We start from the raw sequence: 69,288 nt of genomic DNA, 5'->3' as shown, positions 1-69,288 counted from the left end.
GATACACCTCTCTGAGGAGTGGGGAAACTGGAGAGGAGCCAGTGCAGGTGGTAGCAGGGTGGTGATGTGGACAAAACTGTATTTTGCTACCCTGAGGGTAGGAAAGGTCTGAAGAGAGGAGGGTCGAGAGGGACAGTGCAGCCACAGAAATTAAAGGAGGGACAGAGTGACTTCCTGTGCTTCTTATCCTGGTCCTGGCCACTTGTAGTGTTGGTCAAGGTGCCCTGAGCTTCCTTGCCATCAAATGTCTCCGAGAGCTGGCTCATGCCCAGCAGCCAGGAAGGACTGTAGTGTGCTAGCACAGGCTTGAGAGGTTGAGGACTATAAAATGGATTTAATCCCCTTCTAACGGCTGAGATCTGAGGAAAGACTTGCAAACCACCCCATCAGTGGCAGAACCCCCTGTTTCTGCGGAGCCAGGGACAGGGCTCCCCAGTCTCCTGAACTCAGCTCCATGCAGTGGTGGTGTCTGTTTCAAGAGACGTACAACAATGTCTTGCTCATCCCTGGCTCCCTTGCTCTCCTCTCAAATCCCCAAATACCTCTAGTTTATTACTCCAGCAGCAGTGGCATTCCCACAAGGGAGCAAGCACCATCGTTGGCTAACCGAGGCATGTCAGAGAGACACTCTCACTCCCCCTTGTTCCAGCTACACTGAGCACACAGGCTGGTTGGAAATGAGAGAGACCAGTGGAGATTGGTCCCGTGGGGAATGTATCCTCCTCACAGCTCCCAGGGAGGATCAGCAACAGGGATGAAGTCAATTCTCCATTACTCGCAGCACGGGGAAGGCAGCCAGGGCTTGCGGGGAGCTGGCAGGAAGATGGAGGAGTTGAAGAGATGCGTAGAGTTTGCACTGCATTTACTAATCGTGCCTAAAACATGAGGCCAAGCCATTTGTTTATGGTCTGGCTGATGTGCAGCATTTTGATCACAGTGACTGCTGCTAGAGAGAGACCAGACGCCCTCAGAAAGGCCGTCAGCTTCTCACAATCCTCCTACACCAGTGTAAAAGGCCACCACAGCCTTAGAAGAGCAGCACTGCTGCACACAAAAGCATGGTGCAGCAGCACGAGGATGCAAGCATCAGCAAAAGGAAACTGTGCTTGGAGAATTACTCTCAGCTATTTCACAGCAGCTTGAGCCTGTATGCGTGTCCTGCCCCAAAACATCGTTGCTTATTCCCAAATACCTGTGGAGCGCCATGCCTGGCCACTGCACTGAGCAGCTCACTCAAAGGCAGGAGAGGACGATCAGTGTAAGGGGGTATGTGGAGAGAATGAAGTAGTCAAAAAACACGACCACCACCAGCAGCAGCAACATGAATCTTGCTAATTTTACTAAGCCCCTATATTTATTCACTAATCCATAAGGCCTTGATTAGAGATTGGCTAGGGAGATGTTTGTTTTAGATTATACACAGGTAAATTCTCATGCTTCTGAGAAGGCTCTTCTGTGTATCACACCCAGGTGTTCAAACACGGTGAATCAGAACACTTAATATTCTTGTGTTTGGCTTAAAATAAGAAAAAATAATACCAGCTCCTTTCTATTTATCTTCTGCTCTTTCAGCCTCTGAGGTGCCTCAGATAGCTTCTCCGGGTGGTTCTTTGGAACCTCCATGGCCCAGAGATCCCAGAAAAGCTAAAGGATCTCAGCAGGGGGGATGCAGCCAAGGGACATCCCTTCCTCACCCTTCTCCCCAGCTCATCAATTTTCCTCATCCCACTGACACTAACTGCAACTTCACCAGGCCTGAGCTTGTTCTGTCCTTAAGGCATCTATGGTATTTTGGACAGATGTATGTTCCTCCCACCTTCCAGTTCCTGTGACCCATCTAAGGCACTTGGGAGGGGGCTGGCAGTAGCTCCCACAGCTGCTACTTGGCCCTAGCAGGACAAGAGCTTCCCCTTGGCACCAGCACATCTGCTCAGCCTTCGCTGTGAGTAACGGGCTTCACATGAGTGATGTGGCAGCCGTGGGGAATTCCAACTAAAAGTGAACCATGGAACATCCCTCTGCATCCCCACCAGCTGCAGCCAGGGAAGCAGAGGCTGGGGAAGACCTTTTTAAATAGAGTCCAGTGATCCCTCTTCAGTTTGAAGGAAAGCTCCACCAATATGCAAAAGCTGTCTGCTTTCACGTGCAAGGATTGTTCACTACAGGAAAAACAGGTTTAAATAAGTAAAAAAAAAAAAATAAAAGAGCACTTGAAAGGGAAATAGTTCTGCAAATTGAGCCCCAAAGAATCCCTGTGGTATTTGATGCTTGAAAGGCTGAATGAGATGCCATTCTGCAAGGCGAAGCATTCAGACTCATTTATTTATTTAAATTGGCATGGAGATGCTGCTCAAATTTGCTGCCTGCAGCTATCCATCAGCCAGGATCCAGTGGACTGACAAGGGAACCTCAAGCACAGGGGAGAGGGGAGGCGACTTGCAGCAGGGATGCAGAGCCCTCCTCACTCCCCACCTTCCTCGGGAAGGATTTCTTGTATGTGGTGGTCACAGCAGCAAGGGTAGATGAAGCAGGGTACAGTTTACCCTCCAGCACCCCAGAAATACACTGCCCCCTACTCCAGCCCTGATTTCCCGAGTCAGATGCCATTGCACGAGCTGTGCTTGGGACACCCAGGGGGATGGGGGATAGGGCCATCCTTCACTCCCCCAGGCTGTGACACTTCTGATACCAGGTCAGATGGTGTTAAAACAGCCCAGCGGTTTGGCCCTTGGGTGACAGTGTGTAAGCACACCAGGGAAACCCAGCTCTGGGGCACAGGCAAGATGGGACAGCCCATGGCAAGTTGCCCAAAGTGGTTTGGGAGCAGGAATTAGCAAAAGGCAGGAGCAGCCTGTCAAACCAGTACCTCTTAAACAGCTGTATGTGCCTGGACAAGTCGTCAGCAGGCTCCAGGATGGGATGGAGACCCCATACAGCAATGCAAAGCTTAGGCTGATGGTCCAAACATGCTGCTGTTTCCTAAGAGGGAGCACACACAACTTGTATTACTGCCTTTTCCACTCTGTAGTAAGCAGGAACAGAGCAGTTTTGGCCCTGGTATGGGACAACAGCTGAGGGAAGAAGCCAGTGGCTCTTCTGAGCATCCTTGTCTCCCAGGTGCAAGACCCCTTGCAAAGCAGGAAGGCTTCCAACACCAACCCACAGATGGAAAAGGTGCTGGCTTTGAGGGACACGTCCTCCAAATACAGGATCCCCTTTGGAGGTACCTTCCAGCACCTCTCCTGTTCCACGACCCCAACAGAACTACTGCAACTGGTGGGGACAAACAAATGGCTGTTGGGGCAGGAAGCAGCAGGAAATGGGAATTCATTGTATGAGGTTTGACAAAGTCCACATAGGATCAGACTATCTCATTTTTGTCCACCAGCCTCTTCCTGGCCCCTCGTGGCTCAGGATGTATGAAACAGCCCATGGGTTAATGCAGCAGGAGTGATTCAAAAAAAATGGGGCAGCTGGGAAAACAAGGGGAATTTTGTTTCCCATCACCAGCAGGACCTGAGCTCAGCTGCATTCAGAGGAGAGGTCTGTTGGTTGAAGATGGAAATAAAGGTGAGCTATACTCAATCCAGGCTTTGTTTAACCATGTTACAGTCCTCTCTCTAGGGCTCTGCTGACATTGTACGTTGTTTTCTGGACTAGCGCCAGACATTTTCTGTGGACACATTCCCAGTGGCTTTCCAGATGAAGAGCTGTGATAAAAACCTAACCTATTATGTTGTAGGGCACTTCCTCTTCACCCTCACATAATCCAGGAATGGGATTTATTTGGGATATTTACAGCTGCAAAGGACGGTACCTGGATCGAACATCTCACCAAACAAAAAGGAAAACCCCACAATTAAAATGCAGCTAAAGAAAACATGTGAAACTCGAGATATGGAACAAATCCCAGCTTGAATCATCTGGTTCCAAGACCTGCGTGAAGCCCATTGAGCTTAAGCTAATATCTATTCACAACATGCAAGAAGCAAAGACAAATAGGAATGGTCTGGAGCTAAAGTTACATGACTCTGCATCCAGATATGATACCAGCCCCCTTTTCTGCTCTGACACCAGGTCAGGGCACCCACCCCACTCCCCCTGTGTGTGCCTCTGTGGTGCTGTCACCACACTCTCCTGAAGCCTTAAAGCCCTCCTAAGGGTGGGCAGGAACACCATGAACAGGAGCACACAGCCCTCTGCAAACTCATAAGCTTTTTGGTGACTAGACCTAAAGCCTGTAAAGTGCCTCCATGTACTCGGAGCCCTATGGCAGCCTGGCAGTGCCAGTGCATGTTGCACCTGGAGGGCAAGTTGGATGAACTGCCTGCTGTTGTCCTGATTCCCAGTTCAACCCCACCAGGGAGCTACTTGGGGACTTGGCAGCTCCCAGCCAGATATTCCTCCCACAGGAACTAGTCTAAGGGGTAACATGCAGCACCCTCTTTGGTGTCTTCCCATGGAGATGCTCCAAGCACAACATTTATTTCTGGGACTGCATCTAGAAGGAGAGATGGAGTGAGACCTGGATAGCACTTTGGAGCATGCAGACCTACTGAAGCCTTCTCTGCAACCCTAACTGACCCACAGGGATACATCTGTTGGCAGCTGCACCCTGACATAAAGCCAGTGCTTCCTCCCTCTCTGCTGCTCCTGGCCAGCCACCCCATATGAAACCCTGCTTGCACTGGCACAGGCGACACGATCTGGGCAAGTGAAGGCTGGCCATGAAATGGTTGCGGTTAACCTGAGCCACTTTGGCAAAATGGGTTATGGAGACGCTCACCCAGTAATTTTGAGAGTGCCTGGGAGGAGGCCAAGCCTGCTAGTGAGGAGGCTTGTGGTGACAGCTCGTCAGGCTCAGTTACCTTTTAACCCTGCTCAGCTGCAGGCAGCTCAGATGCAATCAGACCTTTTGGTCTAATTTCCTTTCCATGTCTCATTTTGCTTTCAGTGTGTTTTCCTAATTTTGTATTTCTGGGCTATTGGGAATCTGTCCTGCCTTGGAAGATGAATAAATCTCCATTGAGGGCTCGGGGGGGGCTGTGAGCCCCTCTTGCAGGCACGGACTGTGGGTCTCCACAAGAGTGTGCCAAGCTGGGCAGAGCAAGCAGCTCGCTGCAGCATAACCACATTAGCCCTACAATAAACCATCACCTCGAGCAGGGCTTAGTAGTTTAGCTAGATTAATGAGCCTGGTTCATGCCTCAGATGCGGTTCACTCTCTGCAGTCCGAGTGAGCACCACGGTTAAGACAAGGCAGCCAAATTTCGCCAAATAAAAGGCTGCAGGGTCAGGGCAGTCCTGCTGACGGTGACCCCGCTGACTTTCCTGCCTGTACCCATCACCGATCTCAAGACAGTTTAAATGTTTCTCTCTGGGATGCTTTGATAAGCCTCTGTGTCTCACAAGTACTTCAGAAAAGAGCAATAAAACAAGATGAGAGGTTGACAGGACAGGCATACGAGGAGAGCAAATGGCCCACGTGTTGTAGTTGCCAGTTTCCACATGTAGACAACAGCCCCCTCCCTGGGGTCCCCTTTGAAGGGACAGGCACCTATTGTATTTCCAGGATGTTGCTCTGCTCCAAGTCTCCATCTTCTCCAAAAGTGGAAGATATGTGAGTTGATACGCCCAAGGCGCAAGCAGGGAGGAGCAAGCAGCTTGCCAGCACAGGGTGAGACAGGCTGAGATCTCCCTCCTTGTCCTGATCATTGCCCCAGCCCAGCCATAGGGCATGGGGCTGCCCTGGTTCCTCACTACTTGCAAGGGATGTTTTTTGGGTGCTATAAGCTCCCCTCTGCCAGCAGTGAAGGAGCTGTACCTTCCTGTCCAGCATCTATAACACCTCTCCACAATGTTATCAAGGGCCTTATCAACACATGCTGGTTGCAATGAAATTTTTTTCAGACCTGTTTTCTTTACAATTCCCTGGCTGGACATGCTTGTATCAGTCACAGGGGCTGGAGAAATCGATCCGGCCCCAGTCAAAGCAGATTCACGCAGCAGCATTTTAACTCGTTCGGCTGCAAATCCCATTGTGCCTTTGCCTGTGTTGGAAGCTGGATGAGGGAACAGCACCTGCTGTGCTCCCAGGGGAGGTCAGCCACAATGTGAAACAGCCTCACCTTGCATGGGGTTGTGTTTATAGGGGGCTGCAGTGCTTCTGACCCTACCCTCATCCCCTCCCCAAATCCACTTGTCACGTCTCTCCATGGCTGAGTGGGTTAAAGTCCAGCCTGTGGCTCTTTGATAGATGTATTCCCACCAAGACAAGAAAAGATGCTGAGAAAGATGCCAAATCAAAGAAGCCTCAGATCAGCATCAAGAGCTAAGAGGTGAGGGCAAGGGAAAGTAAAAGGGATAACTGGACTGGCGCCTCACCTGAGACCATCAAGGCAAGGACATGCTTTCAGGGAGGCTGCGGTGGAAACCACACCATGAGGAATATTTCAAAGCAAACTCTGGAAAACACTGTCCCAGGAGCAATTCTGCAAGTGTGAGAGGGTGGCTGTGGTTTAATGTGTCTCTCCCACCTTTTACTTTTGGGAGCAAAAGTCACAATTCAGAGGTGTTGGGGCCATCCCCAAGCAACAGGCAGCCAGAGAAAGCCCACCAGTTGAGGTGAGCCCACCTAGTCCCAGCTAACAGCCCCAACTCTCACAGCATACCTTCCTGGATGCCCCAAGGCAAATCTCTCCTGCCCCCTGTGCTGCTGATGAACACTTTAGGCCCCCACAGCATGCAGCAAGGAGTGCTGTGGCACCAGGGCTTTTCCTTCTCTGTGGATGGATATGGGCAGCATCAGACACATCGGGGGGCACCACAGAAGCTTATGGAGGTTGAGATTCATCTGGAGTGAATGCAAACAACAAAGTAAAACACCTCTAGATTACGGCTACCAGACAAAACACACCAGCATACCATTTTCCTTCCTTACTGTGCTGGTAAAGTGACTCTAGGATGCATCTCAGTATGCCCAAGCAAATGGCTGCTGCTGCGCTGGATGGGCCTTCGAAAGAAGAAGGTGTCTCTCAACATATCCTTGTTTTGGCTGTAATTATTGCCTGGGACAATGCTCGGAGGGAATGGTGTGCCTGGAGACACTGTGACTGGTGAGTAACTTGACATATAGATACTGGAATTCAGGTTTGGAAGGGTGGCAAGGCTGGGGAGAACCTGTGATGGTCTTGTCCTCCCCCTCAGCATCCCCATGGAACCAGCCCTTCCTTCTCTGATGGCACAGCTCCATTTTAGGGGATTTGGGAACTATACCCAAGTGGCAAATGTGAAAAACCCCTTTGCTGTACTGTGCTGCCCCTGCTTTCCCCATGGTGCTTCTCAGCTCTTCCTCAGATCTCCCAGCAGGTCAGAACTGTGTTGTGGGGAGATAAGAGGAGCACGTAAAATGGGCAGGCAGTAGGCTCAGGGAAGCAGGGAGGTGGGTCGGCTTAACTTGAGTCTGGTTAAGCGAGCAGAAATACAGTGTAGCTGTCTGCAACATTGTGAAGAGGGGACTGGAGAGGGGTGACAGGTGATAGCTGGGGGTGCTATGTGTGAAGAGAAGTGTGGTTCACTTCTCTCAAGGCTTTTTTCCCCTCATGTTGTGATAATTATGTTTGCAGAAGCAAATTAGCGCTCGTAAGTGTGAAGAGCAAAACTCAGCTCTGGGAAGGAGCAAACTGCCTCCCTCCAGAAGGTCATCTGCTTCTCCTTGACCGCAGCAACAGCTCTGTCTATTCCCAACTGAGGGCTGCTGCACCTGGGCATCCCTTGGGGGTATACAGAGCTTCCAGCATATTCCCAGAGCCCTTCTACCCCCTGCTGTTGCATCATTCATACACATGCCTTCCTTTTGACTTCACCTTTATCTTTGTTTTGTTCAATTCTGCACACTGAAAAAAAACCCCAACAAAACCAAACAAACCTCTGGCTTACTCGGTTTCCAAGCCCAAATGGGAATTACTTATTGGCTCATGCGTCCATCACTGGGAGAGCTGGCAGGTGCTGGCCCCCAGCACTCTGGAGGGTGCAGGCTGACCTCAGTTCATGCAGTGACAAGAGCTAGAGAAATGAAGGCAGACAACATTCTCCTTTTCTGTTTGCTGTTGTTCCTGAGGGGAAGACACCAGAAAACACCCAGCCAGGCAGCATTTCTTCTGCAAGAAGGGTTTTCTGTCATACTCAGAACAGGTGATTCAGAACAGGAGCACAAAGTGCTTTCAGGATTCTCAGTGCCCTGTGCTGCTTATATGTGACTGCTGTTAAAAACCACCTTTGCCTAGCTGTAGAGCCTCTGAAGACACTTTTCCTTCTGTTTTTTGTTGACTGCATGGTGGAACTTTTTATCAAACTTATGTTGAAACATACTCAGTTGCTGCCAGGCCAAGTTTTTACTCAACTTTTCGTTCACCCTTCTAAGAAGCCACCACTGACTTGCTATTACTTGTATTTCTGTTGTTCTTAGAGGCAGTGTTGGAAACTCTGATATATCAATTGGTCTAAAACCATACCCCAAAATACAGCTCCACGCTAGAGTTTGCAGGCTGGAGAGGCACAGTGTTAGCAGGTACCTGTGTGAACTGGACCAGTCAGGATGCTGGTGGCAGACACCCTTGCCTCCATGTCCACTGCCCTCCTTTGCCCTCCCAGCTGCAGAAAGACTGGATTTTTCATGCTACCCAGAATCATTCTGTAGTAGGAATGAAGATGAAACTCGATCTCTTTGCCTTTAAGATCACAAACTGAAAAAGAGCCGAATGCATTTCAGCAAATAATACAAGGAGCAGGGCTGCCAGAAACCCCAAAGTGAGAGCAAACAATCCTTATCTGGCAAAGTTTTACGTTACTTAATACCAGTTTAAAGGCATTTGTTTGTTTCTGTTGCACACAAGGCATCTTTTCTGGGCAGATCCTGCTATTTGGGTTAATCTCTGAGCACTTGTACCAGGACTTGTTCATCTTCCCACTTGCTCAACTACAGCCTGATTGCTGGAAAGGTGATTGCCAGTTACTGTAATTTTCTTCAGATACAAGGTCTCAGAACACTCAAGGAGGAGATAAATATCATTGTCTTATGTGGTTTGCCTTGTGACCGATAGAAATGTCACTTTGTTGTTTCCGTCCCTGCCACCAGCAGTGCAAAGTGAACAAGGGCATCGGATTTCAAGACTGGTTGGCTCAAAGGAGGACTTTGTTTGCAGAGTCTAGCTCCAAAGGGCATTAAAAAGACTCTAATCCCGAAGGGGGGGAAAGTGGTGACCTTTTGGTGATCTTCTGAAGAAAGAGTGACAGTGAAAGTTTGGCCCTGCCACCATTAACCCTACTCTGTAACTCCGTGAAGGAGTTAACCAAATGTCAATGACTTGCACACAGAGGGACCAAGAATCAGTTATCAGCACTAGCCACAGGGCGAAAAAAAGTTACCGAACAGCAGCTGAGCACAGCCTCTTGCATGAGAGCTGGGTTCCCCCAGAAGTGATGGAGAAGGGCCTTTCCATCTCCTGCCTTTGGCTGGCAGGTTGGAGCTACCAACTCCACCAGAGTTTGTAAAGCCCAGCACATGCCTGACACCCCGCCTGGAGGCTCTTGCCCATACCACCCACTTTTGGCACTGGCCAAGAGGAAGAAAATAGGTCATGTCACAGATCCTGGCCACCAAAAAAACACCAAAAAACCCCTCACAGGACAATATTTTGCTTCAAAGCGTTGCACCTGGCAAGGCAGTAGCATGGGGTGGGGAGGTGCAAATCCATCACAGGATTGAGAGCACCACCATGGCTTCAGCTGCAAACACAGAAGTGTCTTGGTTAGCAAACAGGCTCGGTTGTGCCTGGGTGGTGTTTTATCTTGCTTCTTCCATCAGAATTCATTTGCATGCAGAGGTTTGGATTTTTAGACCATTTAAGGTTAACTCATTGCAATATGTTAATCGGATGTTTTCCCAGAGGAGTAGCCAGCGGGGGTTAGGGAGCGCGGAGAACAGAAGCTGCTCTGCCAGCGGCAGGATGAACATCTCTGCTACATTCAAGTCTGGGGACATCCCAGGACATCCCTGCAGTGTGCTCAGCTCCTTCGTGGCCTCACCAGCCCCACATATCTACCTGAGCTCAATCCCTCCCTCTTGCCCCGGAGAGGGGCTGGAAGCATCATATGCCATGCCAGAAGTGGTGTTTGGACACTGTGCAGCCCGCAGGCACACATGGGCACTCTCTTTCTCCCTCTCTTCCCTCCCCACTTTCTGCTTATCATGGAGCTCATCTGGATTGTTCTGCAGTAAAATCCCTTCCTTGCTGCTGGGTTTGGTTGAAATTGGCCGGTGAATTCAAACTGTGCTGTGGGCGGCTGATAGACAGGCAGATAGACAACATGATTGTGAGAGCTTCATTTCTGTAAGGAATCAGGCTAAAAATGACTCCTTATCCCAAGGGAGCTTGTCCAGCATGTCTCAAACTGAAGTATGCAAAGCAGAGAGAAAACACTACACAGACGGCAATGGTTAGGGTGCTAATTTGAGATCCACAGTCAAGTTTCTACCCTACCACAGCCTCTCTGTTTGGCCTCCGGCAAATCACATAACTTTTGTAATCCTCTGTTTCTTTTACGTAAAACAGAGCGAAAGGTTTTGGGGTTTTACCTTTAGGAGAGAGGATGATGACTGAGTAAATTAGAAATCATGAGGTGCTCGGATACTACATGTAAGACTATAGCCTCAACTTCTGCGTCTGGACTCACAAATCCAGAACTACATGTGTCTGGAAACAAGGTCCCACTTGGGAGGAGGTACAGATGCAGCTGCACTGGGGTGAAGGAGGTACCAGCACGATATTACATTCAGCGATGTACTAGCGTACACTGAAACAGCAGCCTTCTGCATCATTCTGCTCTGGGCTTACCTCGGGAAAGAAGAGCAAAGTCTTGTCTTTCCTCACTCAAAGATTGAAAGGCAAGGCTAAAATCCCACCCCTCCTCCACATTCTTGCACAGTAACAGAGGAGCAAACAACTTTGGGGAGGCTGCAGGAGCCTGCCTCTCTAGTTAGGAGTGCTCAGTGTGGCAAACACTGTTTGTCACAGGACCAGGGAGCTGTGGTATTGCAGCTGCCTCTCCGTGAGCAGGATGTTATTCTGCTTCTAGATTTGTGGTCTGATGTTCTTGAACATTTGCACTTGCTGGGTGAGCCCGTAAGCCTTTAGTTTTATCACATTAACATGGAAAAGCATTGGCTGTCTCCAAATCACCGCAAGGATAATATTTGAAGCAAAGGGATAACGTTTTATGAGCGAAGGAGGTCCAAAATAGCAACGGTTTCTTCCCGTTAAGTGCCAACCATTCCTTCTGTGATGGGTGTTCACTGGCTGGGGGAAATGAATTGGTGATTGCTGCCCATCCCTAATAGGATTTATACTCCCAGAGCTGAAATCACCCAGACATTCAAGGCTCATGCTGTCACCTCCCAGTCCTTTCAAAAAAAGAAAAAAAAAAAGGCAGTCATGGATTCAATGCAAGTTGAACTCCAGCTGCCAAATTCTCCATGGGGATGTAGGAGCTGAGGGTTTCCTTCAAGCCCAGTTTTCTGCTGGGGACCCATGACTGTCTTCAAGAGCATAGTCTTGGTGAGCAACTTTATCCTGGACCCATAGAGATGGGGATGTTGTTGTCTTGCCAGTGTGTTCCCACCAATATGCTATTGCCGTCATTGAGATGGAGCCTTTCGGTGTCCTCAAGGACTTGTGCTGGTGTGGTATTGTGTCTGCCGCAAAACAACCTCCCTCATACCGTGAGAACTTCCCTTGTTGGATCGTTGTCTTCCTCCTTCATCCTCATTCCTTTCCCTCAGTACTTCTACAATACTCTTGAGGCACTTCTGAATCCAGCTGACCTCTGGCTGTCTTTACTCATCCTTCTAGCTGAGTTTGCAGCGGGGAAAATTCCCCTTCAATTATGTTGTCTCTTTGCCTGAGCCCTGACTGTGCGATCTCCATCTTGGCCTTAAAACTACAAATTAGGACAGCATTTTTCCAAGGAAACCCTCTCTGGTGCTGGCCAGGCAGAAGATCAGTCCGTAAGGCACACTCTTGTGCGTTCCCGTTGGGTTGCCGCAAGTGCTGCTCAACAGAACAGGCAGCTGCAGTTAAACAGAGCCACTTCTCACCTTCTCACCAGCAAACCGCCCAGCTCGCCCATCTGATAAATGGCAGGTTGGAAAGGCGTTGGCACCAATGCTTTGTTTTTAATGTGCTGTTTTTCTAAATTCCCATCAAATGTCGAGGAAGGGTGTACCCTGGTTCTGCTTCCTTTTGACCTTTCTCTCGCTCTTGGCCACAAGGGGTGAGGTCCCACGCGTGTGTTTCAGCATGTTTGTAGCGGTGCCGTTCAGCCGGGGGGGGGGGGGGTTGCGGCAGGGGGTGTGGCAGGGGGGTGGTGGTGGTGGTGATGTTTTGGGTTGGTTTGGCTTTGTTTTCCTTTCCAAAGATGGGCCCAATGTGGAAGAAGGCAGGGAAAAGTTGAATTAAGAAAAGGCAGCTTTTGCGGTTGGGGCGCACGATCGGGAGTCAGCAGACGCAGGTTCTATTTCTGGCACCACAGCAAAACTTCCTGATGTCGCTGGGCAAGGCAGCTCACCCATCTCCACCTTGCCTTGCCTCCCTCCCGCCAAACGACGAGTGCTCCTGTCCTCGCTCGCCCGCCGGGGCGCGGACAGGGATGCGGCCGTGGCGGCTCTGCCGTGGGGCTGCGGGCGGCACGGCGGTTCTGCCTCGGCCCCGCAGCATCCTTGGGGGGCACCGCCTGGCCCGGCACTCGCTACCGCAGCTCGCTCAATAAACCACCCTCGGCCTTGCTGCGTCCGCCCGAACACCCCCCCCCACCCCCATCCAAGAGACTCCTTTGTGCGGGAGGCGGGGGGCGGCAGGGCCGTGCCCCGGGGGCGGGCGGCCCGCGGCGGCGGCGGCCCGGGGGGGCGGGCGGGCGCGCCGGGGGAGGAGACAGGCGGGGAGGGCGGCACAAAAGGGGCTGCTGCAGCCCTGCCCGCTGCTGCCGGCGGGGCTCCGCTCGCCGCGGCTCTGCAGCGCAGCGCATCCTTTCCCGCGGCCGGGAGGAGGTGCCGGGCCGCTCCGCGGCGGAGAAGGAGAAGGCGGAGGAAGGCGGCGGGGGGCTGCGGGCTCCGGGCTCGCCTCTCGCCTCGCCGCGGCCGGCGCCGAGCCATGCCGGGGGGCGGCGGGTGGGCCGGGGGCGAGCGGCAGCCTCGCCCCGCCGGGGGCCCGGCGGGCACCGACACTGCGCCGGCCGGGGGTGAGTGAGCGAGCGGGGGGCGGCGGCGCAGGGGGCGGCGGCGGGGGCAGCGCACACCCCCCGCCCCGCGGCGGCGGGCGCTCAGGGCAGCGGCGGCGAGACCCCACCGGTCCGTTCCCCCCCCCCCCTCCGCCGCTGCTGCCGCCACCTGCAAGTTGTGCCTCGGCCCGGGGGTGCGGCGTCATCCCTTGCGAGCGCTGCCGGAGAGGCTTCCCCCGCCGAGCCCCCACCTTCCCGCTCCTTATTTATTTATATTAGTGCTATTTTTTTATTTCTCTTTCCCCCTCCCCGCGCCCCCCCTATAATCCCGGCATCCCCTGCTAGGGAGCATCGGCTGTGGGGAGGAGGGAGGTGATGCTGTCAGCCCCCTGCCCGCCGCGGAGGGCTCGCCGAGGGTGGAGGCACCATCCCTCCGGCCGGGGCACTGCAGCGAAGGCCCATCTGCTGCCCGGGCTCGACTTGCGAGGAGGGCACGGGCTGGGGATGCGTGCCAAGCCTGCAGCAAGCGAGAAGGAGTAACAGGAGTGCGTGCGTGGGAGGGAAAACATCCATACAAATATATGTGTATCATCATCACCATACTTCCCCTCTGCCCTGCTCTGTCTCCATGTCAGATGGCTATAGTCCCCCCATTGGGGGCTGGCTGCAAAGGGATGTGGGCACCCAAGTTCTCCACGCTGGTGCAGGGCTCTCCTGTTGTCTGCGGGCTGGAAGTAGCTGTATGTCCTGCTGGAGTGACACAAGCTGGTGTAGCTCAGTCCTTGCGAGAGTTTTGCACCTTGGGTGAGTGTGACAGGGTTGATGGGGAACACAGTATCTGCTGCAGCTCTAGACTTCCTCAGACAGCTCAGCAAGGGAGAGTGTGTGGTGCGGGATGGAGTGCCTCAGCCCATGGTTTTCCTGTGGGGATTTCCACAGACTGCGTTTCTGTGAGCCGTGCCTGGGTCCTGCAGGAACCGTGCCTGTTTCCCAGAACTGAAGCTGTGGTCTTGCACCTTTCCCTTCTACCCTAGGGCAGAGCTTGAGTCAGGAGCTAGCCTGCCCTGTCTCCCGCACACAGCGTGGGTGCTGAGCACCTCCTTTCCCATAGAATGGCCCTCCAGTTAACTCCAAATCCCTCCCCTTGAGTGGGAAGTTCAAGCCCGTGAAAACACTTGGTGGCACCACTGCTAACAAATATGACTTGAGTCATCAGGAACCCCCAGCCTCTCTGCAAACTGAATTTCAAATTCCTGCCTACTGCTTATGTATCTCTCACGGTAGCAAGGTACAAATCAGCAGGAACTTTTCGCATCCCTTCCCCAAAGGGTGTCTCTTGTGCTCTGTGGATCCTACCTGCAGAAGTGGTGTTGAGTCCAGCTGGAGCCTGTGATTTTGGAAGCACTTGCAAGTTCCTGTTGCTGCAACCTGGTTGCTGTCAGCTCCTCAAGGGAAGAGCTGAAATCAAGCGAGACCCTCAGAGAGCGGAGAGCCATCTCAGAGGGGAGGGAAAATTATGCAGCTAACTTTCAGTTTCCAAAGCCCCCCTAAACAGAGCTGTAGCACCTGTGCTTGTGATTCAGCTTCAGTGGTAGTGTCAGGAATGTGTCTTCCAAGCTGGAGTGGGAGAAGAGCAGTCCTTTGAGCTGTTCCTGGGGAGCCTCTAGCCTCCCGATACCATTATAAAACAAGCATTGAATGAAAGCTATTGCATACTGTGGAAAAGAAATGAAGCTGTGACTCTTCTACTGCATGTCATAAAAGTCCCTCGAAGATTTATAGCTCCTCTGTGCCCTCAGGTAATTTTGCAGAAGTGGTAAAAAATCCACTGCAAGGTATAACATTCCCTCCCTGTGAGGAGTCTGCTATACCTGTGTAGCTTGTTTATTAATGCCCTGGATATGGAAATTATATCCTTAGGAGAGGGGAGGGATTCTGGCTAGCTGCAGGTGTGTTTTCTTGCCCAGTTTCTAATTTGGTGGCCCAGCCACTGTCTTTTGGTTAGCATACCTTTGGCTATACATGCTGCTGAGGCTCATCTCCATCACATGGGCCCGGAAAGTGAGGGACTGTTTCCAAACTGGGTTCAGGGGCTGAGCCGCCACCTGCCTCCCTCCCTCCCCGCAAGCGCTGGTAAGGTTGTCTGTGTGGCACACAGAGGTTGCCTTAGCAAGGAGGTCAAGAAGAAGGGTGGAAAATAGTGTGTGTATTTGCATGGACGTTGGCTTTGGTGGATGCTCACAACTGTAAACTTATCTGGAGTCCTTGTGCCCAACATGAGATGGGGATAGCTGGTCTGGAGGGTCGCTGGGACTGTGCCGTGATCACAGAGCCTGTTTAACCTCTGCTGGCTGCATGGCAGGCACAGATACGCTCGGTGTACTTGCCTGAGGAGCATACCTATGGGGTTTGTGTGCTTGTGTATGTGCCTTATGTTTACCTTTCTCCTCCTCCTCCCACGTGCAACTGGTTAAGTGCAGTGTGACACTGTGGCCTGCCAGCTTGGTGTAACACGCTTATTGCATGTTTTTAAGGAATGGTCCTGTGACAAACGTGGGTGGCTGTTTGCTGGGTGCGTTTACCATGGAACACCTTCACTCTTGCAGAGTTTATGCTGCAGTAAGTGTGGAGCATATAAGCAATCACGGACATGGCAGTTGTTCAGGACAGTGCACGTAGATGTTGTGCACCTTAGGACAGACAAGTTTCTTTCTCTGGCCCTCCCTTGCTTTGACCTGTCAGCAAGGAGAGATAAACTCAGTCTCATGGCAGGGTTTATAGCTGAGTTTTCAGCTTGGTATGCCTGAGCTTGAGAGTAGCATCTTTAAGGTACATCTGCTATTGTAAATTCACACACACACACACACACACACACACATGGCCCCTGCATCAGATCATAAAAGTGGAGGAAGGAAATGGGGGAATTTGATAACTGAATGATAGGGCAAGCTGGTCCAACATTCATTCCTAAAGGCTGATTAGGTTTTAGGTGGGGTTAGTTGCTCTAAAATGAGCCCTTTGTACATTGTTGGAATCTGTGACCCAATCAGTGGGATGTAGCTGGAGGAGGTGGTGCTAATGAACACTGGTACAGCTGACAGTAACTCTGGCAGAGAGGAAGGCGGAGGGTGTACTGACTGGCACAAGAGATGTCTTCATGTCTTTAGGACAGTGAAAGGTGCTCAAGGGGCTGGTTCATGTTATCAGCCCTGACTATAGAAGCAGAAGAGTGTGGGTAGTTGTCCCCATCTGTTTTTCTCTACTGTCACCCATCAGTTCTGCACAAAAGGTCAGGCTGCATTGTACTTGGCACAAAATGCCATCATGTCATCAGGACACTACAATGAAGCATTACAGTGGAATCTGAAATTTGGGGAAGGTGGGTGCATGGAACAGTGCAATGCAAGGGGATGTGGAGGGGTGTCTGAGGAATGCCTGCTGTTCCCCACCTTGGATGTTCTTGGAAAGGCAGTGATATATCTGCAGTGCACGTGTGGACTGTGCTGTTGGGTCAGTGATGCAGACTGGCCTTGAGGAACTGTGACAGAGCTGCATGGAGAGACCAAGCCCAGAATTGTGGGCAGCTCTGGGTCAGGTTTGGGGTGCTTTGGTAGTCAGAGGAGTGGGTTGCAAGGTCAGGGCTGTGCAGGTCAGGGCTGTGCCACTGTAGCAGTGCTGTGTGAGATGCCAGGACCAGCTGCTTGTGCCAGGGGCCAGGGCAGAGTTGCCCTGCTAGTGAGTTCCCCCTTCTCCTGGGGGATGCGAAGAGAGATGCCATTTGCTGGAGCAGTGGTGTAGGATGCAGAAGAGCACTCCATGCCTGCATTTGTGTGAAATGAACTCTGAAGGAAAGGCAGAAACATAATTTCTTTACCTTCTTTTTCTGACTTCTTTGCATTCCTTGCAGTGCAGACCCTTTACTTCCCCCAAGCTCTTCCTGAAGCACAATGGGTACCTCCTGCTCTTCAAACCTCTGAGCACCTGTAGCAGGGTGGGTGTATTTTTGTGCTCAGAAACTTGCCTGGTAGAGGGGATAGGTGAAAGAGAGTGCAGCACTGCACTTTGAGCTTTCATCAGGCAGGCTGAGGGAAGAAGCAGCGTGAAGGGAACTGGCTGCCTTACAAACAGCAAGGGCTTATTCTAGAGCTGTGACTTAGGAAGTGTTTATTCCCTGCTTTAGGAGACCAGAAGTTACATGAGCTGCTTGCTGTGGGGTCCTTGGTCTCTCATACTGAGATAATGCCCTCCCCCCCCCCCATCTGAATAGGCAGCTGGATGAGCTCAGTTAAGGTTCCCTGTTTCCCCAGCCAGGGGAGTGCCCAGGTCTATGTCTAAACAGGCTTTTTCAAAAAGTTGGCCATGGCTGTGGGATATGACCAAACAGAGCTTTGCCAGCAGTCTTTTTCAGCCCATAATGCACAAGTTGTAAGCAGCAGGAGAGGTGAGGAGAGGTGAATGTGGCTGACCAGAGGAAGAAAGGCAGCGGGGGCATTTCCTCTTTCTGAAGATCATCTGTGTCTCATGTTTTATGACAGGGTTTTTCTCCAAGAACCTCGAAGCAACCCATTAAGCTGCTTTTAATTAGGCAAGCCCTTGGAGTAGAAAAGTTTCTCGTATTTCCCATACGGGGAAACTGAGGCACGGAGCAAGGCTGTGCCTTGCCCAGTGGTAAACACAAGGGCTCCTCAGGAGAGCAGCAACTGGGGTGCAATGCTTCCCCAACTTGCTTTGCTGTTACCTGTCTTGGGAACCCTGGAGAACAGCTAGGTGTGTGTTTGCTGAGCTAGGGTTTACCAATAACTTTCAAGTCACTGCTTGGATCCTGCAGCCCTTTTCACCATAGATATCACCTCCTCCTTGATCTGCTTCCTAATCTGTAATCGCAGTTCCCTGCTGTCTTTCCTTTGGAGCGTCGTTTTCCCCTCTGTGTGTAAATCCATACAGTTTGGGCTAGGGCTAGTGAGCAGAATCAAAGTCCGTGATCTCTTTAAGCTTTGGGGTAATTTTTATCTTAGGTTGTTGCTGCATGTGTCTTGCATGATAGCAAAGCTGCAGCAAGCAGATTTCAAGCATACCTGAAAGACTAATGCAAATCAGACCTGCTGCATAGCGGCTTCGCAACTGTGAAACCTGTGATCTAAGCACAGGTATCTGCTGTGCTGACTTTATCTGTGTTAGGATCCCCTGTTTTGGCATGCAGATACTGGAACTGAGCAGAAAGGAGAGAGACAGCATGGCAGAGACGTGAAAGGGAGTCTCTCTCCTAGATGCTGAGCCCTTTAAGAAAGAAGGGGAAGGTAAGCTAGAGCCCTGAGATTTTAAGCTGGTTGTGCTGAAGCTGAAGAGAGGGCTACAGTAGTGCTTTTAGTTCCTCTTTCCTCTGGCACAAATGCCTCTAGCTGGATAGCAGGGAAAAAGAGGAGGATGGAGGCCCATGCAGACTGAGCATGTTGGGCACGGACAGATCTTGGAGGCTGCAGCAGCCAGGAAAGGTAGGGTTTGGGAAGAAAGCCTGTGTAAGGGCTGAGGGTGGATTGTGCTTGCTGTGTGAGGAAGTCGCGTTTTTGTGGAGGTTGTAGTGTGAGGGCTGGCTCTGAGGCAGAGCAAAGGGCAGGGTAAACAAGGAGAGCGGTGCCCTGGGGTGATCAGCGTGAGCTGCCCGCTGTTGCTTAATGACTCCATTTCCAAGGCAAACCTCGGTAGCCCTGATGTTCAGGGAGGCAATATCTCCTGAAAGCAGAGGAGTGGGGCAGAAAAACAGACCGTGATTCTCTCTGTTTTCAACTCAGCCTTCCCCATACATTGTGCTAGCAAAACTGTTCCTTCTTTACTGCCTCCAGGGTGTTTTTGGTTCCCTTTTCTCCTTCTCACCTGCCCCAGCAGTCCTGTCCTCCCCACCTTGCTCTGTGAGTGCTGGCCAGCTAACCCAATTGGTGGAGGCAAGACCAACCGAGCAGCCTTGCTTGAAAGGGACATAATTTTCTGCATTTTCTCCTGAGGCCGTGTGAGGCCTCTGGAGAAGAAGTGGATTAAAGGAATTGCTGTTTCCCCGTCAGCCCTGTGTCCCCAAATACCTCCTGTCGTGCTGTTGTTCCGTGCAGGCCTGGCTGTGAGCAAGTGGCCATTGTGCTCTCGGATGTTGGCACAGAGCCTCTGTGGCCTCAGAATCCCCATCTAGCAGCAACTTTTGGAGGAAAGGGTTGACCACACCTGCATTCAGCTTGGCCAGGGGGACGATGGGATTGCTTTTGCATAATTTAGCAGTCTCTTGAATTATTTATAGTGCAGTTGTGCTCTGGAACAGAGTCTTCTCGCTTCCCGTGAGCGCCTGGGGGGGAGGGAAAGGGAGTTCGTCAGGCATCCAGAGTCTATCACTTAGTGATGAGGAAGTGCTGTGGGTTTCCTTTCTGCCATGTTTCTTCGCACGTGCCTCTGTGCAGCTGAACTGCCCTGAAAATCCCGTTCTGGTTTCTGCATCACTCAGGTGTGTGATACTGCTGAGCATCTACATGGCTTGGGACTGTGCGAGATGTTCCTGAGTTCAAGAGCCTTGTCTGTGCAGCAAAACTGTTGAGCTGGAGACAATGAATCTTGTGCTTGGATTTAGTCCCTCACTCAATTACTGTGCTGTGCTGTGGATCTGGGGCAGGGATCTTCAGGATTGTTCTCTGAAATATTCAGATGCTTGAAAGCATTTTTTTTCTTTTGAAGGCCCATCTTGTCTTGCCAAAGTATTTTTTAGATTTGGTATGCCATGGTCCGTTGAACTTTACAAGAGATCATCAGGACCTGAGCATTTGATAGATCAGGTGGTTGAGCAGCAAACTGTGCAGCTGCAATTCCCATCACTTCTCAGTGATTAAACCCTGAAGAGAAACCGATTGAGGACAGAGGGAGACTGGGGCAGTTTGTTAAGGCTCTTGCAGCAGCAGAGCATCATGAAGATGAGCTGGGTGGGCTGAGCACCCACCCCAGCTATGTATGAGCTTAATGCTCTTTGTCCCTCTGCCTCACTCTGGCAGGTTGCTGTACCATTCAGATGGGCTGTCCCACTCTTACCCTGCTTGTCCTGTTGATTTCAACATGACCACAGCTCCCCTACCCGCACTGCACATCTTTCTTGTTCATTACTGATTTTCATGGTGTGCTTACACATCAGTTTTGTCTTTCTCCTTTCCTTCCTTTTTGACCTGTCTGTGGCAGCTGACTTCTCAGAAACACAGTTCAATATAAATGTTTGTGTTACTGAAGACCTGAAAGGGGAGGAAAAGGGCTGAGGGTGGAGAAGGAAAGAAACTTGGCCTGTAATCAAGTGATTGTGGCTGTAAACTGCTCTGTCTGCTGTATAGTTGAGCAGAAATACTCAGCTTCCCTGTTTTTAACTGCACAGTGTGTTTGTGGCTTCTGCATTTGGGGAAGAGCCGGCCAGGCAAACACTAGTTGTTCCCTGGACAAGCTGCCCTGTCCTGGTTCTCAGATTCTGCAGCATGAAAACAAGCCCATTCTTTCATCGAATGTTTTACCTCGTCAGGGACATTGGCAATTGGCTAAATGCAAAATTTCTCCTCATCCTTCTCAAGAAATAAGGCAATCCAAGGGAAGAATGTGAAGACAAATGGTCCCCAAATCTATGTAATGTCCAGGATGCCATGTGATTTCACTGATGAAGACTAGCTTTCTCCTTCTTTCCCCTTAGACCTGCTCCCAGTTCTTTCTGCTTGATTTAATCTGGAGATCGAGGTACTGCTTTGCTTAGTGAAAGGGAATGTTTGTGCAGAAGTAGTAAACATATTGTTGAGACCCAGGCCTGCTGCACTGTCTGTAAACAAGATCCAGTCGTCTGTGGGAGGCAGAAGAGAGATTTATGTGACCCTGAGTTAAGTGCATTAGGAGGCTTTTGATTTCATTCTGGGAAACTGCCCCTTTCCGTGGTACCATATGCCTGTTACCGGCATAGAGCCGCTACTGCAGAATTGATTTGTGTGGATTTAATCCGAGGGGCTGTGATGCTGCAGTCAGAAGGATAGCATAAGCAGGGGGTTGCCTCTGCAAGCCAGAGCCTGAGGTGCTCTGCAGAGCCCCTGAGCTCATGCCCTTTGCCCACCCCAGAGGTGGGAGTCTGGGCTGACTTACTCCTGCCCCAGGGCAAGATATTGAAGAGCTCTCTGCCTATCAGCACTTTCTTTACCAAAATAATAACAAAACGAAGTGGCAGCGGGGGATCCAGGCAGCACTGTGTTGAGGTCTTGCCTAAGTCTTGAAAGAGGAAATGAAGAACAAAGGCAGAAGAGACAAATAAATAAGGGTCTGTTCATGGTCCAAGAAAAATTCCCATGGGCTTGTGTAACATTCTCGGGAAGATGTGACACTCCCTGGGCTGGAGTTAGTTTTTGAGAAATGAAAGGAAAGGGGGGAAAAAGGCGAGAGAATTGAGTGGGGGAGGTTGGGGAAGGGGAGGAGAGAAGGAGGGAGAGACACCCTGGAGAAGCCTCTCAGCATGGCGTCAGGTTTCCCTGGCTGTTCCTGGTGAAGAGGGGTTAATGCTCTTTGCATGGGATTGGCTGGTCACCAGACATTCAGAGAAGAGGGGGATTCGGGGGCTGCCAAGTGGGACCCCTGTGGCCTGAAAGGAGGGGAGGAGGGGAAGGAAGAGGCTGGGAATGCTCTTCCAAACAGTAATAGATCAGCTACTGTGGGAAAGTGAGCACACTGCCAAACCCCAAGTAGTTGGTGATGGATGGGGGAGGAAAGAGGGTGGGGATGGAGGGCCAACTCTTCTCCATGGCCACTAGGATCTTGCTGCTATTCCATGGCCTCTATTTATTGTCTTCTAAGGTTTTGATCTGTCTTGGAGAGCTTTTATCCTGGGGATGTACAAACAACTGCCACCCGCTTCAAAAATAGCTGGAGGCAACGTGGTTTCTGCCTGTGTGGGTCTGTGCACTTTACCCATCACCATGGCATCATGTGCTTCTTGCCTTCTTCCTCCTTCAGCTGCCTTACTCTGGGCCCACAGGGCACCTGCCTCACCTTCCTCTGGTCTGTTCAACTTGCATCTCCCTGTTGCTTGGGCTGTTACACAGTAACAGTAAGGGACTGTCCTTTCTTTTGCACAGGGTTTATGTGACATTCCCTTGTGTGTGTCTGCCACATGGTCTTCATTCATGAACCCTTAGCTCTGAACGTAATCTAGACTGTTCACCTTGGAGCTATTCTCAGGATTTGTGACTTGTACTCCACTTGCTTGGCGTGCATGGAGTGCCTGCCAGGATCTGCATTGAAAGCAGTTACCTGCTGCTGGTTCTTCTCCAGTTCCCTCCTTGAGATGTGCTCCTTCCCTGATGCTGCTGGGAGGAATTAGTGAGCTCATGGTGTTTGAATGGGGGCCTTGTTGGAGATCTAGTTAGATGAATAGTGTCTAAAGTTCTGTAATTTTGACTGTATGAGGATGTATCTACTTGATACCACGGTTTTTATGAGAAGCAAACTGGTGAAATAATTTAGAAAGTTTATGCTGGTCAGCTGCTTCTTCCCATGCCTAGGCGTTTTCTTGAAGTTTATTTTTAACCCAGTTAGATCTGCTGCTGATTTGGCTGTAAGAGCAGACTTCCATATGATTGACGACTTGAATTCATATAACTGACAACTGAGAGATGGGTGAGCTGTGAAGGTGGTGAGTGAGGGGAGAGAACCTCTGAAAAAACATCCTGTGTTGCCACATGCCTCGCTTGTGGTCTCTGAAAGCATGATTTTGTTTTATCCTGGGACAACCTGGATTTGTCCTGTCCATCTCTGCAAGGCACAAAGACTAGCTGGGAGGTCTCGCATACTTCTTTGATTACCCCATGGCCTGTCTGAGGACATAAGTTGCTTTTGTGTGCAGTTCTGTCCCTTTTTTCTTTCCTTTTCTTCATGATGGAGTATTCCTCCCTTGTGAGATACCACAATTAATAAGCAAAAAATCTAGCCAACTTGGTTTTGCGCTGCTGTGACCGCTGTGCTCTGGAAGCAGGGAGCAGCAGCAATACTGTGTTTGGCTGGGAGAGGGGCCTCACATCCTTGGTGTGTGTGTGCACTGCTGAGTGCAATCAGCAAAGCCTCAGCTCACCCTCTGATGTCCTGAGAGACCCAACCATGGAGCCAAGTGGTGATGCAATCTCCAGGGCCATCACAGCAGACTTTGTGGAACCAGATGTTTTGAGGAGGCAGTAAGCAGGGTTGAGGAAGAGTCCTTCCAGGATATCAAGCATAAGTGAAGGAGAGAGGTGCTGCTTCTCCTTTAGCAGAAAGAGCACTTAGACTAGTGGTGCTAAGAAATGAAAACTGGCTTCTGAGAGTATATGAAGGATTAGAGTGTGCAGAGGCATCTCTGAAGCCATGAAAATTCCTATGGTGAAACTGGATTTAGCTGGAGAGAGGGGATTAGCTACAAGGGAGCCCAGTACAACTGAAGGATACTGAGAAGAATATTTGACAGATTCCAGTGGAGTTGGAAATCCAGCTTAGTTTTCCTTAGTATGCAGTACTGCACCCTTGTGATGTCCAAGTACTTCTTGGATAAAATTAAATTGGTGTCTTGTAGGCCATTACTGGATTTCACTAGTGTTTTCTAGTCTTCTCTGAGAAGATCTTCTTTTAAACTGGGGGTTGGAGAATTATATAATTATGCTACTATTAGTTTTATGGTAGCTACGGTAAGAACAGTCTGTTCGAGTGGGGGGTTTTATAATGGACTCTGAAGGTGTTCGGATGCTGGTCTGTTCTGCTGATTTCTGGAAGATCAGTCTTGAGCCAAAGTCTTGTCAGTAAAGACCACTTTATCTCCAGGTCCTGTGTGTTCTGTGAGGAGGGTTAAGAGCTGCTTTGTCCCACAGCGTGCAGCTGCCTCGCTGAGACTGGAGATGTGGCATCTAAAATAACCAAATAACTAAATATCAGGACAAGACACTTGAGAGAACAGTTGAAACAATGAAAGCCCATAGAAAGTGTGGAGTCCAAAGGTACTGTGCTTCTAGAGTTGAAGAGGTGAGCAGCCACAGACTGGAGGCTTTGTGTTGCATCCATCTTAGTTTCTGTACGCAGCAGACGGTAGCAGCTGGTGTGGAGCACTTGGGTTTCCTAGAAGAATGTGTAGAAGAGACATCTGATTTGTTTGGTTTTTGACCATAGATGTTGCTGGTCTGTTGAGACCTAGCAAGGTCTTGTGGTTGACTTTTACATAATGTGTCTGCCTTCCCTAGGAAGGGGAAGGCAATACCTTTGTTTGCGCTGTGTTATCAGCCTTCCCTGGCCAACTTCACCTTAGTCTTGTGTAGATGCACCCTTGAGCTGTCTTTTTTTTTTTTTCTTCTTCTTCAATCGAATTTTCTTCCTGGCTTGATGAGACCTACTAATGGTGTGTGGATGGCAGCTCTGGGAATTATGGTGGCACCCTGTTGAGTGGTCACCTTATATCTCCGCTCACCTCCCTGTGGAAATGGAGGGAAGGTGCTCATGACAGAGCCTCACTCTGCCTTAGTTGCTAAGTCAGGTCAGGCTGTGTTGGATGGCTTGCTCCAACTGTTTGGGCTGTCAGCAAGTCAGTGGCACCTCGTGGTCAGTTGCCTCAAAGCTGCAAAGGAAATACAGAGCACGAGGTATTGGTGTTTTGCATTAGTGCTGTGGGCAGCAGCTCTTGGTGAAGGTCACGGGAGAATGTTGTATCCCGTCCTTGGAACGTGAAGGGAAGCCGATATGGACCTGCTTACATTCAAACCACCTTGTGCTGTGACTCTGCCAGAACTTCTTGCTAACATCCTCATAGCTTGCTGTCCCTGAAAACACCATGGTATCCTTCACATGAGAGAAATGCTGAGCCCTAGCTACCTTCTGGTACATCTTGCTCCTCTACACTTTTTCTGCTGTCCAGCTTTGTATGATATCTTCTCTTCCTACCATTAAGCAAAGCACAGTCTTGCTGTCCCTGAGCTTGCTTTGGTCATAGACAAATACAAGTTTTATAGTTTCTCCTTCAGTGAGTGTTTGCAGAACAAAAGTAACTTGATATTTTAAGAGCGTTTAGAGTACTGTGGCTCTGATGCCTGTTGAGATTTCTGTTCCCTGGGGATGGCAGATAGTGCTTCAGAAATGCAGAGCCTATCCCATTTGTCTCTAGCTGGAGAGAGCTGGGCCCTTGCTATGGAGGATGGAAGTCATACTGGATTTTAATCTACCATGTGAAAGCAATTCACATTTGTGAACTGAGAGCTTTGTGTTGAAGTGTCTGAGTGATGGGCAAATATGTTACTGCATGGGTGTTATGGGATAACTTTAGGCTGAGGAGATGAGCATTTTGGTATTGGGGAAAAACAGAAGCTTCTGCTCTGACTTGTTCTCCACAGGAGCTTTTCTCCTGTAACCGTGGGAGAAATCTAAGGAGTCTTGCATTCCATGCCCTAATGGGATGGAGTGTGGCATAGCATGCATCCAGCAGCTTGTTAGTGGCCTCTTGCCAGTGTTCTCCAGAAGAGAGCATTAGGGCTGGTGAACTGCCAGTACTTACCGATGCATATCTTTTTCTCTGGCTTCCTGAAAAATAAGTATATGATTTCAGGATGGTATAAATCAACCGGTCACTTGATATAATGGCAAAGTAAAATGCTAACAGGTGCCTGGGGATAACTCATGTGCGTACGACCTCTAGCTTTCCTCCTTCTCTGAAAGCCCTTCACCTGCATGGTAGACACAGAACTTTAAGCACGGAAATATCAAAGGGATCCCTTACAAAAAGAAGCTTTCAGCTTGTCTTGCCAGGACTGAGTGTTGCTGAAGCAGTTTGTGTTTCTTAAAGAGCTTTGTCTTAATAGAGCTGACTGTCCATACTCCTGGCTTTTTGTTCTACTTGAACATTAAAGCTTTTCTTATACTGCTGTTTTTAACCTGACAACAACTTGATCACTCTCCTGGAGATCAAGTTGACTTTTTTTTTCCTCTCCTCACTCAAAATTGTCTTGCTGTTTTCTGTGTTCCTGGTAACTGATGGCTGCTTTGTGTTAGAGCAGCTGGGCTCCTTTATGACAAACTGAGATGTCTCTCTGGCTGGTACCTCCTTTCTCATTTCCACCACATGTAAGTGTTTTGGGGGGGGCTAATAACAGTTTCTCTGCTGGCCTTTGTCTCTGACTAGCTACCACTCAGACACATCTTTCATTGCAAGGCTGATCAGAGGATATGGGAAGGGATACGTGACTGTTATTTAGTTTCTTGACTCACCAAAGGGTGCATGAGTGTTCTCCACTCCCTGGCAGAGGAATCCCTGGCATGTGAGAATGAAGGTGGTTCCCAGGGATGAGATTTTGAAGAGGACACACCTTGCTTCTTTGCTTCCCCCCCTTTTAGGAGGGGATAGGAAATATGTTCATCCTCCCACTCGAGCAGTGGAAATGGCCTCCTGGGACATGTCAGCGGTGGAACAGCAGAGGGTACTGCAGGGTCAGCTTGCTTTGACAGAGCTGCAGGGGCTGTGCACACCAGCCTGGCTCTCCCAGGCACAGGCGGCAATAGCGGGGGAGGCAGCGCAGCTGTGCCCAGGGCTCATTGTGCCACTGGGTGAAGAGCTGCAGAGCCGTGTGCTGAGCCTGACAGATACTGATGTATGCAAATGTCAAGTGAGGAAAATATGGTTTGGTTCCTAAAACTGTGTGTCCTGCTATGTTGACACGGTGCACTACATCTCAGAAAGTGGAGCAGTTTGTTGAATGTCAAGAGTTATGGCTTTTTGTCTGGGAGTTTACTGTGGCACGCAGAGCATTACAGCCATCTGAGAAAATGATGTGCCTTATGCAATTCCTTCAGCGCCTGCCCTCAGTCCTGGGCTGGCCCAGAGGAGGCTGGCTGCCCTGCGTTTGTGCGTCCTGTAGGAACTGGAGCGAAACCAGCGTTACCTGGCATTACCATATTGGAGCAGGTCAGCCATTTATCTTGCCTAGGTTTCAGCAACCTGATGTCTGGAAGTAGTGCCTTGGAGAAGGCACAGGACACCTGACTGGAGAAAGCTGTACTCATTTACCAGTGGCGGACACTTTCTCCTGACAGCCAGTCACGGCTAATTTAGTATTTTTGGCTTCTAGTGCCCTTCTCTTCCCCACACTTCAACACACAGAGCAAAAGCTGGTGACATGCAAGGGAAAGGCGCTGAATACTCCTCTATCTTCCAAGTGATCTTGCTGCTTCTGTGAGACATTAGTAGAGACTTCAGGAAAAAAAAATCCTGGACATGATGAGATGCTCTTGGGGTTTTCTGCAGCCCCTTATTTTTCTCCCATGAAGCTTGACAGCAAACCCCAAGATGATTCTTTATGGTTTTTAACTGGAGAAATCCAGCCCCTTCATGGCTGGATCACCACAAAGGTGTGACCTCCCACCAGGTGGGCCATGACCAGGTGTGTGAGGTCAGGCTGTGGAGCTGTGGTGGGTGGGTGCAGGTGAGGCTCTGCCCTGGTGCAGCCCCCTGAGGAGAGCCACCATTTCCTCCCTACCCACTTGTCTGACAAGATGGTCTCCCGGGGGTGCACAGAACCGGCACCCTGCCCTGCCACTGACCTGTGCTGTGTCGAAGTATATCAAACCCAGTACTAAACATTAAACAATAGAATTAAGCTGTCTCTTTTTTCCTTGTTTATTTTTCTTTTCATTTTTAACTCTCCCATGGCCGTGCTGTAACTTTTACCACCAGCTTCAGGCTTGCAGTCCTTCTGTCAGAGCTTGACGTGGGACTCCTTGCCCTGCCACCCAAGTGCTGGGGACAATGTCAGTGGATGGTTGCTCTCACTAAAAACACAACTGCAAAGTGTCCAGAAATGCTTGTCGCTGAGCTGTGAGGTACAACTGTGGACAACCCCTCTACCAAAGTCTCTGTCAGAGCCATCTGTGGAGAGCCAGATGCCTTCCTTTGGGTGGTTCCTGTTTGTCTAAATGCTTTATGGCTTTTCACGTTAGTATTAAATTCCCCTCAGGTTAATCAGTAAACATGCTCTGTGTCTTATTTAATACCCTCTGAAGCGGTGGGAGCAGGGTGGGTGCTTCTTCCCTCTGCTCCTACAACCTGCCCATGTGCCAGCCTTGAGGAGCCCTTGGGCAGGGGAGCAGCCTGTGGGGCTAGGGGTGTGGGGCAGCTCCCCTGTGGCTCCCAGAAGCAGGGACTACCTCCTATGAAGGCATTGCTGGCACCATTATGTGCCATGTGGAAGCTTTATAGGTGTGGTGTCTCTCGGGAACTTTGGCCCTAGAAAGGGAGACTGCTGGGGGCTGAAAGCCACCATAGGGAGGAGCACGTTGTGGAGGGAGCAAAGTGGTACATGTTGTGTGCATGGGGATCTCTGCCTCTCCCTGTCACTGCATGGAGGGTTTCGTGCTCCAGTGAGCAAAGGACAGCCTGTGGATTGCAAAGGGCTCTTGGATGATCTTGCCATGCCTAGCTTCGCCCCAGCTTTCCTTTCCCTAAGCAGCACATGGTGAGCACCTTTTCTCCTTTTTCCTTGGTGGAGCATTGTGTGATATTTGATTTTTTTAATCTTATTTTTTTTATTTTTGTCCTTTTTCTGGACTGTAGTCTTCAATCGCTTCTCTGCCTGACAGCAGCTCTGCATTCCTTGCCTGGGCTGGAGGTGGGGAGGTAGTCTAAGGAAGGATGAAGGCAATATTTTGTGGCGTTTGGAGGGAAGGATTCTGCACTGCTGGCTTCTTTCTGACCTGACACAGATCCATCATGATGGCACAGTATTACCAGCAGAGACAGTGAGGTGTTTATTTTAGTCACCTTGAATCCAGATGCAAAAAACCCTCAGCATTTGGTGCACAGAAAATGAAAGGCAAAGGGCAACATTTGGAGATAAAGAGGACTTGAGAAGGACGGTAGAAGAGTTAATGTGAGAGGATCTTAAACTTTTATTTTTGTTTTCCAGTTCCCCATGTGAACTTGGGTAGCATTTCCTAGGAACAAGGGTGTTTTTTTAGGGTGTGTGTTGAGCAAACACTGAGAAAATCGGGGGAGTGTAGGCTGCCTCTGGCAGTCTGACTTAATGGTCTCGGTCCTTTAGAACTGCCTCTCTTATACTGGTCATGTTTCAACCATGTCCCCTCTCCACACACACACTCTCACCCTTCCTCCTCGCTCTCTATTTTCCCCCAACGCTCTGGTGATGCACAGTCTGAGGAGGTCTACATTCATTTTGTTTCTGGGACAAATCTGCCAAGTGCAGTGAGTTCACTGGATCATGAATTCCTGTTACTCTGGACTTCCTGTCTTTCTACCCCATTGCCAGTGCCTTTCTTGTCTCATTGGATTTATGAGACTGTGACTGATCTAACAGAGGTTCAGCTTGGTGTAATATAGCTGAGGCAAAAGACCCACTGAAGATGGCAGGGGGTGGGGGAAGTAGTTCCTGGATTCAAGTGTCTGAAGATGCATGCTGAATTTGGACCAGCTTTCTGCCATCCCCAACCTGTTTTTCTAACAATGGTAAACTTTTTGCACTTCAGTAACTATTGAATGTGACTTTCCTTTTCATGGCTCTTCCACAGGATGAAGATGAGACGCCATAAGCTCTTTCTGACTCTCTGCATGGCTGGTCTCTGCCTCATCTCCTTCTTGCACTTCCTCAAGGCCCTTTCCTATGTCACCTTCCCCAGGGAGCTGGCTTCGCTTAGTCCCAATCTCGTCTCCAGCTTCTTCTGGAACAATGCCCCTGTCACACCTCAGGTCAGCCCTGAGCCAGGGGGTGCAGAGTTCCTCCGCACACCCTTGTACTCTCACTCCCCCTTGCTCCAGCCCCTGCCTCCCAGCAGAGCCAGCGAAGAGCTGCACAAAGTTGAGTTCGTGCTGCCAGAAGACACAACAGAATACTTTGTCCGTACCAAAGCTGGTGGCATTTGCTTTAAACCAGGCACCAAGGTATTGGAGAAACCACCACCCATGGGAGGTCGGCTGGAGGAGCGAGCGGATGGCGCGGCCTCGGGGCGGCCGGTTCGCAAGCCACTGAGCGCCAGTGGAGCCAAGCGGCGCAAGTGGGTGGAGTGTGTGTGCTTGCCGGGCTGGCACGGCCCCAGCTGCGGCGTCCCCACTGTGGTCCAGTACTCCAACCTGCCCACCAAGGACCGCCTTGTGCCTCGGGAGATCCCCCGGCGGGTCATCAACGCTATCAACGTCAACCACGAGTTTGACCTGCTGGACGTCCGCTTCCACGAGCTGGGAGACGTGGTGGATGCTTTCGTGGTGTGTGAGTCAAACTTCACAGCCTATGGAGAGCCGCGGCCCCTCAAGTTCCGCGAGATGCTCCTCAACGGCTCCTTTGACTACATCCGCCACAAGGTGCTCTATGTCTTTCTGGACCACTTTCCCCCCGGTGGCCGCCAGGATGGCTGGATTGCTGACGACTACCTACGTACCTTTCTCACCCGGGATGGCGTCTCTCGCCTCCACAACCTGCGCCCGGATGACGTCTTCATCATTGATGATGCTGATGAGATCCCGGCCCGTGATGGCGTGCTCTTCCTCAAGCTCTACGATGGCTGGACAGAGCCCTTCGCCTTTCACATGCGCAAGTCACTCTATGGCTTCTTCTGGAAGCAGCCAGGCACCTTGGAGGTGGTCTCAGGCTGCACCATGGGGATGCTCCAGGCTGTCTATGCTACTGACGGGATACGATTGCGACGCCGTGAGTACTACACCATGCCTGGTTTTCGGCAGTATGAGAACAGCACAGGACATATCCTGGTGCAGTGGTCGCTGGGCAGCCCCCTCCACTTTGCTGGCTGGCACTGCTCCTGGTGTTTCACCCCTGAGGGGATCTACTTCAAACTGGTGTCAGCCCAGAATGGGGACTTCCCCCGCTGGGGTGACTATGAGGATAAACGAGACCTCAATTATATCCGGGAGCTGATCCGGACTGGTGGCTGGTTTGATGGTACTACGCAGGAGTATCCCCCTGCTGACCCCAAGGAGCAGATGTACGCTCCCAAGTACCTGCTGAAGAACTACCAGCGGTTCCGCTACTTGTTGGAGAACCCCTACCAAAAAGCAGAGGGTGCTGGGTGAGGCCACGAGGCTCAGGCTCGTGTGGGAATTCAGAACTTCACAATAAAGGGAAAGAGTCAGGTGTTTTCGTCTGTTCCTTTTCTTTCTTTTGTTTCCTTTGTTTACGGGCAGGGTGTGCCATTTCTCTGGGGTCTCTGCCCTCCCCCCCCCCTTCTTCTTTTTCCCTTCATCCCAGGGTGATGCCTGGGAACCTGAATTCCTCAGTCACATGGGCAGGAGGAGGAGAGATGTTGGGGACCTACTCTGATAGTAGCATAAAGACTTTATTGCATCCTCCAAACCTCTCCTGCTGCCTGGAGAGAATCTCTGCAGCCAGCTGGCAGATTTTCCTCCGGGAGAGGCTGGGAGGGTACCGTGGGGAGAGTGGGCAACTGTTCCCATCCACCCTCATCCTTCATGGATTGGAGCAAGCACAGATGCAAGCCTGGGCTATTCAGTGAGCGTGTGAGTCAGCAGACACAAACTGATGCAAGTGGCCATGTCTGATGTGTGTCACTAGCATTTTTTGGATGAGTGAATGTGCAGAAACATCTCAGAATGCTTTTTTGTTTTGTTTTGTTGTATACCTCTATATTCAGAGAGTATTTTGGGGAAGGGGAATCCTTTGCTTCTGAGGTGTCCTCCCCAAAATGCATCCCCCTCTACAGGTTTAATGCATCTGGGCTGTATGTTGCCCCAATGCTCTACCAATCCTGGAGCAGGCAGATGGGAAGCAGAGGAGAAAGCTGGCTTTTGTTGTTTGCTTTTTTCCACTCATTTTCTACCCCTGCCCCCATGACTCTGAACTGGCTTGTCCCACAGAAGCCAAAGTGTTTTCCCCTGCAGTATGTACTTCTGTTGGGGCTGGGATAAGCTGCAGGGAGCTCAACCAGATGGTGAGAGTGTGTGTTTGCAAGTGCATGGTTTCCTATGTGCATGAGTGCTAACATGCATGGGTTCGATGTGCACGTGGGCATTTGTTACCAGTACTGGGGGGGAAGGGGGCATAGTTGGGCTTGGCTGTGTGTGCTTTCAGGAAATAGTGGGATCCAGAAGCTGCGAACTCAGTCTTGGCATGGATGACTTCTTGAGGAAGTCATACAAGAGGACCAGAGATAGCATTGGCTCTGCATAGCAGTGCTATACATGTCGGACTGTTGCATGCCTCTCTGACTGCCTCTGCAATCCCACAGGCAGTGCCTGCTGCAGAATTGCTGCTTACACATGCTGGCTATTCCTTCTTACCATGAGGTAGTAAAAGGGAGAAGATGAAGGGCAAACTTCTGAGTTTGTTGTGGGGGAAGCAGAGCTGGTCAAGGCACAGGATCCATCTGTCTGCTCTTAGGGTGTGAGTGAGCTCATGAAGAAACAGGCCATGGGCAGATTCTCATGGGGCCAAGAGACTGTTTTGGGACTACCATGCAATCCAGAGAGTGTGTGCAGCCCACATCTCCAGCCTGGACCATGCAGAGGGGAGGGGATCTAGGAGGACGCTAGTTGCAGCTGTCTGGGCTGGTGTCTGCTCAATTTGCCAGGGATGGGTAGTGAGGATCTGGCCTGTTGTATTGGATTGATTCAGTTCATTGAAGAGGCAGATTCATGTCTCCACCCTTCCTTAGCAGATGGCTTGACAGGGTGCCCAGACCCTGGACCATAGCAGGTAGAGGGTGAAAAACATGATGAACTTGCTCTCTTAGCCTTGCAGTGGAAAGACTGACTCATGTTCCAAGCAGAGATCATATGGAGGAGGAGAAAGAGGAAAACGTTGGCATAAAGAAGTGTGACCCTTCTGGCCAGCTGTTCTAAAGCAGGGGGGTTTCCTTTGCCCTTAGCTCCACCAGGGCTCTGTGTTTTTGTGTTGTCCAGCATGTGCCACCCTTGTGCTTCATTCCTATCCACAACTCTCTTTTTCCCTCCTAATCCCTCTCTAGAGAAGGGGAAAATGTCAGCAAAAGTAACTTGGTTGCCTAAGAAGACTGAGACTGGAACAGAGTGAAGATGAACATCTTTTTTGATCAAATTGAGATGCAGTTCATCTTAGCTCCTTTCATGTCTTGTGTGCCATAATGCCTGCTTATAAGAACTGAAGGAACCTCTTTTCTTGTTATTGGGTTTTTTTCGTCTTTTTAAATCACTGTTCTCACTTTTGTTGTGTCTTCTCCTCAGGCAGAAAGCCCCCTTGGGAACTGGGTGGAGTGAGAAGCTTTGCTAGGCAGAATGCTCTTCCCCCACAGTGAAGTTATGGCTCTTCTAAGTCCAGACTTGTTGATGCAGTAGAAGGGACTCTTGTCATAGTCACGAGGTCCTGGTGCCAAGCGACTGTGTGGAGGTCTTGGGTGTAGAAAGATTATAGAGAAATGGGGACCCAGCTGAGAAAGGAGGAGCCTGTGTTGAGCAGGATGAAAGCTGTACCACCGAGGCTGTAGCACAAGGGGAATGTGCTTTCCCTGGGGACAGCAGGAGGAGAGCAGGTGTGTTAGCTCATAGGATTCAGCAGCTGAAAAGTATAGCAGGAAGAAGCTATTTCTCATTTTTACTCATAGGAGAGAGCCTGAGATTTGCTCTTGGACCTTTGGCATTGCCTTGTCTTAGTGATTGTAACACGAGGCCAATGCCAGGCTTTGCTGGAGACAGAAGAGAAAGACAAATCAGTCTTTGCATGAGTGCTTTGGCATCACTGGAGCCCTCTGAAGCAGGGGCTGAAGTGCCTGTGTGCTGGGACTGCACCTCATTATCTTCCACAGTGGGAGCAGCTTCTCATCTAATACTAGCCCTTCTCATGCATGGCCATCCTCAGGGATTTTTAGTGCACTGCAAGTCATGTGTTCAGTGTTGAGGTATGGCCCTTGTCTCTTGGGAGTTTCAGATAAGTCTACAGCTGCAGTATCTGCAACTCCTGTTCCTGAAGTACAGCCTGTTGTCTTCTCCATTATTTGCTCCATCATTCTCCTCTTCTTCCTCTGAATTGTTTTTCCCTTTTGCCCCCTTAGGCTGGAGGAGAAGGTCCTACTGGAATAGCAATGCTCAGGTTCTTCTGTAGGACTCTGGCCCTGTCTGCCTTCTGGACTTACTCACTTCCTAACTCTAAGGAAATTAAATTTAAACCAGACTTCTGTTGTGGTGGAAGGAAGGGGCTTTACAGATGAAATGCATTCTTTTTTGTTTCTCTTTCTCAAGAATTGTTTAAACATTTTTTTGATATAAGGCCAAACTAGTCAATGTTTCTGTCTAATTTGTCTGGCTAGCCCTGTGTTTATTATCCTTAGGGAGCTAGAATGCTTGTCATTAAAAATCTTCCTTTTTGTCCCTGGAGGAACAGACACCAGCAAACTGACTTTTGCACAGTAATTTTCCAAGGTAGTGGCTTGCCCTCTGTTCAGCCTTGCCTGTACTGCTGTGCTAGGACCTCTGCCACCAGTGCATGGAGGGGACAGCCACCCCCCAGACAACCACCACAAGAGGGAACCCAAACGCTTGTGGGTGTATGAGGTGGGAGAAAGGCAAAGTAAGAGGCAGATTTCTGTTAGATCGTTTCCCAGTGCTGAACTCTGAGGTGAGTGTTGAGACTCCGTCATCTTATCTGAACCAGGTACTGAGGCTTGAGAAGGACCAATAACCCTGTCCTGCCTCTGGGCTGGAGCTGGGATAAAATTACCAGAGCCTGAGGTCTGTGGGTTGTTGCAGCCATAAACAGTGAAACCTGCTGTCTCTCTGGGGGCAAACTCTATGGTGGAAGGAGGGAATGCATCACCTGCAGCCCTCTTTGGCCTTGTGCTTTTCCTTTCCCAAGATGTTTCTACCTTCAAATTGGTGCAAAGGAAGGCCAGGTAGTAGGTGAAGTAGTGAGTGGCACACCCAAGCCTTGCATTTCTTTCTGCCTGCCTATCTTCTGTCGTCTGTCTTAGTGCTTCCCACCTGAAAAAGGAATTGCGTGCCCATGCATGGCTTTAGTTGGAGAACCCATCTTCCTCCTCTGCCCTGAGTGAAGGGAAGGACATGGGCTTTGGTGGACCTGCAGCAGCTGAGTTTGCTAAAGCAGGGGGAGTAGGGCAGGTTAGACATCTTTGCCCCTTTGTGTGTAATGCCATGCCTAAGTGACAGACAGAAAAAAAAGGGTGATTTTGTGCCTGTGTGGTTGGTATGAAGGGTGACACGCTCAAGCCCACTCTTGCTGTTGCTTTCTCTGATCCCTGTATCCTGCTAAGGTGTTTGCTGTTGTGCTGCTCAGGCCAGCCTGTTCTTTGTGTCTCTGTGACAGGTAAACAAGGAAACTTTGTGTCCTCCAGGTAACGTGAGTTGTGATGGAGGGAGGGTATTCATTCCCCTCCGCTCACCTTGGTGTGTCCTTGTGGGCTGTTAGTGTCTCTTCCCCTCTTCAATATCCCCCAGGCTCTCTCCCTGTCTCCCAGCTCCTGCCAGCAATCTCCATGGCTGCTATGCCTCTGCACTGTGAAGACACGTGTCCAGGGTCACTCCTGGTGCGATTAGTGAACACTGGTGGCGAAGAGGAAGGGATGACTCGTCCTGGCTTCATTGGTCTCTAACCTTGGTGAGAAAGGAGGGAAATGAGTGGGAAAATGGATCCTGTATCCCTCCATTATTGTGTTCTCCCTACCCTCCCCAAACCCCTCCTTTCTGATATCTGAGACATTGGACAAACTCACGTTATGGAAAGAGAAGGAAGAGAAGGGGAACTGGAGAGTCAGGGGGTAACAGGAGGGGCTCAGATCCAGTACCAAGAAAGAGCCGTTTCTAATGCAATACACTGTAATTTTAAAGTTTTGGGGACTATATGTATTGGATTAAGAAGGGATCTGAAATACTCTGAGACTCTAAGAATTTGAACCACTGGTTTTTCCTTCCTGTGAGGATGATGATGCAGTATCATCCTGGAGGTGGTCCAGCAGCACTTCTGAGCCTGGGATCGACCTGGACCTACTGGTGGTGTTGCCCCTGGAGTGGCTCCAGAACACCCTACTTTGGAAAAAGAATGTGTGGACTTGCCAAAAAAACAAAAAGAAAAGAAAAAATAAGAGCATCTGCAAATCTCCTTTCCACTCTGTAATTTATAAACAGCAAGTAATAATGAACTTTTTGTAAGGATAAATCAAATGTACATTCTGAAATCATTTTCTCTGTAAATGGTTGGATTTCATTTCACCCTTAAAGGGATGCTTAAAAGGAGGAGATAATAATAAAAATAAAAAAATTTACAAAGTATGAAAAGATGTGTGTGACACCTTTTATTTCTGATTGCCTCGTGGAGGGGCTGCTGGAAAATGGAGTAAGGGAGCCTCCCAATCTTGGTGGAACACTGTTCCCAAGAAGGGAGATTGAGGGGGAGCCCAGCTAAGTTTGGGGACTGATTGCTGATTTTGTGGGCCCAGGTCAGACCTAATCTGCATGTTAAGTGAATATAAACATGTAAAAGCATAAGAGTGGGGAACAATGGCTGCTAAGTGGTTTTCAGAAGAGCTGGTGGATGGGAGAACCAACGTCACCTGCTCATGAAATGGTATTTTGACACCATCTTTGCTCCCTTGGATACGTCCCTTTTTCCAAGTAAAGCACTGGAAATCCTGAAGCCCCAAATTAAACCTCTCCATTGCAGAAATGCCTCTCTGGCACATGACCTCCTTGTTTTAGTTTATTTTTAAACCTGTCTAACATAGTTTTGGCTGTTCCCATTACTTGGTATCAAAGCCTGATCCTGCTCTGAATCCTTCTAAACATCCAGCCTCTAAAGTGTCTTTGGTAAGGGCCTTTTGTAAGCTCATGTGCCATCTACTGCCATTTCATTTCTTACCTTTTAAGTGTCTTAGACTTCAGGTTCCAAGATAGTGACTGTAAACATCATAGGTTAGTTTCCTCATAAACATTAGCTCCAGTGCATTCCCCTCTTCTTTCTGCCTTCCATGTCAGCCTAGCGTTTTCAATTCTCCTCTTGTGGAAGGGTCTCTTACCAAACTAGTGGCTTGTGTTGAGCATTGCTGAAAGGGCCTGAAATAAACATGCCACCCAAAATTAACAAAATTTTCTATTAAGAATTTTTAGCATTTGCAGCAATGACTGTATTTTTGTGCCTGAACAGGGAATAATCTAAAAATAGATAATGGCCAGCGTGCCTGAAATTCAATTTTTCAAGAGGGAAAGTATAAGTATATAATCTTAGACCAATGGCAGTTTAGTGAGACAGTTTAAGAAATGAGACATGACTAGGTCAAAGGTTCTCCCACGTTATTTTAATTGCTTCCAACACAAAATCTTCACTGATATTTATATTATTTTAAGAAGTAACCTAAATGGCATTTCTTTAGTTTCTTGCAAGGTTTTAAAAGAAGGCATTGACTGAACCCAGGACATTTTTCCCCAGAAAGCACAAGCTTTTGCTGCAGGAGTCTTTGAGAGAAGGGTTGACTCTTGGGCAAACAGTCTGCTGTGGAGACCCTCATTTGCAGGAGCAGTGCTGATGGTCAGCAGAGTGCAGGGAGCATGTGGCTCCACCACCAGCCCTATATACCATCTCTCAGAGGGTCCTTCAACATGCCAAAAGGGATCTAGATGCATCCTAGATGTGGATATGGAGCCTTAAGCACCAAATTGAACCAGGAGCGTGCAAACCATCCAACGCTACGTAAATCTTGTGTTTTGCAGAATTGCAGTGCCCCAGCAGATGTCAGATGGGGCGATGGATCGTGGAGGAGCTCTGGCGTGACGTGCCTTGGAAATAAGTTGTTCCCCTGAAGCTCTCACTGTTGTTCAGAGATTTGTGGTGCTCATCACGGGCACCATGCGACACTGCTTGATGGGAACCAAGGCCGTGACGGACTCTCCATCCCTGGCTCCTGGAGGGTCTGGCTCCAGCTGACTCTCAGTCGATGCCTGCAGCAGGTTAGCTGGTACGGGAATTGACGTGCTGTTTCCAAACACCAAGGTGCTTGGAAAAAAAGTGACTTCAATATAAACTTACCCTTTCAGAAAGCTGGAAAGGAGATACCAGACCCTGGCTTGCTGGTTGTTTGCTTTTGTTGCTCGGAGACATTTGTTCCCTGTGTAAGGATACATTTTAATATGCTGTTTAGCAGGGACAGTTAATTTTTAATTATTAGTCCAGTTTTATATTATGTTTTTAAATCTTGCTGCTTTAGTGGCTCAGCTGGGGGAGCAGTGAGGTCTCAGCTGGCTGGCAGGCAGCCCATGGAGCAGCCAGGGAGAGTCATCCCAGCCCCAGAGAGCGTCACCAGCAAATGGCTTCATGCTCACATGCCCGCAGCTGCAGGCACTGGCTGCCCTGCTTTCCAGAGCACTGTGACAGAGGGGATTTGGCCACAGCCATGGCAGAAGGGAGGCACGTTCTTGCTCCCTGGCAGTGGCACATGTTCTTGTGGCTCACGGGCACCGTGTGTCAAACTTTCACCTGGGAGCGAGCTTTGCAGGGCTTTGCTCTGTCACTGCAAAACAACCTCAGAGGAGCTGTGCAAAACTGTCCCATCTGGAGAAGGATCTCCGGGTCACTGAAATGAGAGGCTGACATAAGGAATATAATCCATGGACGCTAGGGAGAGGAGCCTGGCTTGGGGCCAGGCTGCTGCAAGCTCTGCCTTGGTAGCTGCAGCAGGGACAAGCACATCAGCAAAAGGGTAGAGGATCAGCCCACTTCAGCTAATATTTGGGATGTTACTGTAAGCACAAACCTTTTCTTGGAACTAAGGAGAATCTGGCAATCCCACATTTCTAGCATTTCTGGGTGTGCTTAATTTTTTTAAGCGAAGTGAGAAGTGAAAATAGTCCTTACTGTCTTTTGAAATATACTATAGCTATGTAAGACTGCAAATCTTTCAAGACCATATCTCTCCTCACCCTGCCAAACGAAACACAATACAAAACTCCATTGTTCTACTCTTATGTTTCCTGTGCCTTATGGCTTGAACCATGGATCCTCTTGGCTGAGGTCCATCCCAGAAATGATTTAATTTGGGAACGTGCTTCACCTTTCTAAAAATAAGGAAAACTGAGAAGAGGAGCAAATAAGCTGTGTTGAATAAAGATCTAAAATGACTTCTCCAGGATCTCAAATTAAAAAAAATATGTTACCCAGGGAATGTATAAAATCAAATAATATAAGCCTGCCTCTATGCAGCAAACTCTTTCCTGGCATTTTAGCCCTGTTCTATAGTCTGGACCTTTTCCAAAGAAAGAGCAACAAATCATCAGTCATATCTTTCTTTTTTTTCCCCTCAGACACTTACTAAGAACCAGGCACACATACGAAAATAAAAGAAGGTAGAAAACATCTACCCATTTCTGTTTGCTTCGCAGTGTTTTTAAAGCATTTGACTCAAACTGTTACCCAGAAGTGAAATATCAGACTACTGCAAAACCAAAACCAGGTAGATTTCCCAAAATGGGGCAGAAATAAATCTGTCTAAGGACCCGTGACTTAATGAGACAAGATGTGCAATAGGTGCCTTTACCTGGAAAAAGAAGAGGAGCAGCAGGATATAGTAGCTGTGCCCTTCTCAGGTTGTAGGTCTGTACAAAGGGGGGGTATAGCTCAGTGGTAGAGCATTTGACTGCAGATCAAGAGATCCCTGGCTCAAATCCGGGTGCCCCCTTCTTTGCTACCTGAGATTAGCTCAGTTGGTTAGAGTGAGGTGCCAATAACACCAAGGTCATGTGTTCAATCCCTGTACAGGCCATTCCCTTAAGAATTGGATGCAGTTCCCTTCCAGCTCAGAATAATCTGTGAAAAGGGACCAAACCCCATGTGAAACTGGGAGTCCAGATAACGCCTTACACAAACCAAAGTCCCACGTTCATACTGGGAGAACCTCATTGCAGCATGTGAAGGAGCACAAGAAAGCCTGAGGTGGTACCACCAGCTGCAAGCTCTCTGATCTCTGCAGGCACTTACACTGTAGAAGGCCCACGAGGCTGTTGGAGTGATGCAGGAGGATAACAGCACTCTCAAAAGCAGGATCTCTGAATGGCTCTGTAAATCTCCTGCAGCATGCAGCTGGTGCAAAGTGAAAAATGGGGTTGGAATTTTATTAGTCGGGGGTAACGAGAAAAATCCCCAACGAACCCAACCATGGGGAAATTTGGTTGAAGAAACATGAGTTGTGCTAAGAATGAAAGTGGGCACAGACCAATAGTAAAAATACCACAGCAGCAATTTCAATTTGTTGGGTAATAAAACTGAGCCTCCTCAGTGACCTTGTGCAGCCCCTTGCAGGGGCAGCAGCTCTGCATCACACAGACCACTTGCTGCTGGCAGTGTTCGAGCACCTTGGGCTGCAGGGCTGGAATCTGGGGAGCTGAAAAGACCCACTTCAGCTGCAGGAAGGCTAAGACTTCTCCCTTCTTTGCCCTGTCTAAAACATACCATGAGCATGGCTCCCCAGGGTGGATAGTTACTGTCTGTACTAAAATCTGGGTCTCGGCTGTAAATCAGGAATGCTCCTTGAAAGGTGGCTGCGTACCAGCGGTCTCTCCTCCCTCACCATCCATCTTCCTTTCCACATGCACTCGGCATCAAAGCTGCTGGGGGTTCAGGAAATGAAGCCATGTGGCCACCCTTGGCCCTCTGCCCCTCCTGGCTTGTTGCAGCTGGAGAGCAGGAGCCCAAATGTCATTAATCCTTGCGATTTCTCGAGAAAAGTGAAGAAATAGGGCTGCAATGAAAGAGAAAACTGTTGAACAGGGTGAGACTGCCAAAAGGCCTCCTGCAAGGTCCATTTACTAAAAGATATTAAGGATATTAAGCCCAAGTTTAGATGGCATTGGTGGGTCACTACCCATCTTCCCTCTCGCATTTTAGAACTGTTTTCAGTCTCCTCTAGGAGGCCAGCCTTCTGTTTCCAAGGACAGTTTGGTTTCCATCCCCGCAGAGCCCCTCCAAGATGCCATTTGCAGCTCTGGGGGTCACATTCACCTCTCTGCTGCCAAAGGAGGTGGCAGGCAGCACAGGGATGTCTCCCTGGCTGGTAATGGTCCTGCCCTTGCAAAATGGGTGATGGGAAGCCCTGGGCATGGCACTTGACTCCCAGAAGCAGAGGCTGCAAACCAGGCTTGAGGCCAGCCATTTGCTGCTTTTGGTGGCCATTAAAGCCTGCTTGAGTGGCCAGACTGGCTGCAATCATGAGAAGACTGTCAGAGGAGTGGCAACTCTGGAGACTTCCAAGGAGGCAGGGTCTGGGGGAATGTCTTAGCTTTATCCCAAGTACCAGCATGGGTTACTGTGCCCTGTCACACATGCTGCCTTTGATATTTCACAAACTCACTCAGTCATTTGGGGAAACAAAGGTCGTTACTGTTCTCCAGCACAGTGGAGGTGTGCGCCCCCCCTCTCTGCACTTTGCCCCACTGGGGCAAGTAAATTCCCTTTCTTACAGGGACACAGGCTGGAATCACAGGGGGAACCCCATTCCCAGTGGGTCCATGGGCAAAGAAGCCACCAAGCAACAGGGTTCTGGAGGCAATGGGGCGCTAGGGCCAGTATCCCATCAGGGCAGCACAAGTTTTGGGGGTGCTGGGTATGTCCCCACTGGCACAGCTGCATGTAGCAGGTCAGCAGAGGAGCTGACTGGGTTGGGAAACACTGGAGAGAGTGGGGATGTTGCTTCATTGTCTCAAGGCATAGTTCAAGTTTACAACGCCCACCGTGTCACCAGAGGTCTGGCGCTCTCACGGCAGCTGGGATGGCGTTGGTCATGTGCTGCTCTGCTGTTGCACTCACCCTCCTCCTTACAAGGCAGGAGGGGCAGGTTGAACACTCGTTCAGTGTAGGCGTGGGGAGTCCACATCGGGCAGTGGGCACAGAGAGTGACCTCCATGGAGGGGCTGGGGCAGTTTTATGTGGGTGGAGTAGTTCACAACACGCGCATGCAGCTGCTGGCAAGGGGCCCGGGAGCTGGCAGACAGCCTGAGGGGGAAAAGAACGGAGAAAAACACCAAAATAAGCACAAGCCAAGGGGGCCAGGCTGGGGAGGGGGCACTTATGGAGGCCCGCAGTCCTTGGCTGCAGGGCAGCAAGGAGGGCAGAAAGGGAAGTCCATCACTGAGCAGCCTGATCCAGCAGATCCCATTTGTAATACATCAGGGGGTTGCCACATGGAGCTGCTCCAGTTTTGATCCATACTTGAGAGTTTTGGAGACTGGGCTCATCAGCACACCTGCCCAGAGGTGACAGAACCCTGTTGTGTTGAGTGAAGTATTTCTGTGGATTAACAAACCAAGGAGGAGGCAAGAAGCTGGGAGGAAAGTTCAAAGATTGATTTTCATTCTGGCAGCAGGTTAAGGGTAGGGAATATGAACGTTGCCTCCAAGGTCCTGGAATGCCCAGTATATGAACTGATGATCTGGAAACAAAGATGAGCAATATACCAAACATTTTTGAAGAATGACTCAAAGCTATTGACTCTTGAGGAGATCAGAAAGGATTGAGTAAAATGCAAATGTGGCAAATGGGCAACACCACACATTTGCCAAGGTTTAACTGGGCACGTGCAAAGTCAGAAAACAAAGCTCCAGATGTTCTCTAGCAACTCAAGAAAGAATCTGGATGTCACACAACCCCTGATACTGTGAGTAGCTGCAGGTTAAAAAAAAGCACACAAAATATTAGCATGCAGAAAGAAGAAGGGGAGAATAATATGGAAAATATGATAATGCTATTATGTAAATCACTAGCGTGGACTCTCTGGGAATACTGTCTGCAGTTCAAGTAAGCCTTTCTCAGAAAGAGCTGATTAGGGGCATGGCAAATTCGCTCACAAAGAGAGATCAAAATGATTGGGGTTGTTTATCTCAGAAAGGAAATGAACAAGAGGAGATTGGCACAGAGTGAGCCAGTCTGGAGATTCTGGTTTTCTTCCTGTTCAGTTCTATCACTGTCATATCTGGTGTCGCTGAGAAGTGTGTGAAGTGATGTGGCTCTCCTCTGTCACACACGGTTTGCTCTTTCTCTCACCCTCTCCCCCAGGGGAGGCATGGCATATGTGGTAATGTTTTATAATTTGGTAGGACCTGGGGAGGAGGAGACAGCTAAGGAGGAATATACGCATGCCCCAGAGTAGCCATATAGTAGAAAATATGAGAACGGAAAAGGGAGATTTGCACTCAGAAAGAGGGGGCAAAGGTTCTGGCTTCAGGAGACTCCTTCTGTTAGCTCAGGCAGACCCCAGAGAGGCTGCCAGCTACTGCTCTTCTCCTAGAGCCCTTGAGACTTCCAGGCTAGGCCTTGGGGTTCCTTGGAGCTAAAGATAAGGAGCTTGAATTAGATAAATTATTCTCTAGAAAGCATCAGGGTAGTCAGAGGTACCTTGAGACACACAGCATTAACCCTGCTCTCTGCCAGGGGAGGTTTAGGCTGGACATCAGGAGAAACTTCTTCACAGAAAGGGTGATCAGACATATGGAATGGGCTGCCCAGGGAGGCGGTGGAGTCACCATCCCTGGAGGTGTTTAAGGAAAGACCGGATGTGGCACTGAGTGCCATGGTCGAGTTGACATGGTGGTGTTTGGTCATGGGTTGGACTCGATGCTCTCAGAGGTCTTTTCCAGCCTAACTGAGTCTTTGGTTCTGTGACCCTGGAGCACCAAAGGAATCTTCTCACCCTGCGCTCCCCCGGCAGCCGGCACGCTCAGCCCTGGCGCTCTGTGCTGTGGGTGTCACTCGCTGCGGCGCGACCAGCGCTCCCCTTTCTCACATAAACATTTGATGGCATTCAGGCGCGTCTCAGCCAGAACGACAAAAGGAAAACCCTCTTGGGAGGAAAACCCCTCCGGCTGTCCCGGACACGGGAACAGGTCGGGCCGACATTCCGGGGAGCCCGCGCTGCCAGCGGGCCCTTCCCGGCGGGAGCGGCGCGGGCAGCGCTGGCCGCGGGTGCCCCGTGCCCGCAGTTCCCTCCCCGCCGCCAGGGGGCGACAGCGCCGCGCGGCACGGGCGGCCCGGCCGCCGCGGGGCTCGCGCTGCGATTGGCGCGCGCGGGGCCGCGGCCCCGGAAGCGGAAGGGCCGCGCTGCCGGGTGACCCCGGGAGCGGCGCCGGGAGGCACCGGAGAGACTCCCCGCCCGGGGCTCGGGCCCGCTCGGTGATTGCGGCGCCGCCGCCCGCCTCCCCCGGCCGGGACCAGGTACTGCGAGCGGACCCGTCGGCGAGCCCGTTACCGCGGCATCGTTAGAGAGGCGGCCCCGACCCTTCCCGGGGCCTGGCACGAAGCGGGAGGCGGCGGCCGGTGCCTCTCGGGGGAAGGGAAGAGCTGACTGGGATCCCTCCTCGGTCCTTCCTCCGCAGGTCGCCCGCCCGCGCCGCACGGTTGCCCCGATGGCCGCGTGGTCCCGCGGGGCGGTGCTGGCGCTGTACCGGGCCCTGCTGCGCCGCGGCCGCGCCCTGCGCTACACCGACCGCGACTTCTACCTGGCCACCGTCCGCCGCGAGTTCCGCCGCAACCAGGGGCTGCAGCGCCCGGAGGACAAGGAGAGGCAGCTGGAGAAGGGGCAGGCGTTCCTGCAGAGCGGGCTCGGCGGCCTGGTGTAGAGATTCCCTGTAGCAGCTCCCACTGACCCCACTTACTTCCCTCTTCTTTCCAAAACAACCTTGCCAAGCAGAAGAGATGATTAACACTCACTGCACACCACTGTCTTGAAGAAGTCTGGAAGGTGCTTCCACGGGCACACCAGGAGGGCTCTCCTGTTCTTTTCACAAATGCATTAGGTCACAGGTAGGTCATTTACAATGATATCACTGTGTTCTTCATGCTGCTGTTACAGCGAGCTTTGTGAAGGTGCATTATCTTTTCTGCCTGGCAATCACAAGTGACTGTATTCCTGGTTCATCCAGGCAGGAACATTTCTCCTGAGATTGTAGCTTGGATTTAGAAAAACCAAGGAGCAGTTTTAAACCACCCAAGTCAGGCAAGCAGGCAGGCTGAGAACCTTTGGAACTGACTCAGAAAATAGACCTCAAGTCATGATGGAAGAGTTTTCTGGTTGTTTTCATGTCGGTTCACTGGGGATCCACCTATAGGTACAGTGGTGCCAAGGTGGGTTTTACAGAATCAGTTAGGCCGGAAAAGACCTCTGAGAGCATCGAGTCCAACCCATGACCAAACACCACCATGTCAACTAGACCATGGCACTCAATGCCACATCCGATCTTTCCTTAAACACCTCCAGGGACGGTGATTCTGCCACCTCCCTGGGCAGCCCATTCCAATGTCTGATCACCCTTTCTGTGAAGAAGTTTCTCCTGATGTCCAACCTGAACCTTCCTTGCTGCAGCTTGAGGCTGTGTTGGCCAGAGAGACCCTTTAATTAAATCTCAAGGTTAGGTGAAATGGGAATCAAAGAATACAAAAGTACACGTGTAAGAAAACATTAGTGTTAATGTTATACATTGCTTGTCTGAGAGTCAAAACCCACCAGCCTTAAGGGCAGGAATAAATGTCCAGTGAAAGCAAGGGAGTTGTTCCCTTTATGGTGCATTATGGTCTCTATTGTTGTTTCTTGGGTGTTTTTGAAGTGTCTGAGATCAACCATTATCCAGAAATTAATCTGAAACCACCTGTCAGGTCTTGGGAAGATTCTGATTTGTTACAGACAAGCAGGTAACCATCCCTGTATCTCCCTGTCTGTGAGCAAAATTACACTCAGAGAATTAGTAAATAAATTGGCCATGCTTTGGTTGAGAAGCCCAAACTAGAAGGAAAATACTGGAATGGTCATAGAGTTCTCCATAATATGCAGGATTTTATTACAAAATATTGTGGAATTAAGCCCTACGTTCTTTTATTAAACCTGCTTCAATGATTAGAAACCCCATATCAAATTTGAATGTTTTCCTTCAGGTAATGAATGTTGCTGGAAGCAAAGAAATGCTGTCATTGCAGGGCTTGGTCACTACTGTCCTGGCATGACTGGGAACAAACAACTCCTTGAGGGAACATGATTAAAGAGGCTGCAGGGTTAGGTGGTCTCTTCCTATGGTTCTGTGCTGAGACCCCAAGAGCCGTGGGTGTGAGGTGGGGGAGAAGGGAGTGAACTGTCAGGGTTGCGTGTTTTGACCCCTCTGTTTAACGTTCCTGCTCCCTCCAGGTAAAATGGCAGGCGCTGGGCAGCGCAAAGGGAAAAAGGATGACAACGGGATCGGCACAGCCATCGACTTCGTGCTGTCCAACGCCCGGCTGGTGCTGGGCGTGGGCGGAGCGGCCATGCTGGGCATCGCCACGCTGGCCGTCAAGCGGGTGAGTGGGCACGGCAGCGCGCTGGGGCCGGAGCACGGGGCACTGGGAGGAAGGAGTGGGAAATAAAAAGGCACGGTACGGGGTAAAATGCAAGCGCTGGGCCCTTAGAGACTCAAACTGTTCCTGGTAATGTTGGTTTAGATGTACGACCGGGCAATCAGTGCTCCCAGCAGCCCCACTCGCTTGAGCCAGTCGGGAAAGAGAAGCTGGGAAGAGCCAAACTGGCTGGGCTCCTCCTCACGCTTGCTGACCCAGGACATGAAGACCAGCCTCAGCCGCTCCCTGCAGACTCTTCCCACTGATCCTTCAGCTGCTGATGCAGGTACGGAGCACGGTCATACTCCTGCAGTACAGAACCATCCAGGCCCATAAACTCTGTATTTGTTTAAAGGAATGCAGGAAAGAAAATATTCTGTCTGTCCCAGGATTTTGACTCTTTTCTTTTAAGCAGCTCCTCTGGTAACTTCAGGAATCAGGAGTCACATTAGCAACTAGTGAATAATAATCATCTGTTTGTATTCTTCATTTCTCTCATGACTTCATGTTGTTAAGCTTTACTCTCTCTCTGGCTTTAATTTTTGAATCTGAATACTAATCTGTGCAATCTTTGCTGATAAAAAGCCATTCCATTCCTTTCAAGCTCTTCGTTGCCTTTCTTTGGGCCATTCCAGTTTGTTTGTTTCTTTTTAAGGGGGAAATATTCCCACTGTGAATGTGCTAGCAATTTATAAGAGTATTTCCTATATTATTTCTACCATTTTTCAAATAATTTCTGTAATGGCATTTCCCTGTTTACTGCTGCTCATCACTGAGTTGGTCTTCATCAGGCTATAAAAAGTGTCCTACAGTCTTCTTTCTGAGTGGAATAATAAGTCATTTAGAGTCCAACAGTGTTTGTTATATATTTGGTTGGTTTTTCTCACCAGTTTTACTTTCTATCCCTGATCACTTCAAGAGATTTACACTTGGAGATTTAAACTAAAAATCAGAATCTAGCTTTTAGCTTGATTTTCAGATTCTCTGTGAGCAAGTCAGCTTCAAGATAGTAATAGATTTTCTGCTGAAGAAACATTAAATAACTGTGTTAAGTGAGATCTAGATAATTTGATTGGAGTCCCCAAAGCATTGAGGAATAAAAACATTGATGGTGGTGTCTTGCATTCTTAAATTAAAAGTAAAGTAAAATTCCTTATTGAAAAATAATTTTTTTCAGGCAATGAAATTCATTTTCCTGTGGTTTTGTGGGCTATTTCCTTTTCACAGGAAAGCTCAAATCTTTCCAAAAGAATTCAGTGGGACAAGAGGCAACAGCTGCTGAGGTTGGGCGAGATGGGTCTGTGTTCAGCTTAGTCAGCATTCCACTTGTGCTGTGTGGCCAAACACCCATTGCCAAATGAATCTGCAACAGCTGGTTGCCTTAGTGGGGCCACTGACTTGGGGGTTTTCTTCTGCACCCTTTAAGTACCACAGTCCTTCCAAAGACCTCTTAGATCCGCAACTCTTCCTTAACTCTCGTGGATAACTTCTGAAACTCTTGGTCCATACTAAGAGAAATCTGAAAGACAGATAGAAAGTATTGTCTTATTTCTTTGGGAAAGCAGTCAGAAAAAAAGGGTCTTAGAGCCTCTGTGCAGGTCAGACATTGCTTAATAACTCAGATGGCAGCGTAAAGCTTTGCGTAGCTGTACTGTGCCTCAGAGTGGGCTCTTGGTTCTTCGGCCACTGAAGGTTTGAGGGAGGTTTTCATTGGAGCTATGATTGCCTGAGCTGGGATGGCCCCAAGATCTGTCAGCTCATCCTGATAACTGTGCTGATCAGACTCCCAAGAACTATTTCATTTCCAGGTGGCATGATCTTCTCTGATCTGATACCCTGTCAGGACTGGGGTTTGCTGGTAATTTCTGATAGTCTCTTACAGTGTTAAAAACTTAAAGAGATCGTGATGGTTGTTCAAGAATGTTTTGTCCACTGGTTTGGCATCATGTTAAAAGCTTCTGAACTGGTAATAGCGTGGAATTTTTGAAACTGAGCTTAGATGCTGCCCACATGGCCATTAAAATTACTTCCTTGTGCACAATATTAATCTTATTCTAGTGAAATTCCAAATCTAGTAATTTGTTTTATCTGTTTTGATGCTCATAGTACTATCTTTTGAAGTTTCTCAGCACCTCCCTTTTGACTGGTACCTGTGTAAAGCATGCAAAATGTCTTCTGAGAGCTTTTTGAGACCTAGGAGGCTGCACTTCCACGCTGCAGATTTCCCTCTGCGAAACGCTTCACGGTGAAATACTGCAGATGATCAACAGTTTTCCTTCTGTCTTGCAGACTTCTTTCAACCTACAAAGCCCAAGCCATCTGCCAGGAGGAGTCAAGTGGAGCTGAAAAAGTCCCGCCTTCGTCTGTCTCTGCAAGAAAAGCTCTTTGCCTATTACCGGAGGAAGGTGGCTATCCCAGCGGATGAGCAGGCTCGGGCCAAGCAGGCAGCCGTGGATATCTGTGCGGAGCTGCGCAGCTTCCTCCGTGCCAAGCTGCCCGACATGCCCCTGCGGGACATGTACCTCAGCGGCAGCCTCTACGATGACCTGCAGGTAATTCCTAGGCCCTGTGCTGGGTCCTTATTCAGAAGGCTGACTAAGCAGGAGCATTTCAGGCTTCCCAGTCGGCAGTGCTGGCTCAGCATAGCATTTCTCAGTAATAAGGCCCCTGAATAAGGTCGCCTTTCCCACTGTGCAGCCAAGCGTTGATTTCAACAGTGCTGTTTGAACCGGCATGACCAGGCTGCTCTGGTGTTGTCTGTGAAGCCTTTGCTCTTTGCTGGTTTTGCTGTTTTATTTCTCACCACTTCTTTCCTTCTCTTCTGTCTCTCCTTTTAGCTGTGTTTTTCTTGGTGTTTCTCTGGTAGACCTCTGTTTTCTCTCTGTATCTTATATCTGTCCAAATACATGATATTCCCTTAGAACTCTTGTGTATCATGTAGTTCTTCCCTACTCTTTTTTTTTAATTTTTTTTTTTTTTTTAAATGCATGACAGACTAGATTGGCCAGCAGTCCCTGCTACAATATTTCCAAGATGCCCATAGCTATAGTGAGTGATTTAGAGGCACACTTCTTTGTATGAGTCAGAGCTCTGGAATGGAGTGTCGAGGGGCCAGTGAAACTTAAATCTGGGATCTTAATCACATTGGTGAAAAGGGATCTTTAATGACCTATTTCCGAACAGTGTGGCAGACCAGGTGAGGGCAGTGTACCTAGTTGTAGCATGGCATCATTAAACCATGGCAACCTAAGCTTGTCTAGAAACTTAATACTTAATGCCTCCTGTTTTAAATTGTCATGTAGCATTGCTGTGCCCTAGGCCAGCTGCATCTCACATCCAAGGAGCTGACTTAGGCAGCATATGAGACAAAATGATTCATCTTTATGCAGTCCATGTCAGGTCTCTAAATAGTACATACCACGTAAGCACTAGCCTGGGTTATATTATTATATTATCCCACTGATAGTCCAAAATAGTCCTTCAGAATGCCTTTTAACAAAGGGAGGATGTGAATCCCACACAGAGAGGAGAATGAGACAGCTGAATCCTTATTCCAAGTTCTTTTGGACAGAAGGCTGTCTAAACATGGTGAATAAATGACTGTGGAGGGAGAAAGCTTGTTCTTACCGACTTTTCTCTCTTGTGAAAGGTAGTGACAGCTGACCACATCCAGCTCATTGTGCCTCTGATGCTGGAGCAGAACCTGTGGTCGTGTATCCCTGGGGAGGACACTATCATGAACATTCCTGGCTTCTACTTGGTGCGTCGAGAAAACCCAGAGTACTTTCCCCGTGGGAGCAGCTACTGGGACCGCTGTGTGGTGGGAGGTTACCTTTCTCCCAAAACTGTAGCAGACACCTTTGAGAAAGTTGTAGCTGGCTCCATCAACTGGCCAGCAATTGGGAGTCTCTTGGACTACGTGATCCGTCCAGCAGCTCCCCCAGCAGATTTGACGCTGGAAGTTCAATATGATCCAGATCGTCATCTTTTTATTGACTTCCTGCCATCCCTGACACTGGGTGACATCGTCCTTGTTGCCAAACCTCATCGATTGGCCCAGAATGACAATTTGTGGCGACTGAGCCTGCGGCCAGCAGAAACGGCTCGCCTCCGGGCCCTGGACCAGGGGGATTCTGGCTGCCGTTGCTTGTGCCTGAAGATCTTCAAAGCAGTATGCAAGTTAAACCCAGCTCTGGGTCACCTCACTGCCAGCCAGCTCACCAATGTCATCCTGCACCTCTCCCAGGAGGAGTCTGACTGGTCCCAGGACATGCTGGCTGATCGCTTCTTGCAGGCACTGAAGGGGTTGATCCGCTACTTGGAGGCAGGTGTCCTCCCTAGTGCTCTGAACCCCAAGGTGAACTTGTTTTCAGAGCTCACCCCTGAAGAAGTGGATGAGTTGGGCTACACCCTCTACAGCTCTCTGTCAGAGCCAGAGGTCTTGCTGCAGACGTAATGGGGCCTTACCTAGGGAAGTGTTGATAGGGTTTAGCCAATGCAGATTTCGATTACTGCGAATTATGTCTCCTCCACTTCTCCCTATCTTCTCTCTCTCCACCACTCCCTCCTTTTGGTTCATTAGTAATTCCTGCTGTGGAGTTGGTGCTCCCACTGAATTTATTGGTGCTACTGGTCCATTTCCACCATCTCTGCCCCAACAGGTACCCATTGGCTAGGAAAGAGAGGCTAAAACTGCAGCTCTAAGATCTTCACATAAATTCTGCTGAAGTGTTTACCAAAAACTAAACCAAACTATGCACTTCTTTCTTCTGTAGTACACTTACTGCAGCGAGTCCATTTTGGCCTGAAGAAGGTGGAACTGGGCTGGTAAATCCAATGACAATTTTAGCAGACTTGCACTGAGGTCATTTAATTTCCTCCAGCATGACTTTGCCCCATGTTTCTTTTTCTCTGCTATCCCAAACTGTCTCACTTTCCTTTCTTTTTTGTCCCTTTGACCCAGTCATGCAGGGCAGACTGAGTGAGATGTTTTGGATAGGGGTGTGTTTTGTATTTCTAAGTGGATCATAATTACATTGGCAGTATTTAGGGCTGTAGAGCTTGGAATTGGAGAATTCCCACACCTCCTGCTCCTACGGAGCCTTCTCATCCTTTGCAAGCTGGGTTCAGGATTAAGGGCTAAGGCTTGTCCGGTATGCTGCAACACATCCTCCAGTATGGGCAATTCTCATCGAAGCTGTCATAGGGAAGGAAGGAACCTTTGTGGTCTGGCTGTGTGATGAGGCCAAAGGAGCAGGGCTTGCCATTCCTGCCTAGCCAGATCTGCTGGGAATGGCCTCGGGAGTGGAGAACAAGGCAACTCCTTCGCTGTCTCTGGCGTAAAGGAAGAGAGGAGGGGTTTTGGCGAAGGGGTGCGAGAGACAGGTATGGGAATGGGGATTGGTTTTTTTCATCGTTTCCCCAGGAGCTTGTGGCTGTTCTGATTTACAGGAGGTGGAAACAAGACTGCATGCCTCAATGGGCTTTGTGATAAGCACACACAAGCCAGATTCTCACCAGCTATAAGTCTGTGAAGGTGATAGAACTGAACTGATGTCATCAGCAAGGTTTTATCCCATACACTGGTATTAGGGTACATATACAGAGCTGGCATTTAGAGATGTATTAGGTTTGCCATCTGCTCTGTGTGTGTTTTAGTCTCCTCCCCAGAACTGTGGCTGTCCACTCCCTTCCTCATTCCCATGTGCTGACTTTCCAGTGCTCCCAATTTACAATACTCTTAGAAAGCTGGTGAGGGCACACCTTCTGCCCACTCTTGTTTATGGCTACTGTCAGGCCGTCGACTCTGTATACTCTGCATTAAGCCATCCGGCCTGCTGTCTGCAAAAAGGGGGAGAGAGGGAGTCCCCCCGAGTCTGGGCTCTGTGTGTATCTCAAAAGACCAGCATAGCTATTGTTACAGAAACATACTTGCCTTTTCCCAACTTTATCAGCTTTTCCCCCCCCTTACTGTCCAGCCTCCTTAGCCAATGGAGAGGGCTACTGCAACATTAGGGCTTGGAGGGAGCAGGAATCCCTTTATCCTTTCCTCCTCCCTTCTTCTAAGGACTTCCCCCTTCTTTGACAGAGAAGTTTCAAGGTGAATTTCAGGAGTTGAACCACAGAGGGAAGTCTTTTGCCCTTGGTTTTTTTTAGAGACAGTGCTGGTGAGATGAGGGAGGGAGCATCTTTCTCGGACAATCCGTCCATTTTAGCCAATGTGTCAGATACTATTCTGTAAACAGTGATAACATTGCATTTTAAATTATTTAATCCTTAGGGTACTGGTATTTTCTAGACTGCCAGATGTGTACTTTGAAGTTTGTGTGTGTATATAAAGTCTATAGTCTATCAGAGGTTAACAGAAATCCCATTTGTATGACTGTGTGTTTTGTAAGTTTTGCAGCAGTCAGTGTTGGTCAACTGTTGATTGCTCTTCACTCTGGTTCCCAGATTTTTTTCCCCTCTTCCTTCCCTTGGCCTCCATTGCCTTTCTAATGTCAGCCTTCCTACCCTAAAAGCAGACAGATGAGACTTGGAGCTTACAGGCTATTGGGGGAAATTCCCCTTTTTTAATTACTTGAAGGTCAACAAAAATATTAAAATATCTGGGTTGTCAGGAGTTCCCCCAAAGTTCATTTCTTCAGCATGATGTCACTGCTCTCTTGGTGCTGATTCCAGTACCATGGTCTTCACACAGAAATGAGCAGCAATGTGGTTGGAAGTGATCAAAACTCTAGATACAAAAAAAAGGTGAGATATGAACAGGACCACTGTCTGAGCTGACTTGAGAACAGTTGTCACACATATATCTGTACATAGAATTTTTTACATGAAAGCTTTTACTTCTTCCTGGCAACCTAATGAATTAATATTTTATGGCCATTTTTTGCTGCTATTGAGCTCAATTTGTGTATCAAATCGAGACTGAAGCTGCCTTTTTGCCTTTTCTGTAGACTCTACTCAACTTCACTTGAATTCAATCACTTCCATCATATCTTCCCTTCATTTTGCCCTCCTCTGAGCTATCCACAAGCCCGTTCTCAGGAGGCAAATGCTCACTTCCCTACACACAGCCACCACAGCAGGCAATAGCTGCCCTGGTAGTGACAGTCTCAACAAAGGCCAAAGACGTGATGGGTCATAGGGACACACTGCAACTAGGAATCTTTTAAAAGCAGGGTCAGGCATAAGGGGCAGGGAAGAAGGTGTAGGGTAAGAATGCGGGAAACTTACAGTAATGCTGTACCCAGCCTGTGGGTCAAACAGAATGTTGCAAAGTCTAACTGGCACCTTTCAGTATTAAATGCAGTGCACATGTTTATGTACAGCCTGGAGGGCTGTCTTACCTATAGGTAGGCTCCTTCCAAGTCAAATCTGTAGCACAGAGCAGGAGAACCTAAAGCTGAATGTAAAAAGGGCAGCTCCAGGCCACCTTCCTGGCAGACTGGCTCAGAGACAGATTGATTGTAAGAGACCCAGGGCATGTGTTGAGCTGGTTGCTGCCTGGGCTCCAAGAATGTCTTGGTGTGTTCTGCTATAGCTTAGCTCACACAAGCTCCCTGTGAGATTGTCGTCTTATTCCCTGTAACCACAGGATGAGGACCAATGTGCTCAGCTGTGGAGTTTCACTGCTGCTGAGCTCCACTGCTATTTGTTCAAGTCAGATGGATTTATTTTCCCCTGTGGGAAACAGGAGGCTGCTTTCTGCCCCCAGGCGAGGTGTCATCAGGGCCCTCGCTCTTAGTATGTGGGCAACTCGCAGTGAGAATGAAGAGATGATGCCCCATCTCTCCCAGGCCTGGAGGCTGTGGATTTGCAAAGGGGAAAGTCCAAGTGCATGGTCTCTGACAGAGTGCGTGGAATTCTGAAATAAAATGACTTTCCACAGTAACCCGATTGTCTCTGGTGTGTTTATAAACAAAGGAGCATCTCTCTCTGCTTTCATCTCTATGCATCATCTTCATGCTGATATGATTCTGCACCTAACCAGTGCTTGGGGACTGACATGCCCCTTGCTGATTCACTTGCTTTCCCTTTGCAGCTCTGGGCATGCTTTGCAGCTTGTCTTGAGGGAGCAATCAGCTCAGTACTGCAGCATCCCAGCTCCTGGCAGCATTTGCACCAGTCACAAGATGATGCGCAATTATGGCGCGGTGCCTCCTATCCTTTCCCTGATAGCCCGCGTGCCCAGGCAGGCACCTGCTTTTCATGTGGCTCCCCAGACCTCAGAGGCTTCTGTGCCTCTGTAATATTAAACTTTCCTGTGCAGACTCCCCCGCCCTTGTTCAAGTCACACCTTGGGTTTTATGTGCCAATCCTCTGTCCTGCCAAATACACTCCTCTTTTATCCAGGCATCAGCCTTGAGGCAGTGAGGAAACCTCTTTGCCAGGGACCTGTGTCTGGTATATTGAAGCTCTTTGCAGTAAGACCCAGTGCCCGCTTGGGAAGGTGTGGCAGAAATGCTGGACGTCAAATAAAGCATGAAGTGATGCTGCTTTTAATGGGTCCCAGGCTCCTTAAATCTGGGCAGATAAGCTACAGTGACAACATTGTCCTGTGAGACTTGTTTTAATGAGGACTCTAATTAGCATTTAATTATTTTGGAAGATATTTTATGATACAAAGGGAATCTACAGTTCTTTTTTTTCCTGCTACCCCTTGCTTGTGTTGTTTTGGGTTTTTTCCTATAATCTGTCCCGTTGTAGAAACAGCTCAGATGTGAGATCAAGCACATTTCATGCCATACAGACTCTTACAGGAACATCTAAAATCAGCTGCCTGTGGAATCTGCAACAAGTATTACCCCCTCAAGTCAAAGCCCCTGGAATGCCTACAGCCTACAATACATGTTTAATATATGCAGTGGTTTGCATCTTTGCATACAAGCTGTTCTGGCATGAATAGGGAGGAAAGATCAGAAGATAAGTGACTGACGGAGAGAAGAAATAATTGAGCAGAGTGATGTTAATTATTTCAAGTGTCCACAAAGAAGAAAAGCATAAACAGAACTCCAGGCTGCAAAGACTCAGAATCTCTTTTGTTCTCAGCCTAAGGAACAGTTTAGGAGGAAAGTAAATTTTGAAAAAAGTATAATTTTTTTCCTGCTCTGTTATATAACCACAGTCCTGTCCTGGATATTAATGAAGTTGATCTTACATTTTACTTATTTATTTTTGCATCTCTTAATTTTAAAAATAAATAAATAAATTCCAGTCTGCCTATTTTGTAGCTAATCTTAAGCTGGGGAAAAAAGGATGACTGAATCCCAAAAAGAGGAGCCTCTTCTAAATGAGGAGTTTCTCTTTCAGATAAGATAAAATATGTTTACCCACTACCTGCACTAGGTATGGTTCAATGGCTCCAGCATGGCTCACTGAATCTGGGACTGGATTTTGAAATGCTGGGCTTTGCCCACAGATGAAGCAAGCCAGGAATGGGAAATTCTCCTTCCTTTAAGTGAAACCCAGTATTGGCTTCTAGCCCTAGGAGAACTGCTGAAGTCTAGACACTTGGGGAACTGTTTGAGGTATCTGGATTTTGTTTTCTTTATTCTTGTCAGGCTCAGTTATGATCTGAGTTTATGATCTAAGGGATTCAAGAAATGTCCTCCCTCTCAGGTTTTGTTGGTTTTGTTTTTTTTTTTTAGATTCAACACCTTCTTGAAATAGCTCTCATTTAACAACTGTGTCCCCTACACAGTCAGAGATAGCACAGTCTAAAATTTTTACTAGCATACTCTGAGAAGGAGCGCATTATTCACAAGTCATGGAGCCAGAAATGTCATGGTGAGCAGGCTATTCATATCTTTATAGTATGTGATCTGGTGGAATAATCTTGCGAATAGATAAGGCAAAAGAGGGTGATGAGACCAAAGGCAGGGAATATCTGAAATTATTCTGTAGATAGAAAGGGTTCTTGTCATTTTGTGAAGAGCAGGAGAGTGGGAGACAAACTTCTCGTGATCTCAAGCTTTCCTAAGTCCTCACACAGAAGTCAGTTCTAAACAAAATCACATTAAACACACTGAAAGCCAGATTGATTTTTATTTTGCTGCCCTGGTTCAGTTTCCCTGACTCCTGTGGCTAAGTAGCTCTTTGATCTGTCTATTAACACCCAGTGCTAAGCTTCTCAGGGGAAATATATATATATATCTCAATGCTAACCACATTCTTCATGAAAAGCCTTCTCCGTACAAATAATGGGCAAAAGTTGCTTGCTTGTGTTTTTGCTTTTGTTTCGGATTTTATTTTTTTAGGCAACAGTTCCTTTGGTTCAGTGCAAATCCACCCCTTCCCCTGCCTTTCACTGTGGTAGAATTGTTGTTTTTCCACAGAAGCATGGGGTGATATAGTGCCCCATAAAACATCCCACTACAATGATCCCAGTTCTGTAAGACTCTCCTCTCATTCTGCTTAGCATTGCAAAGGACAGGCCTAACAGACAACAGACACGAGGGAATAGATGGCAAATGATGGACTGTGTTGGCTCTTTACCTGTCCCGTGACAGACGTTACTTCAAAACCTGTAATGCTCTGGCAGGCTCCTTACCCCCTTTGAAAGGCAAGAAGCAATCATTCCTGGAAGCAGTATGGCAGAAAGACATTTTTGCCTTCAAAGTCTTGAATTTATTTAGCACAGAGTATTGTTATGTATGGCCTTGGAGACAATAACTACTGCCACTTATCAGGATAATATAATGTGACTCTTTCAACTGCTGATTGTTTACAGCAGCAGTGATACACTGTCAGAGGGCTGAGATACACTGAAGCAAAAGGTAGTACAAGACACAGTGGTCCCACAGGCTGCAGAGCCGCAGCTCCCACGTTGCTTGTTAGAGAGCAGTCTGGCAGGGGCCCAGCTCCCTGGCATTCACAGAGAGGGTGGTTTTTGCTGAGGCAAGAGCGAGACCAAGGCACAGACCTTCTCTTTTCCAAATCTCTGCCTGTGGTCATGAGAGAGACAGTAGAAAGCATCTAGTCCAGTGCCTTTTCTTGAACAATGAGCTAATGTTTTGGGTTAGGAGTCCTTCTCCTCTCTCTCTCCTTTTTTTTTTTTTTAATATATGTTTAATTTTGTAGTTGCTTTCTTATGTTAAAAAAAAAATTAATAAAGTGTGATCCATCTTCAGTCCACCACTTTGCACTGCAAAGGAGGGTGCTTGGTGTCACCAGCAGACTGGTGGCTCCCAAGCTTTGTGTCCTGGTACAGACCTACCCTTTTGTGGTCAGACAGAGCCTGTGTGAGACCTGCGTTTCTGATAAGTGCATCCAAATCAGTCTCACTGAAACTGAGTGACTAAGGTGAATGGCTCAAATGTTACCTTCCTGAATAGCACCTGTGTTGCCTCAGACCCAGAGGAGATGTGTCCCGTCATCACAATGCCAGGACAAGGCCTCAACAAAGTCTCACCCTGTGAGTGCCAAAAAAGCAGGCCAACAGTACCTCCCAAACAGAGCTGGTTTACTGTGGATGGTTCCTCAGACAGATCAGACAGATCTGGGGTTAGTCTCAAACCAGTTCTCTTAGCAGTCAAGCACAGAAACCTCCTCCTGTCACAAGAGCTGCAAACCTCCCTCACCAAGCACCACAGTAATAGCAGTAAGAGAGTCAGTGGGTTAAGAAGCCACAGCACCTACTCAGTATGATACTTTGGCTGCAAAGTCTCTTTGGGAACTATTATCCAGCTTGCCCATGGCCAGCTGCCCTGTAGTGCATCTGAGGAGGCTCTGCTGAGGCCACCCACAAGCCCATGTACGAGCGCAGGGAGAAGAACAGTTTCAGAGTCTTCTGAAAGAATATTCTTTCTGACAATGTTTGCCAAATCCTCTAACACAGAGAGCTTAGGAGGAAAAATTACATTCCTTCAGGAAAAAGCTATAAACTCAATGGTATCACAACTGTGTCAACATCCACCAGGAATTTCTCTCTCCCTTTGTAAACAAGTATATATGAAAACAGAACAAAGTGTTCTTGTAAATCACTGAGCAGTTGTTGCCTATGAAGAGTGGAAAATTATTACTGAATAATGGCTGCAGTGTTCATCCCCAGGGACTTGGGCAGCTACAGCCTCAACAGTGATTTATCCCCAAAAGAGTTTCAGAGCTTCATCTGAACTACCTGGTTTATCAGAGTTCTTGCTGAAGCTGCCTGCCAGCATCAGAATAAAAGAGACCTCATGCACACCCCAAAGATCCCCAGAACTCTGTTTTACTTCGTTCATAGAGTATACCCACTCACAGTCTCTCTTCCTGGCCTCATCAAAACACTCTAAAGTGACGTGAAGTTGAATCTCCAGATGGGGCTCACAGAGCATAGTCTGGTATTATCAGCCTTTGATTGTGTGCCCCCCCCCCCCCCCTCACTGAACACAGAGGCTGAAATAACTCAGCTCAAATAACTTTTCCAGACGAAGCTGCCAGTTTAGAGGCCAGGTTCAGGAGTGCAACTGCCACTGGGCTGATGCAGCAAGAAGTCCTCATGCTGTCAAGTCTAAGAGGCACTGACACAGTGAAAGAGAAATCCACTGAAATGGAGATGAGCTGTTAACTCACCCACTGGTGTCCGTGGCTGGCCGAGATGCTGCAGTCTCATAGTCCGAATCTGATTGTCAGGCCTCAGCTCTTGCTAACTTCACACTGCTAGAAAAAAATCAACATGCACTGTCACTCTCCTCTTCATCCTTTTGCACAAAATGGCACAAGACACCTGGCACGTGTGACTCCAGCAGGTGTTGGTAACATACAGATACACACAATTTGATATGCACTGAGCACACTGTTTGCAGGGGGCTCACATCAACTACAGACCCATGAAGAACAATAGTTGCCGTGAAATTTGTTTCTGTTCATTTATTGCTTGGACAACAGGAAGGCTTTTGTGTCTGTGCTAAACGGAGTCCACGTGTGCTAATACACATGAGGGATTATTCTTGACCCCCAAATCCATTCATCATAATAAAACAAGGCTGGACAGTGAGAAAACTAAAAATATCCCCCATGGTCTGAACAAAAGCCAGTACACTCCCCCCCCCCCTCCTTCACACATATTTTTTGCTAGACATCATTTTCAACCAGTTGTAGCTTTGCTCAGGAAATTCATGCTTGAGCAAGTTGCAAGTTAAAACTCACCTCACTCTTACCAGATCTACATAATGTTTTTACTTGTCCTGGCTGATTCTGAGTAACTAAGCCTTTGGAGAGACATATTTTGTGAGCTATCAGCATGTGCTTGGCATGCCCATGTTTGTTCAGTAAGAAAAATGTAGGTGGACAACCAGAACTGTTTCCATATCTGTCTAAAATAATTGAACTGTAAGTTACAAATGTAAATTGCAGATTTAATCCTCTTTTTTATTAGTCTCATTTCTAATGTCAGGGATATTTACATTACAGGATGGAAACAGAAGACAGTGAAGGGGTGGGTGGGTATATAATGAATGATTTATTAGGGATTCCATTTGCTGTACTAGTCCAAAACAAATGAGGCAGAGCATATGGATAACTTATTTTCTGTTTGTATGTAATAAAAGATGGACGCTAATACCTCCCAGCCTGATCTTTAATCACATATATTTGCTTTTCAATCTAGTTTCAAAATGGAATGTCCATAAAGGAATCTCTAAAGAGCTTACAATGAGAATCTGGCAGAAACGATCCTTCAGATATCTGTTTGTGCCATTGAGGACAGAAGCAACTGAGCACTGCAAATTAGCATGTGCCATAGAGGTTGCAGGTAATTCTCCCTCAAAATTGCTCAAAATGTCTATCTGCTTTGCCTCATTCCTCCCTTATGTTTCCCTCCGCACTCCTGTCTCTCGGAAAGATTCCTGCTGGTCTCTGGAAATGCTTTGTTCATTGAAGTGTGGGATAAGGCTTCCTGTCCCTTCTGATGAAAAGTTCAAAGGATTCAAGTTACCATTCACAAGAATTCCCTTGGGGACTTGCTCTCACACTCACCCCTCCTCCCCAACCACCCCAGCAGGACCCAGGGCCAGCAGGAAGCCCATCTGCCCCTTCTCTGGGGCACTGAGGCTCAGTGGGGGCCCAAAGCTGCCTGCCCAGTGCCACCGTAGGGGTCACACTCCCTCCTGATGCAGTGTCAGCCAGCCCTTCTCCCTGGCTGCAGCTTTCCCAGCACTCCAGGAAACAGCAAACATCTCTGTCTCAGTTACTCTTGCTGGTTCCCCTCCTGAGCCCAGCAACACCCACTGCTCCCCACCTTCCTTGCTCCCCTGCTACAGAGGCCTGTTTCCCTGCCACTGACTGTGCAAGGGGATGTTACTATGGAAACATTTACGTCCTCCTGGTCTTTGGTGTACTTGCTAACAGCATTCAGAATGTTTGTTTCCTGTATACTTGGTGGTGGAAGAAGAACGCCTCTTTTCCTTTGCAATGTTTACTTAAAAAAAAAAAAAAAGGAAAGAAATAATTAAAGAACATACATTGACCTTCCATCTTAATGAAGGAGGAGGGTGAATGGAGGAGTAATAGTTTTCCACCTCCTGGTGATGCTGTTTGGCCGGAGGTGGCTCTCTGCCGTGCTGTATTTATCAGTGCAGTTCATCACTTCCCAGCCAGGTCTTTGGCTTCTCTCCTGCAGTGAGCTCTGCACGAGCAGCTCCTTTCCCCTGCAGCTGGCCCCTCGCTTCTGGGTCGGGAGGGATCTCGCTTATCACAGCTCTCTTTGCCGTGGTACAGTACCCAGGGCAGCAAAATAACATCCATGGTGCTGAAGCTGTTAACGTGACAGCAGGAGTTACTGACCAACCCACACACGAATTGATCTTCCTTCAGATGCCACCTTTTTGTGCTGTAAATAAAATTTTCTTCAGAGCTGCCAGACTTCTCTCCTCTATCTCTGAGCCACAAATATATTGTCATACTGGACATTTTTTAGTTAGTAATGGGTAGCTAGTAGTTCTCTGCTTAGAAAATACTTGTAATTTTTTTTTGTGCAAAAATTCACAAGAAATTGTTACTTGTGCTTACCTTGGTCAAAAACTCTATCCGCAGTGGAGACATCTCTGACACAATATGTGCAAAAGAAGAAAGATCATTTATAAAGGAATTGGGGATGTAGCTCATGAAATTATGGAACAACAGTAATCCTGCAGTCTTGCAGGAAAAATATGCTTGTCTCTAAGTGGCTGGCTTCTTGTTACTTGATTTCACTTTCTGGGTTGGGCGTTGTTACAAAGTATCTGTCTAGAACTAGTAATGCAGTCAAATTTCCACGTTACTTCACACACAAAATGGAGCTAGGCAACAGGCAGATCTGGGTTAAGTCCCTCATTGCATATTTTATTTTTGCTTACGTGATTCTTGCGCACACATACCCAGAGTCCTTTCAGAGAAATCTATAATTATCTTTTCATGATGAAGGATTGGGTGTGTATAGCATTACTGTTTATCTAGCTACGATTATGGTCATAAAATCACTCTTTTCACTTAAAGCAGGGGAAAGCAGGCACAGCAGGGGATGTGAGAGCTCTCCCTTAGCCAGTGAGGACATAGAGGTGCTGTCCACCCAGCCAATCACTCACTTGGCTTCTTTAAAAGCTGATGCATCCTATCAGTTTTTCTTTGAAGCAAGATCTGCCTCCTCTGTATTTATCAGAGCAGTCATCTTAGATCAATCGATTGCTACTGTGGTGTTTTTTGGCATTGGAGGACATTTTTCTTTGCCTCCTCTATTTTAATGAGTCATTACAAAATATATGGTTGTTTCTACACACACCAAAAAAAGGAAACAAACAAAAACCCAAAAACTTAACAACACCCCCCCCCCAACTAAATACAGATGTGGACTGACATACTCTGCTTATAGCAGGGATGGTAACATCAGACTGCTAAAAGTAGAAATTGTGTCACATCACATCCTTGCCAATTATCAGTCAAGCTGTTTAAGAGGTTCCAGGCAGTTAGACCTGAGCAAATGTTGGTATGGTTTTACACAAATACTGTGGAGATCGTAACTGGAAAATAGTGGAGCCTTTTGTAGAAGTAGCTGAGAGCAAGTTGACCCACAGGACGATGACGTTTGAACAAATGAGGACCCACCAGAGCTGATGGTGCTGTGAGGTTGGTAACCTTTTGAAGAAAACCAACCTTTTGAAGCCAGATAACTCTGACAGGAGGGACACAGTACTGAACCTCTCAGCTCACCAGAGCTGGCCAATGCTCATCCGACCAGAGTGAAATGATGATGGAAGAACTGAAACCAGTGGAAAACTGTTGACCCCTGTGAGTTTCCTGCTGGCTGTGAGCTGTCTCAGAGAGGGTCAGGCCAGCTGGTGGAATTGTTACGCAGGAATAGGGTGGGGGAGGATGTCTCACTTCTTTCCTAGCAGCAAGTTGATTTGGATCAGATAAAACATAACATGAAACTGCACTTTAAAAACTATCCAAGGTGACACTGCCCTTTACAGCAGCGAGGCTCTGTGGGTGATCCAGTAATGCTCACACCACTCAGAGTAACATCTGCACAGAGAACAGAGAATCTACTGCATCAGCATGAAACTGCATGGCAGGAGAGGACGTTCTCATTTTTCAGGTGGGGAATAACAATTTCATTTTCAGCCCTTGCAGAGGTTGAAGACCCTAATTAGACTGGTGGTCTCGGCTGCCCGGCTCTCCAGCTGAGAACCTCTGCGGGTCGGTGCGGCACCATGGCCGCTGCAAGGACGGCAGGCCCCGGGCAGACGCCCACACACACACAGTGCCAGAGCAGCTGTAATCTAAGCGCTGCATGTGTGGGGCAGGCAGGCGGGCAGGCAGGGAGGGAGGAAGACAGCGCTGCCCTGGGCTGGCGCGTTATCTGAGGGAGCAGAAGGCCATGGCGGGCCGCCTCAGCCCGTTCTGCGCGCCATTGCCACGGCCGTCGCCGCCGCCAGCGCCCGCCCGACCTCAGCGGGCCTTTGTGTAGAGAACAAAAGGGGCCGTTGGAAATCAAAGTGGGGAACACACGCTGCTTCGAGAGGGGCATGTCAGAGAAGGCGCGGGGCTGCGGGGACAGGACCACTTCCCTGCCCAACTCCTCCTTCCCGCCCCATCTCCATCCCGCTCCCCCCTCTCCCTCCCGGCCCGGCGCCATTTCCCTGCCCAGCTGCTCCTTCTCCTCTCCCCCTCCTCAGCGTTGGTCTCCTCCGTGCCTTGGCCAATGACAGCTCACGGTGCAGGTTAACGACTCGCCAGTAGCCAATGAGCGCCGCCCTTCCCACGTGGAGAGGCTCGTGATGCCTTCCGCGCGAGCGTCCTTGTTGGCGGGTGAACCTTCCGCAACGCTCCCCGCGGGGGGAGGCGGGGGGAGCGTCCTGAGCCGCTCCGGTCACGTGGCGCGGCTGCGCCCGCCGGGGGAGGCGGCCGCGGCGGATATACACCATATAGTCCCTCCGTAGCTGTGCACCATAGAGTCCTTCCGTGGCTGCTCCGTCTTGGAGCCGTGGTTTTGTGTCGACGGCTCCTGCGTTTAACCCGTAGCAGAACGACAGGAGAGAAGCCCAGAAAGACAGGACATAGGCCGATAGGCGCTGGCGAGAGGCAGACGACGCTTGGCGGAAGGACACCTCACTATCGCATCAGGTCTGCCTTAAGGCGGAACCTATATAAGGGCGGCGCGCGGGCGGTGCCACCTCATTGTGTGCTTGTCGCCGGTTGTAGAGGTTGTATCGTTGCGAGTGTGCGGAGCACCTCCCCACGCGGCGCGGACCCGAGCAGTCCCCCTCCCCTGGCCGCCATGGCTCTTTAAGGCGGCAGGGCCAGCGGCGGCATCGGCCAGTGCAGCAGGCGCAGCAGCAGCGGCGGCGGCCCCAGCACATCCCCGGCATCTGCAACCATGGCGTGAGTATTGTGTGTGAGGGATGGCTGCTCCCTGTCCTTCGTGTTGATAGTCACCCTCTTCTTATCCCCTCTAAGTGGGCTTCTGGGGCGGGTTTATCACCTCTGTGGTAATCGGTGGTATCTCACGGAGGGCGGGGGGAGATACCTAGGTATACCGAATAATATATAAAACATTTGCGTATACCAAAATGGGTGCGGGGAGAAGGGATCTTTGTGGGGCTCAACATCCCGAGGGCGGCGGGTGTCAGAAATGGCAGGAAATGCCATTTCGGAATAAGTTACGAAGAACGTCTATGTCTCCTTTCGTTCAAGAAACCTCGATTCCAAAATCCTTAACTTTTTATTCATGGGGGCTTCGTGGGAAATAAAGTAAAAGCAGTACGTTCCTAGGGAGGATTTTTTCCCGCCCGCGAGGGGAAATGCTGTACCTGGTGGGAAATGGGGCACTGGAGGTATTGGGGGTTTGAGTATCACTGCCATTCTGGTTTATAGTTAGGAGTAGATAAACGAGGGTTGTTAACAAGCTGGCAGCAGTGCTAATACCAAATACTGAGTACTGTAGCGTAAAGCCTGCCCTGGTCACGGGGCACGAGTGAGCCCTGTGCAGGGTGGGCGGCTGCCTGCGGTCGGTGCTGGAGCCGCGGTGGAAACGTGGCACGGCACAAAATGGCGGCCGGATCGCGAAATGGCGGCGGGTGGGCGGGGCCCGTCCCTACCCGGGCATGAGGGAGGCGGGGGACGCGCAGCTGGAGCCCGCGCCCGGCTGTGCTCAGCCTGCTGCACGGGAAGTACCACCGCATTTTCGAAGCGTCGCAGCTTTGAAAGGCTACTATGTTGGTCAAACCCAGTACTCATGAGTTTAAGTTCTGTTGGCAGGTTTTTCACGGCATCGCACAGCAGCATTGCTGTAGTCGACGAAAAGACCCTCTACTTGACCACATCCTTTGACGTCAAAGCGTTAAAAACTGACGAAGATGAGCTTCTTGAACAACGAGATGCTGTTGGGGGATTCAATATCCCCCTTCAGCCAGCCGTGTTCGGTGGCTGAGGAAAGTCTGGGACTCCTAGATGACTACCTGGAGGTGGCCGAGCCCCTCGGTTCGCATGGGTTCTCCAGCGACAAGGCTAAGGCAGTCTCCTCCAATTGGCTTGCTGTGGACAGTTTAGGCAACACCATAGATAGCAGCCAGGGTAAGATAACATTTATTTGTGTGAAGTGCATCAGTTATAGTGGTACATAATAGTTTATTAATGTTCAGGTTAAAAATAAATTGCTAGGTTTTCTTAAATGTGAAGGCAAACTCGCATTACCTCTGTTTGGAAAGCGCATTTACTACGCTGCTTACACAATACAGAATTGCTGGTTATGGTAAAATGACACTTGTATTGCCCTTTTAGTAACATACCAGTTGCTAATGGTATTGTTTCCTGGCAGAGGTCACAAGAAAAAAGCATGGTTGTGTGTTTCAAATGTCCCTGAATTCTTCTGGTCTTTGAGTAAGAGGGTAGGAATGTCGCAACAGCTGACTTCTTACATTGTACCCTGTAGTCTTTGGCAGTTCAGTGGCAGGGTATTTTCTTCTTATAGTTTTCTCAATATAAGAGAGAAGATGCTAAATAATGATGAGCTCCTAGGTGATTTTCAAAAGCTTGAGTTGCACTGGTTGATAGTTTACTAAGGTGGTTATTTTTATTGTGCAGAGGATGCCTTCTCTGGCATGGAGTGGATGGTGGAGAAGATGGATCTGAAGGAATTTGATTTCGATGCCCTGTTAGGTATGGAACATCTGGAAGCCACCGTCTCACCAGACGAGCTGATGGCCACGTTGGAAGACACGTGTGATCTCCTATTTAATGCTACCATCCAGGAATTTCACAACAAAGAACTTCCACTGATAAATGACCTAATCGCCCATGTCCCCGAATCTCCAATTGCAGCAGATCCAATGATCCCATTGGCTTCTGCTTCCCTTTGGTCTTTTCCCCTCTCCCCGGGGTCTCTGACTTCCACTCCAGACCACTCATTTAGTTTAGAACTAGGTAGTGAAGTGGATGTTCTGGAAGGAGAAAGGAAACAGGAGTGCCCTGCTGTTGTGGTAGTGATCACCAAGTCTGAGAAAGAGGAGGAGAACCATTCCGATGATAGCGGAATATGCATGAGCCCAGACTCCTACCTGGGAACCCCCCAACATAGCCCCACCAATTCAGTCGGATCCCCCAATGGTAACCAGTTGCCTGCAGATGCCAGCTGTGGCTCTGTGCGGTCCAAACCATACGATCATCCTGCAGAGAAGGTAGTGTCAGCAAAGGTGAAAGGAGAAAAGAAAATAGATAAGAAACTAAAAAAGATGGAGCAGAATAAGACTGCTGCCACACGTTACCGGCAGAAGAAAAGGGCAGAACAGGAGGCACTGTCTGGGGAGTGCAGAGAGTTGGAGCAGAAGAACCAGGCCCTGAAGGAGAAAGCAGATTCCCTTAGTAAGGAAATTCAGTACTTAAAAGATCTGATAGAAGAGGTCCGCAAGGCCAAGGGCAGAAGAGCTAGGGTCCCTGAATAGAGTAGTCAGCAGTGTTGATGTGCATGTATATAAGCTTAATGCTGAAGCTGTGTATTGCTGTCTAATAAATAATTTTATAGTAAATGTGCAATGATGTGAGATTAATGGGTATCTGTAAAACAAGATTTGCACCACACCTGGGTGCAGGTACAAGCACAATCATCCATTAGGTGTCTAGCAGAGAATGCAGTGTGACACCTGCTGCTTGTTCTGCTGAGCAGTGGATGTTGTACAAGTGCACAAAAGTGCTTTGAATGTTTAATAAAGTGTCTCAGTGTAACTGCCACCCTCTAATTTCCATATATACTAAAATAGAGGATCATACTGGGGTACCTTGGGTTTTTCAGCAGCAAACGTATAAACCTGATTAAAGAATTGAGCTGGGGGAGTCACTGGAAGATAAACCTAGGTAATACAAGACACAAGGTCAGTGATGTTGCATGGTTGGGAGGAGGGATGTTTTCAGACTTGAATAGTGTGTCAGAAGAATAGCCCAGGGTCCAAAACTGAAACTGGAAACATGAAATACACAGCTTGCTGGGAGACAAGTCCAGAGCAAGCAGTGGTGGTGTTCAAATGCACTTTGGTTTGTCATGTCTCTGTTGGTCTCAGAATGCTCTAAGTGGCAGGAGGTATTTCCTTGCCCCAGCTGGTGGGGTTGGGGTAGGAGCTCCTGTCATACTGAGGTGGGCCAGGTAGGCAGGGTTACTGTAGCACTCTTATCGAGGGAAGACACTGGTGTACCAAAGTAAAGATTTGGAGTTTTCTTCAGCTGTCCACTGACAAGTCAAATTTTGAGGTCTAAGCATAAATTTGACTCTTCTACCAAGGCTTCAACTTGAGTTCAGCTCTAGTCCTGACTAAGCTGGTGCAGTGAAGGTGCTGGTGTGCTGGGGCAGCACCTGTGGGGGGGGGTCAGGGTTGCTTCAGATTTGGAATGTGCCATTTTCAACTATTTTTTTGCTCAGGTTTTTTTTTTGACCACTGATACCCCCATTTAACAGCACCTAGTCCATCTGGCACGTGGATGTGCACATCCTTTCCCAAGGAGTTGATTCCTTCTTACTTGCACTGACATGGCTCAGTGAGCTACCCAGCTGGGGCACCTGGACATCCCAGCCTGGCTGGCGCATACACACAGGGTTCCAGCCAGTGTTGGGAGTGGGGAGGGAAAAGGTCTTTAAAGGCGTTAGAAAATGGCTTGTCCAGTTGCAGCTTGGTGGGGGTCCTGGTTTCTGACACTTAAGCTTGTTATGTCCTCGAGTTGGGCTGCAGTCCTCCAGCCCTACTTGTCCAAGCCATTAGCTGACCATGGGATAACAGCCATGTGCTCAGGGACCTTCTGTGTGAAGGCTCCTCCAGCAGGCAGGTGAGGCAGGTAACTGCTGGCAACAGGCAGCTGCCTGCTGGCATGGAGGGAGGAATGAGCCAGGCCCTCCGTCTGTGCTCACAGCTGGTGCCCAGGTGATGTGGATGCCATTTAAATTAAAGTGAGAAGGCTCCCTGTCAGGAGTTGGGGCTCATGCCACACTGAAAGTGGTATGAGTAACTAAGACCCTCCCCTTGGGTTTTATGAGACAACGAGTTCCCTGTGTTTGAGTAGTCTCTCACCTCCTGAGTGAGGGCACTGACTACTATGTGCTGTATGGGATGCACTGCAAACTGGCAGGCACACCAAGGTCCTGCTTTAAGTGCTGCTTTGTTCTCCAGAGCTTACTGGAGACTGCGTGCAGGGACAAGGGACTGTTGCATTTTGGGAGTTAGACAGATGTAATAGGTTTTCTTCAGATCAGCTGGACTTGCCAGGCTGGGGATGGGGATAATTAGAGGCAGAAAAGCCCAATAAGCAGGATAGGCTTTGCCTTGATGGGTCAAATCTGCACCTGAGGTGACAATATGCTTAGTCTCAGCTGAGCCACAGAAAATATGATAACTGGTATGAGTGCAGGGAAAACCTCTCCTCTCCATACTGATAACCCTTTCCCACCACAGGGCAACCACTTCCCTTAGAGCCATAGCAACATCTGCTTAAACTTGGCAGCAGCCAGGGCTGCAGGGATGGTGGGTGTATTTTGTAGCCCTTACTCAGTTCTTCAAAAGCCTGGAATGATTGTCAGCACATTTATCCCTACACCACAGTGTAGGGATAGGCAGTGCTGTCTGTGAGTCCACACTCTGCAGGCAGATGAGACAGGGTCTGTGCTGGCCAGTAAATACACGATTCTGGTTTCTACAGCCCTCCGGAGAGCATGTAGCTCCAATTTACCAAATTACATTCACTC

At 49.1% G+C, this 69,288-nt stretch overlaps 3 protein-coding genes, 1 long non-coding RNA gene and 1 other non-coding gene across 7 annotated transcripts; 4 read left to right on the top strand and 1 right to left on the bottom strand.

The window, feature by feature from the left end:
* Positions 1 to 13,101: 13,101 nt before the first annotated feature.
* On the top strand, positions 13,102 to 36,550 carry MGAT3 (beta-1,4-mannosyl-glycoprotein 4-beta-N-acetylglucosaminyltransferase). 3 transcript variants are annotated; one of them, XM_032688592.1, is made up of 2 exons: positions 13,102 to 13,293; positions 29,833 to 36,550. In XM_032688592.1, the coding sequence occupies exon 2, from the start codon at positions 29,834 to 29,836 to the stop codon at positions 31,343 to 31,345; it is 1,512 nt and encodes a 503-aa protein (XP_032544483.1). In that variant the 5' UTR covers positions 13,102 to 13,293; position 29,833; the 3' UTR covers positions 31,346 to 36,550. The 3 variants fall into 3 exon arrangements, with proteins under 3 accessions (XP_032544483.1, XP_032544485.1, XP_032544482.1); XM_032688594.1 differs by lacking the exon at positions 13,102 to 13,293 and adding an exon at positions 18,692 to 18,764; XM_032688591.1 differs by lacking the exon at positions 13,102 to 13,293 and adding an exon at positions 28,537 to 28,763.
* Positions 36,551 to 37,547: 997 nt separating this feature from the next.
* Positions 37,548 to 43,750, bottom strand: LOC116787716. The gene is made up of 2 exons (XR_004357400.1): positions 42,063 to 43,750; positions 37,548 to 40,998 (listed from the first exon to the last, which is right to left on the bottom strand). It is a non-coding gene; the product is annotated as an uncharacterized LOC116787716 (long non-coding RNA).
* Positions 39,868 to 39,939, top strand: TRNAC-GCA. The gene has a single exon. It is a non-coding gene; the product is annotated as a tRNA-Cys (tRNA).
* Positions 43,751 to 44,856: 1,106 nt separating the features above from the next.
* On the top strand, positions 44,857 to 54,501 carry MIEF1 (mitochondrial elongation factor 1). The gene is made up of 5 exons (XM_032688573.1): positions 44,857 to 45,050; positions 46,423 to 46,571; positions 46,713 to 46,893; positions 48,897 to 49,159; positions 50,257 to 54,501. The coding sequence occupies exons 2-5, from the start codon at positions 46,428 to 46,430 to the stop codon at positions 51,061 to 51,063; spliced, it is 1,395 nt and encodes a 464-aa protein (XP_032544464.1). The 5' UTR covers positions 44,857 to 45,050; positions 46,423 to 46,427; the 3' UTR covers positions 51,064 to 54,501.
* A 9,369-nt stretch (positions 54,502 to 63,870) lies between these two features.
* Positions 63,871 to 67,097, top strand: ATF4 (activating transcription factor 4). Its single transcript, XM_032688363.1, has 3 exons — positions 63,871 to 64,448; positions 65,325 to 65,639; positions 66,150 to 67,097. Exons 2-3 carry the CDS (start codon positions 65,423 to 65,425, stop codon positions 67,004 to 67,006), a joined length of 1,074 nt encoding a protein of 357 aa, XP_032544254.1. The 5' UTR covers positions 63,871 to 64,448; positions 65,325 to 65,422; the 3' UTR covers positions 67,007 to 67,097.
* Positions 67,098 to 69,288: the final 2,191 nt, after the last annotated feature.

The sequence above is a fragment of the Chiroxiphia lanceolata genome, chromosome 5 (assembly GCF_009829145.1).
Source record: "Chiroxiphia lanceolata isolate bChiLan1 chromosome 5, bChiLan1.pri, whole genome shotgun sequence".
NCBI lineage: Eukaryota > Metazoa > Chordata > Aves > Passeriformes > Pipridae > Chiroxiphia > Chiroxiphia lanceolata.
Note: the sequence above shows the minus strand (reverse complement) of the source record. Positions and strands in the feature narration are given on the sequence as shown.

Excerpts from the sequence above, each read along its gene's own strand:
- MGAT3 (XM_032688591.1), top strand. The coding sequence starts at position 28,720 with ATGCCTAGCTTCGCCCCAGCTTTCCTTTCCCTAAGCAGCACATG. Across the intron at positions 28,764-29,832 it reads CTTTCCCTAAGCAGCACATG|GATGAAGATGAGACGCCATA; the intron begins GTGAGCACCTTT and ends GCTCTTCCACAG.
- MIEF1 (XM_032688573.1), top strand. The coding sequence starts at position 46,428 with ATGGCAGGCGCTGGGCAGCGCAAAGGGAAAAAGGATGACAACGGGATC. Across the intron at positions 46,572-46,712 it reads CCACGCTGGCCGTCAAGCGG|ATGTACGACCGGGCAATCAG; the intron begins GTGAGTGGGCAC and ends ATGTTGGTTTAG. Across the intron at positions 49,160-50,256 it reads GCCTCTACGATGACCTGCAG|GTAGTGACAGCTGACCACAT; the intron begins GTAATTCCTAGG and ends CTCTTGTGAAAG.
- ATF4 (XM_032688363.1), top strand. The coding sequence starts at position 65,423 with ATGAGCTTCTTGAACAACGAGATGCTGTTGGGGGATTCAATATCCCCC. Across the intron at positions 65,640-66,149 it reads CACCATAGATAGCAGCCAGG|AGGATGCCTTCTCTGGCATG; the intron begins GTAAGATAACAT and ends TTTATTGTGCAG.